This window comes from Pomacea canaliculata, linkage group LG13 (genome assembly GCF_003073045.1).
Source record: "Pomacea canaliculata isolate SZHN2017 linkage group LG13, ASM307304v1, whole genome shotgun sequence".
Lineage (NCBI taxonomy): Eukaryota > Metazoa > Mollusca > Gastropoda > Architaenioglossa > Ampullariidae > Pomacea > Pomacea canaliculata.
The window spans coordinates 9196495-9268583 of NC_037602.1; the positions used below are offsets into that span (position 1 = coordinate 9196495).

Below are 72089 nucleotides of genomic sequence, written 5' to 3' on the forward strand. Positions count from 1 at the left end.
GAAATCACAGGGACCAATAACAACCGTAGGTGAAACTGTGACTCATTAGACTGATAAAAGAACAACTTTAAACGATCGTCTTATAAAGTCATTACGCACATTGCCTGTCTATGGGATACAAGCAGTGTATCTTCTTTTCTTCTTCATCCACCAGAAAAAAAATGTACACTGCGGTATTTAATGTAATGAAAATACTTCATGATATTCTGTGCACTTTATCGCTGTCAGCGAGAAAGTCTACATTGTTGTCAAAGTGGTAACTGCAGCTCTGAGACATTTTCAAAACGCGTAAATTATGAAAATCTTGTATATCCAAATTTTTTAAAAATATTTTTTATCTTGTCCTAACCTTTAAAAGTTGTTCTCTCGGGTCACCATTTTATTCTATTTTTGTCTCGCTCAGAGGAGTTCACACTATACACGAATTTTTTTTTAAAGACAAAGAGCAGGCATTAGGAGGCAACAAGAAAAGTCTGGTTGTTCATGTTGGACTTGCTTCGCAACACCTGGACAAGACTATGGAGCCTCATTAAAGGTTGGGCTGACAATTAACCTGTTTGCTCGCGTGATTTGCTATGTGGGGGGCGAGAGAGGAATTCCTCCCATACAGGCCTAACAAGTTTTAACTAATCAGAGTTATTAATCACTAATTTAGACCCTTCACCTCCCCTTCATTGGTTGTATACATTATGCATGATGTGGCGGCAAAGAACTTTAAAAAAAAAAATTGCATCTTACGATCTCTATTCTCTATTTAATATTTAGGTTTAGCTGGATTTTTAAAAGACATTTTATTTATATTTATTTACGTTTGATTTGCTCGTTATTACTCTGACTGTAATGGGTTGAATTTCCCCCTACCCACCTTTCTTGGCACCTCCATACCGCTAAGTGACCTGTGACCTTTACACACTACTTGAAACACTCCCAGACACCATCAATCTCTCTTTTTTAATTTAAACAATGGTTGTATTTTTCCCTTTAATGACCTCAACCTTCTGTCTCCTTCTCCCTTTCTCCATCCTTCCCCTCTGATGCAAATGTTTTCGAAATGTTTGAGAAAATTTATTTAGACATTTCACATTAACTAATTAACTGTGTTATTTAGCGCTCAAATTACTAAAACCGTATTTAATCTATGACTAAGTATTTTAGTGCTTAATTAATTGTTCTCGAAATTTTACAATGCTTTATATGTGTTCATGATAATTTATTGTCTTGTATTGTTCTGATTTGTGACATTGGATGTCAGGACAAACTCTCCCAGCTTGTCATCTGTTTATAAACCACTCCTTGAAGTGTGTCGTTTGTATTATTAATAAAGTTCGTCGGCTCGCCCTTTCCTCCCATCCCTATCTGCACTAAGAATATTTCATCAATGTGAGCTGCAAAGCAGCATTATTCACATATTTTTTTAATCAACCCTTTTATCGTTATGGTGCTGTCATAAGTGCCTCAGACACCTCCAGGAAACAAACCACCTGCTTGAAGAAAGCACAGTCGGGCATGAAGGTGGCATCGGAGGAAATAGAATATGGTCAGAATGGACAGCACGGAGGATGTGACTGTCTGGTGCAGCAAACTTTTGTCAGGACGAGCGAGAAGCCACAATGACATTCCATCTGCAGCTTGTTTACCTCCATGGAAGTGTAAAAAATAACCTCTCCTGGAAACGAGGAGTTACCGAGCAAAGATGTCGAAAACAGAAAAAAGTGAAAATAAATCCCGGTCATTAGGAAGTGAGGTATTACAGATTCCACATGAAGGGGGCAGGTTTTTGTTGAGGCAGTGCTCATCTCCTCCCTCTCACTGCTTTACCTTCCCCAACCCTCAAGCACGAACTCAACAGATGAGTGGTCAGCACCGGACGGGTATCGAACCTTCGGGGTTCAGATCCCGTTCCTCTAACAACTTCGTTATCCGCGAAGGTGTGGACACTGATTGAAGTCACTCGACCTTAACAAAGCCTTGCACTATGTTCCCCTGACATGGTCAAAGCACAAAGTCAAGCACAACTGTTACTGAAGTGTAAATCCCCCGGTGGACACAAACTCCCTTCCCCTCCCGTCGTGTCTATCTAGCGGACTAAGAGAAGGTGAAAGGTCAAAACTACTAAACCGGCCTCTCGCTTCTTGGAATTTATTTTCGCTCCTCTCACTTTTGTTGTGCTTCCATTAGCAGACGACGAGGGTGATGTAGCGAGGGTGAGGGTGTGTGTGTGGGAGGGGGGCGCTGCTGCCAGACCAGACATGGCGCGGGACGAGTCGAAGCATCTAGACGACTGGGACCAATTATCGAGAAACAGTCGGGAGGTATGTGTTTTGACAGATTAGGGAGCCGTCCCGTGACAAGACAAAAGACTCCTTTGTGTGCTCCGCGCTGTCTTGCGAGACACACGAGAGAACAGCGAGAGCTCCCAGCTCCAAGGGAGGCAACTCTGAAAAGAATTCTTACCTTGAAGGAAGCGACGGCGGTGAGGTCGGGGTATCAACACCAGCGTCAGACCCAACAATGCAGGCTGTATAAGGGAAGTAGGGTGGTGGATCCTCCAGAGAAGGAATGAGATTTGTGAAAGTGCCAGAGCGTGAATGAGAAGGTTCGTGAGTGAAACAGCTTTGTTGTGATCGACATAACACCGACTGCAGTGCTCGCCATCAGTCTGCCGGCTGCTGGAAGAGGTGTGTGAGAGAGAGAGAACAGCAAGGGTGTTCAGAAGAGACGAGAGGGGGAGAAGAACTCGATTTGAACTCGGCAACAATACATGCTCAATGTTTGAAATACTAAAAAATGCATTACAGATGTAGGTAAGCAATTGTTCACTTTCTAAAGGTGTCGTCCTGCATGGCTGATTGCGAATGGCAAAAATCATTTTTATTAAACATGAAGTTTAATGCGCTGATGAAAATATTATCTCAGCCGATAGTTGTTGCTCATTTGTATATGAGCATTAATTATATATTTTTTTCAAATCCACAGATAGGGAGAAATAGCGACAGACGGACATGAGGAATTTGAATTAACTCCGGTAGAAAGAAAATGAAAGACTGGTCGCAGTACCGAGAAATTATGAGAGAAAAAGAACATAAATAAGAAGACGTCTAGGTACGAACAATATACACATTTTAATATAAACATTCACCGCATAGATATATATATCACACACTCACACTGCAACTGAAACGAATATCCGTGGCCATGTATATCTATTTTCTCACCTTAACCTGACCTGCACAATACATTACCATGCGCAGCTCGTGGCGACCATGTTTCAAGGATAAGATGCTGGGTCACAACACGTCTACCTGTACCCGTTACCTGTGACATACTTCTGTCTACCATTACTTATACGATGAGCTGTGTTCGCGGGCAGTTGAGGCATCCTCCTCTTTCATCTCGCTGTGTTGGAGATAATGACAACTGGACATGAAGTAAATTATGAGGGCTCATTGGCATCATATCAAACATCTCTTTGAAAATATCCTTTAAAACGATCTATGATTTTGTTCAGTGAAGAAAAGAAGGAGAAGGAAAGAGAGAAAGAGCCGAGGGGTGTGAGTGTGTTCGCTCTCTACTCTCGCAGTCTCCACAGAGTAATTTATTTATTTAACGGGACGATCAGCGCTCGTCTGATGGTATCACAAAGGACAATCACTGTGTCCATGAACTTAACGAGGCGGAGGTCACGGCGGAGGCTGCGTGCGTGCGTTCGAGCGAGCGTCGACTCTGCTGCGAAGAGTGCTTTGACACGCAGCGAGGATAAACAACCTCTTGTACCAGGGGTCAGCTGACGGCGACAGAGCGTATAGATGATGATACCGATGAGTCACAACAAGGGTAGCAACATGATGGAGCCGGGGGGCAGTACACCCTAGTTTACAGACCGGGGTCGGAGTGTGGCGCTTTTTTTTTTACAAGTCACGTGACTCATACACTCCTGGGTGGGTAAAAAGTTTTTTTTAGGGGGTGAGGGTGGGAGGTTAAGACGAGGTTAGCGGGGTGGGAACAAGCCTTGTCGACCTATTTATTTTGTTGTTTGCAACTTCGAGGACTGAATTTGCTGATAAGCTGTTTGGGTGAGCATTCTTGAAGAACCCTTTAATGAGAAACTAGTCTAATGTATGCGGCACTGAAAGGTCAAGAGGCTGCGGAAACAAACACTGTCATGGGGCACAATTAATGCGTACATACGGCCACTGACACATGCAAACACATGAAAAGCATATCAACAAAAGCAAGTTGACATATTAGGACATCTTTAAACATGATCTCTTACGAAATATATTTACAGTCAAGCGCACTATTTTGCTCACATCTCAGTTCCATCTCTTTACCCACACTTTGTTCATGTGTTGACTTTGTCGCGGTGTCATCCATTGTGTTTATTGCATGGTTGACTGTCGGTTCGTCTGTAGTCTTTTGTGTAAAGTTCATTGAACTCGCCTCACCTCAACACGGGGAAATGCACTTTACAAATTAAATTAATATTATATGATTCACTTTTCTTCCAGGACTGGTGCTCGCTGAGAAGATTTGTTCCTGTTTAATATGGATGAATCTACCTTTCAGGTAATGCTTGACAAATAAAGTGGAGTACCTGTATAGACTAGACTTGTATAGAACTCGCAATGTAGATTACACACACACACATACAAGTTCAAACATGTTCTCACAAGTATATACGCACACTCACACCCACAGAGACACATTCAAAATTATCTGTTCTCAAATGCACGCACATACGCGCATGCGCACACACAAGTAAGTGTGGAAACACGCGTGTGTACCTACAAACACAAAAGCAAGTAAACACGTACACAAACACACACGCACGAAGCCGCGTGAGGAATGCGAAAGAAGAAGAATGTGCGAATGGATGCGTGCATCTACCTGGCATCTACCCGAAGTAGAGCCGCAGGTAGAGCACCCCTCGCGGTTTACTGTTTACCTGCTCCACGTAGACAAAGGTACAGAAGGACGCTTTGCCCAGGTGTGGCTGCAGGTACTTACAGACCTTACTAAGCACAGCGACACACCAGTTCGCTGACACTTTAAAGTCTTACCACTGACACCTTCCTCCTCCTGCCTTCAACATGTCCGGACTCTGCTCACAGCCGTGACTATATACTCGCCTCTGACCTCGACATCTGACCTGGGTCACATGACACGCTGATAAGTCAGTTAATCTGTAACCACTCAACGACCCCACCTATTCCTGAAGACGAAAAAAAATTTTTAAAAAAATACACATACAGACAAAACGAACCTGATGTTGCACAACAAGAAAACCTATTGTGAAATAGTTGTGGGTTTACCGACAGTGAGACAATGGTGAGGGTTAATCAACCCAAGAAGAGAGTTTTAAGTTTAGGAAATAACCCTAGCCCTTTAATGACACCTGTACCTCTCAATTACAACTTAAATGGCTCGATATAATTAGTGACTGAGTAAATTGCGAAGGGTTAAAACTGATTCTTTTTATTTTAGAATTATCGACAATTCAGTTCACGCCATCGAACATCTTGTATTCTCAATCATTCAGTTCCTTCTTCCGCACAAGTGAAGACCAGCTCATGAGAGAGGATTCCACTTCTAATGAGAGTTAGTTACAATAACTGCTTGACAATAGTATTCCCGAGATTTTTTACATTGAATCGGACCAGCCAACGATCTTGCGACAGGTAAGAGAATTTAAATGCAAGTGGTTGTAGCAGGGAGCAGGTATTTAAAAACGAAAGGAGAAAGAATGGCCGTAACGACGAGGAACATATTCTGATCCGAACAAACTACTCTAGTTGAAAAGCAGGGTTGGGGGCTAAATGTCCTCAGACCTATCTTTAAAAAAATGTTGATCTCACCTCTCACCTGCAGGTTTGCGGTCTGATGTGAAAAACATCGGTGCGCGACTTCCCCTCGTTTGAAGGGGTTAATTCAATAAGAAAGAGAAAGAGCTGAAGAAAGAAAGAAGACTTTCTCTCATATGAAATGTAGCAAGTTACTCGACAAGAAAGGCGATATATATATATGGTGAGGTGGATGAGTGTTTGATGTGTTTGGCATTTTTTGTCGTGATACACAGAAAGAAGACGTTTAAACGGAGAAGAATTTTTAAAAAAAGAGGTTAAAGAATAAAGTTCATCCGTCGCAATTTGTTCTTGTTGTTCGTTTATTTATTCTTATGGTTCCTCATTCCGTGTGTCATAGTTACTCCAAGTTTAAAAAAAAAATGTTAACAACGAGATTGTAATCTCGCGGCCCCAATGAAGAGGAGGTCGCGAAAAGCGTTTGTCACGTGACTGTTGCCCCAACCCCTCGGTGTGACGTTGGTGTCGGTAGCGGGAAGGGTTTTCTATTTTTTGATAGGCTTCTTCGTGCTCTCATCTTTAACTTTGAAGTGACAAAAGTTTCGCGCGCGCGCGTGCTCACACACACACAAGTGCAGGACAGGTTCGGCGCGTGCCACCTGCCTGTTTACGCATGCGCAGACCATCGGTAGTCGCGTGCGGAGCAGGTCGCCCCGCGAACATCGGAGGTACTCCCACCCGTCGCTCTACAGGAGGGTAAACCCAGGGCGAACAACAGCGAAGGAAGAGGGCGACCTCCTCAACCCTCGAATAGGCGACACAAAAGGACTCACCGCCCTGGCACACCGCAGGAATGTCGTTGAACACCCGCACCTGCCCGTGTCGTCCCGTTTCCCCCAACATCAGCTTCTCCATCACCCTTTGTCCCTCGCGTCGAATGAGAGAGAGAGAAAAAAAGCTGTTTAGTAGAGAATGAGAGGAACATATTCAGGACAGAGGGGTAGAGGTCTGGAGGAAGAGGAGAAAAACCCCCGTGCACATGACCCAAAGCAAGGCAAAGTGTGTTCGGTTTTCTGTATTACATAGAAACCAAGTTTTTTGTTTTGATTGGCAAGCAAGAAATTGGTCAGAGACCTCTATTTATAGAAGGCACGTCTTTCTTTCAGTACAGACAAGACCTATGTTTCCGATTGGAAAATGAAAAATTGATGTCACCCACGCCACATCCCACACACACCCTGGAGAGACAGATGGCGAGTTATTTCTTCACCCCCAGGTTTCCCGCACGGTGTCAAACGGTGTGTGCTTAATGGGTTTTCAAGTGCGTGTGAACAAATACCCTAAGTGGACCGTTTCTGTTTGTTTTTGATGCATCTAAGGGAGAATGGGCCCATGCGAAATCGAAGCTTTGAGGTGAGTGGGGTGAGAACAAAACATTACCGACGTTACACAAAAGTTAATGATAGACTGAGTAAAGAACTGGTTCCTCCGTGTGTATGTGTGTGTGTACTTTCTCTTCATTTCACACAAATGCACGGAAACATCCACACACCCGTACACGCGCTCAGTCATGCACGCACGGACAGACAAAATTTACATGCAGATATTTCTCGGTCTCTGTTTAAATCCGTTCTTTCATTCCATGGCCTTGACCTGTTATTTCGCACCTGTATCTGTTAAGGGCGTCTCACCTGACAGGAAGAGCCTAACAAAAGGGCTTTTTTTCTTTCTTTCTTTTTTTTTGTAAAGTGGCGCCAAGCAACAGAACACAGAGGGAAGGTGTTGGTGCCGGAAGAAGACAAGCAACAGACCGAGAACAAAGTCTGTCAGTGTTCTGGCAGTCAAGCAAAACACCCGACCCCTCTTTGCAATAAGAAACAATCAGAAAATAAAAAGAAAAAAGATTAAATGCCAAAACAAGCTTCATAAAAGTGAAAGACACGTAGAAGTATTATTTTCTCAGGCAGGGGATCGAGAAGTGCTATTGGACAGACAGCAAACATCCTCACAATAAAACACGTGAAATGATGTTAAGTGTAAGTGGGAGGTAAACATTGGTAACAGGTCCTTGAGTAAACAATCAGAAACCTAATTCGTCTGCATGGAGGATGATTGTTGTTTTACGGCCTTCTTTCTAGTCCCAACCAGGCAGGCTTGACATTTCCTGTCCTAGTGTTCTGGGCAAACAAACAATCTAATCTTGCCGGAGTGTGCCTGATTTTTTTATATATTTTATTTTACAACACTTATTCTGTCATTGTAGTTCTCTTAGCAACCAGTTCATAGAGTTCACAGGTCATACAGGTCGGTGTGTTGCATACATGGTTCCAGATGTCTACCTTTGCTCACAAACATTTTTGTTTTTTCACTGAGTTTGTATTAAATGTTGTCCGCTTGTCCGAGTCAATTCCCTGTCTGCTCAAAGAAATTCTATTTAAGTAATTAAAAACGAAAGAAAATCATTTCTCTGTTTGAATTTCAACAAATAGTCCCCATGCCTTCCCGTGGCCCCCACGGCGAAACTTCGAATGCTATGAAAATTATATGAGAGCAACATTTCATCATTCCGATATTGGAGAGGACAGCACTTAAATAATTTAGACCGACAGCGAATACACTGTTGTGCAGTCGGCCCCGCACGGCCTTTGAGGTCCCAGCAATCGATGTTGGTCGGCGACACAAAGGAGAGCAGGCAGTGGGCCTCCCTCCCGACTCAGGTGCAGTGACTCACCTTTGATACGCTGTCCGTGTGTTGTGGAGGCAGGAGAAGGAAGAGTGAGTCGGTGAGAAAAGAGTCCGCGCAAAGGTTTGCTGATCGATTTCTGCTAAAACGTTATTTCCACTGTTTGTCCGTCTACCTACCTGTCCACACTTCTCGCATTTTGTTTGCACACCTGTACATTTTTTCTCTCTCTCCACTCACCGCTTTCTCCCTTCTCTCCTCCATCATTCCCCATTCCCCACCACTCACTTCTCTCTGTTTGCTTGCTTGCTCGCTCGCCCGTCCCATACCACTTGCAGGGGAAAACCGAGACCTTTTCAAGAGAGAAGATACATGGCGTAATCGAATTAATCCCGCGGCAGGTCGGCGAACTGTAATTATTTTTCCCGTGTTTAAGTTGCATCGACCCCAGTCCGCTTTCACTTACCGTCTCTCCAAGAACATAAATGCTGGAGGAAAAATGTGGAGGTCTTCACGGTCCTTTAGAGAAAAAGTTCTGTTGTGAAGGCTCGCTGGTCTGTAGGCTTTTTTTTTTTTAATCCATGAGAGGCGTTCTGAAGACAGACATTGTCTGTCTACTAATGCAAAAGTTGATTTCCTTTTGTTTGTGAATACAATGGTACAGGTATATATACTCGCGAACATGCATTTGAGTGTGTAGGTGCTTGTCCGTTTGTGTGCCGGCGTAGAATATGAGTGGGTGTATAAAATTGATCATCACAAGAAGAAGAAGAAAGTATATTTTATGGCATATTTCAATCCGTTGTACAAACATTACAACTAAGTAACAGAAAATTCAAGAAACATGCCCTCTGTAAGCGTTAGTAAACCAAAAGGCAAAACATAACAACAAATAAACAGACAGAGACAACAACAAAACATCAAACGGCATGTGCGAGAGCTCACAATCAAAACGAAAGGTTGCTTTGAGCATTGAACTGGAAATTTTGTGTGAAATTAATTTAGGATGGGAAGAGTCATCAGTTCCTGTTTCTGAAGACCCATCAGCGGGCACCAATGCAGTTTACAAACATGATGCAGGACGCAGGATGACACAAAAAAACATTCATCCTCCGTTCAGTCGTCTTTTTCACACACACATCTGAAATCACATCCGCAGACAATGTAACTAGGAAGTAAAAAGTCCGGGAAGTAGAAATAAAGATTGCATGATTTACAGAGAAAATAAATTTCAATGAAGTAGCGAACAATGAATCGCGAAGAACTGCTGACGAAGAATAGAGTGCAGAGACCATTAGTTGGCTAAGTGCTGTAAAAATGTAAATGGCATGGCGCAGGCAGAGAAAGAAGAATCCAGAAGATTGGTAACAAAGAGCACTGATTAACGGGACACACTAAAGATGATGAAGGTCCTTGGACGAGAGGACAGTCCCCTCGAGCCTGTGTCTGTGTGTCTGTGTGTGTGAGAGTGAGAGAGCACGCATGCGAGTATGCATAAAATGGAGGTGACTGTTTTTCATGTAAATGAAATATTTTCGTTGCTGATGAAGTTTCTGTCGATTTTTCGATCGGTTTAAGAGCTTGCATCATGTAGTTTGTTGAATATCGCAAAAGAAGAAGTAACATCTTATAACATTTCATGATAACTCTGTAAACAACTTATTTTAAATTAACATCTGTTAAAGAACTGGCATTCTCCTGCGTTAAAATCTTCCTGGTTATATCTTAGGGTAATAAGTGTTGCTTTTTTATGATCAAGAACAGTCGATCAGTATAAATATATGAAACAGAGTGAATGAAACACAAAAGCTTTGTGGATGGATTTTTCCCCATCCTGTCAATAATTTAGTTGATGTTTGATGGTGTTGGTGATTGTTGAGGATTCTTGCGAAAACAAGCCTTGACTCTTGCAAGATCCTGTTTGGTTTTACTTTAAAGAATCGATCCAAAAAAGTAATAAAAAAATAAAACAACAAAACCTCATGTTGATACCAGTTCACTGATGAAGGGGTATGTTTGTGTGAGAGGGGGAAGGAGAGTTGGTTTCTACGCCGCCAACAACTAAGGCTATATCATGGCAAGCCCTGTAAATAGATGTCACATTCAGTCCCCAAGGCGAGATCTGAACCCAGGACACCCAATCCTCACTTTATTGGTGACAGACACTACTCGTTGCGCTTCACCACCCAGCTCACCGGGGAAAGAGTGAGGACCATGTTGCCATGGACAGTGAGAGTGTGCCGAGTACAGAGGTCGAAGTGTCATCGCCGTATGTCAGGGGTCAAGTGAATGCACTATGCCAGGACAGGTCGCTGTATGACCTCATCATCCTTACCATCAAAGGTACAAGAGTTGCCGATGTTCCTAGTCAGGACTTGGGACATATTTGTGTCATGACAGCCAGGTCACAGGTCACACAGGAAAAGGAAATAGCAAAACTTTTAGCGATCATCATAGAAGTGAAAATGAGCGATATCGACACAAAGAAACTTATCGAATTACAACAAAAGGATCTGACTCTGCAGAAATGTCACACCCAGGACATCATGTTCACCGAGGGTGACGAGGAAAATCCGATTCTGAGAAAAAAAGGAGTGTTGTACAGGCAGTTCAGTGAATGAACATTTATTAAACGAGAACCTATCCGCCAAGTGATGGTTCCAATTTCCTTGCTGCGGTCGGTGATGGACATTGCACATTCTTCCATCGTGGATGGCCATCATGGCATCAAAAAGACTTGAGACAAAATCACGGCAGCATTTTATTGGCCTGGCATTTCCGGGGATGTAACTCGTTTCTCTCGGTCATGAGACGTCTGCCAGAAAACGGTGCAAAGGGGTAGAGTACCCAGTGTACCCTTGCAGAAGATGCCGGTGATCGACATGTCCTTCAAGCGGGTTGCTGTCGGCTGGGTAGGCCTGCCATGGGCATCGATACCCTTTGACGCTTGCGGACTGTACTACCAGATACCCTGAAGCGGTTCCTCTGAAGGAGATCGATACAGAGACTGTCATGGGAGCCCTGATTGGCATTTTCAGTCAATTTGGAGTCCCAGAAGAAATACTGAGTGATACTGGGTCACACTTTGTGTCAGGATGTATGGAGGAAGTCGCAAGATCATTCAGCATTCGCCAAATCACCATACCACCCAAAGTGCGATGGACGTTGAACATTTCTAATGACACTCAAGACGACGGAGAAGAAAGTGCGCAGTGATCAGACTAAATTGTGGGACCCTTACATCGAGGCCCGGTAAATGTGTATTAGGCAAGCATGTGGATAATATGGATGCCATCGGACATCGTCTTCAGGAAGGCGTGAAAGAAAAAAGTTAGAAAAGATCAGAGATGCGACAGGGCCGCAAAATAAGAAGCAGTTTCGTCCTTTCCTTGTCTTGGCATCGGTCCATCGCCAATACATGCCTCATTTCTCAACGGTGACTTCCTCCACAAACACCACCACCATCACCACCACCTCCTCTTTAGAAGGGACAGCCGAACATACTTGAGGTAGGGAGGAGGAGGAGGGTTAAGGGAGGGGAGGTCTCAGAAGCGAGGACTACGTCAACACTTCGCAGACCAGCGACTGACCCGTGCTGGGGTTCAAAAGTTTATGCTGCATCGTGGCGGACAGATCGATGAAACTTGTTTACATTTCGGGAAATTGTATGTGAGCAAGCATAAACACAGCCGCACAAGAACACACGTTGATGACGATGAGACGGCGACGATGATGACGACGATAAGGACAACGAAGACGAAAAAAAACCAAACATACCCCAAAATAAGGAAAGACACGTGGTCTTTCCATTTGTGTCGCAGGTAATATATCCGATTTACCCTAGGTGTACAGTCAATATGCAAGCGCAAGGAAGAGGTACAAGTGTGTGTGTGTGTGCAAGCCGAATGATCGCTCGGATAGCTATCATTGATCTTTCATCAGAATATAGCTACATAGCCACTATGTAGTTACTGTCCACTTGAAGCTATGTCCCCTTGCCACGTGATCCTTATTAAATTGTGGAGAATGTGCTTTTGACACACTTTCTCTCTCTCTCACACAGACACACACACATACACATATACACACAAACACACAGACACTGCTTTTAGCGAGCTGTGATAAATCTTGTCAGAGATTGGCAAGACTTTCTTTTTGGTGCACTTGTAATACCCGCTGAGCTCCACACATAGCTCATAAATCTGTCAAACCACGTGTCCAAACGCCATTTTTAGCCAATCAAAAGATTCGTTTAAAAAAACAGATAGCACGTCTCGGACAAACTTCAGTGAACAAACACTTTGACTGACAGTCTTTCTTCCTCTCCTTCCGTCAAGTAGTCAGTGTACACTACTTTCTTGCGAAAGATCATCCGGAAGTGTAATGGGGAAGAGGAGGATTTCGGTCTTTCAGTCACTGATTGGTTGGGTGGCTTAATTGGTAGAGGAATGATTCTATCTTGAGATGTGGCAGCATGTATTGGTTATAGGTAGGAGGAAAATGTGGGGAAAGCCCGTACGAGGGAACATCAAAAGAAAAGTGCGTACGCGCATGACAATAGTTACCTGGTGCACCTTGGCCAATCAGCGAAGAGCCTCATTATTTTATGTCTACAGAAACTGTACCTTTTCAACCACCAGCTCTTGTTAATCAGTGATTAATTTCATTCCACCCGTTCCCACATCAGATGTCGACGTCGTAAGGAATCTCGACTGTGACGACGACAGCACAAGCGCGCTCGCGCGAACAAACAAGAGCAAGCAACACGAGCAGAAGATTTCATTATGAACTAAAATAGTTTTGGATGAAGAGGGAGTGGAAGGCCTGAAGAAGGACGCAACTACCTTTCCAAGTAGCTCGTGCCACCAAAGATAATTACAATCACACCCTAAACTTAAAAGGACTCGGCAATCAACCCAGTAACACGTGACTCTTTTTTATAGCAATGACGACATCTGCGCAGTTTCCATGGTTTTCCCGTGGCTCAGAGTCAACGCATGCGACATCGGGGCTCACATTTAGATGAGGTTGATAACCCAGGGTATGCATCAGACTCTACTGCCAGCCTCTTGGAGCAGATAAGAAGCGCCGAGGACCCCGGGTCTAAGCCCCGGACTTTCAAAGCAGGTCTCGGGAAGGTCGTGGTTTAGATGACAGAAGTCATTTCGCTTCCCCGACCTGTAATAACATCCGGGCAAATACAGGCTTAATTTAATCTTTTATTCGTCTTGTGGTTGTGCGTCATACCACGTGATGCTGTGTGTTTTTGTGCCACACACCCGTGGACCGGTCTTGGAACCCTCGGAGTATCATTCCTGTCCTCGGGGTGTAGCAAAAGCTCTCACACCCGAAGAAAAAACTCCAAGGGTTACTGTGATATGATGAAGGAAAGTTTAGCAGATGAGTGCTTTGAACACTCTTTCCATGCATTAGTGCCATTTGTGGATTGAAGCCGATTAGGGTTCTGCACGTGACACTATTTTACAAATGCTTTAAGCCGTTGTTGTAGGGATCATGTTTGGTCCTTTACGATCTGTCTTGGTGTTTGCTTTGCAGTCAGCAAGTGTTTTAGAATATAGAGTTACCTGCAAACGTTTTAGTCGATTGCTACTCTGACATGCAAACACTTTTGCTATTTTTAAACTTAACAGCAGGGTTAGAATTAAAGCAATCTGTTTAATTAAACTGCACCATTGGACGCCATTGTTGTGATTGGCTGTTATAGAAAGTATCCTGGTACTCCGAGTATACTCTTCTACAATTGTATATTTCCTCCTACACGCAGTCAAACGGTTATGTTAAAGCACGGACTTGTATTTTTTTCTAGTTAACTGCTAAAACGAGCAATGAGACTACAAAGCTTCCGGTTTAGTCACATTCTTTGTTTAGGCTCGCCGAGACTAACAGCAAGAGGCTAAGCGTTGGTCTTGGCAGACAGACAGCAGTCCACCTATACACATCCATGGTTGAAGCGTATAGCGGCGGACACACGAGAAGCAAAAAGCGCGAAACTTTTCCGAAGCAACCCTGCTTTTCCTGCTTGCCGTGTGACCACCACTGCAAGCTATCCCCAAAGCGGCTTCGCAAGCCTGCTTGGCTTTAGCTTGCGGCCTGCTTCGCGCTTTAGAACCTGTTCTACTTTTCCACGCGTTTCCACATGGCTGTGAAAGCAACAGGGCCTCTGGCGAACCTCAGCAAGGACCAGACCGTTCATTTGATCGAATTAATTAATTCCCATAGCGAGCTATAGGACTCGAGACGGCCTAAATATAGGCACAAACAATTTAAGACCGAAACAGCCTTCGTGTGTGTGACCAGTGGTCCCCCTCAAGCCGGCTTATCAAGCAGCCCGCTAGCGGGCTCGGAAAAGCGCTGCTTCGAAAGCCAAGCTTGCGAAGCCGCTTTTTGCTTCTCGTGTGTCCGCACCTTATGTGTGCTTATGCGTGCGTGACCGTCTGCTTCTCTTTGTCTTCCCTGGTTTTATAATCAGTTCCTAGGGTTGCCAACCTCTGGACTTATACAACACAGAAAGATCGTGGGCTAGCTTTACAGTTCCATCCCCCTGCATCCTCCACTCCCCAACACACACACACCAACATCTTGCATCACTGGTCTGAAGGCTTACAGTCACTCCACGCGTTGCCTAGCAGCCGCAAGGTCTAGAAGGTTTGGTGGTCAAGCAAGTTCTACTTCCAACTCCACCAACGCCTCTTGGCACCGTTATGTCACGTGACAGTCGTAGCTCATGTCAGTGTTACGCGAGTTACAGCGATGACCGCTCAACGACAATGCCGATGTCGTTAGACCAGCCACGTAACTACAGACACACAACTACATATGTAACTGCATGCATAGCATTCACCTGTCAATGTTAAAAAAAAACAATTGGTGTATTTTCAAAAAGTAAAATCCTTCAATTACCTGTTTCTAAATATCATACTGAAAGAAACGACGTAGTTTATTTACTTAATTATGAATCACAAAACTCTGTGAATGATAGAACCTTTTTATACTTGCAGAATAGACAAATTTCTTGGAGACCTATTTGCCAAAAAAAACAAAAAACAAAACAAAACAAAACAACAATAACCCTAAAATAATATGAAAATAAACAAAACAAACGAAAGAGCGGAACAGCCGTTATAAATGAATTTCCGCAAATTTCGTTCCCTTCCGGTCTTGTCGATGCCCGACAGAAATGGTGCAGTTTTCTTTGATAAGTTTTTTTTTGTTTTAATCATGTTGAGAGACTAATTTGTGAAGGGTACCTAGCCTGTTAGTGGCTAGTGAACTTTGCTGTAAAGCAAGGATGGTGGGTTCGAGGATCTTAGTAGTCAGCTTGCTTGTATTTACAGGACAACTCAACTCTAAACAAGTTGTGGCGCGTCACTAAAACAGGTCAACCTCACCACCGCCTTGACCTCTGGCAGGACGTTGTGTCAGACACGCATCATCGAGCTCTGTCGTGGGAAAGCTGTTAGTAAGACTTGAGTGACCCAGATAGCTGCTGGAACCTCCCCGGCACCCACTGACCCCCTCATCTGGCCCACCCAGCACCCACTACCCAACACTCACCCGGTCTACAGTCAGATGCGATCGCTGGTTGGGGAAAGAAGCGGTCGCTATGACGTCACGAGACCCATCCAGTCAACGCACGTGACGTGTCGGGTCAATGCCTCTGACTATGTAGGTCAAGGTGAGTAACGAGGTCGGGGTGACCAATGGCAGTAAGGAGGATACAGGGTATAGCGAGGGGGATGTTACATGAAGTGAACACTGGTGAACAAAGGACCAGCTGGCGAGAGAAGAAGTCAGGAGAGAAAGAGAGGAAGATTTAGTCACGTGATCTCGGACTCACCCACATAACATTGCCTAAGCTTGTGTGTGTGACGAACTATTAATAAAGCATCCGTCCATTTCCAGGGCTGGTTTTAAGTGCATATAATTAATCCAACTATCATAAACATTTATAAACCACTCATACTAGATTCCAACAGCATTCTCAAAAACCTTTATAAATCACTCACGAAAATTATCATTCAAATAGCATTGATTCGTATTGGTATTTACATTTAAAGCTTTAGAAATAACATCTTAAATTCCAGTCCTGAAATTTGACAGGCTTCTTAGGAACTTTACTGACAGGAATTCTCTGGAAGATTAGCATAAGAAGAACAGATACAATTACAGTAAAGTTTCTCAGAATGGGCAGTGACGATCAGAAGACAGGATTATTAGTTTGCTGTGGGACAGGAGTTTTTGATGGGTGAAAACCCGAGTATAAATCTGGCAAATGCGGTTCGAATTTCAGGGGATCGCTACATTATACAAATGTGTGATGATTGCAAAAACAAACAACATAATCTGAACATTGTGTTCAGCTGAAAGCGGTGAGTGAGAGTAGTGCATGCATCAAATTGTCATTCTTGTTGATAACGATTTTGAAACCTCGTTTTTAAGTTTGTAATTCTTGCATTTCTTCCTTAATTCATACTTTCTTTCATTTCTACTTCCTTTCTTTCCTTTTCTTGAGTTATTCTTTCTTTTTGTCCATTGTGTCTTTCCTTCCGCCTATATTTTCTGCTTACCTTAATTCCTTTGTTCCTTCTTTCCTTTCCTGCTATTTCGCGGCCATGTAGGTAGTTACATGTTTGTGTGGAGACTAGGAAGGAGAGACCTACATGGACTGGCAGGACTGTTTATCATTTTGTACTTGGATGCGGCGCCGGAGATGAACTGACCAGCTTCAGGTCTTCATGAAGGCAGAGGACATGAGATGGTGTGAGGGTGGCTACCTCCTGATATCCTCAGTCTTGTCAGAGTATTCGCCTGTTGTTTCCCAGGAAATGATTTTTCTGGGATTGGTGTTAGCATGACCTTCGTGCGGCCCCTGTAGTAGGACAACAAACAAAGCTGCTGGGGTTAGTCCCTTTTATGGATTCAATGAATCCGAGGCGAGTTGCCCGAGGTGTTGTGTCTTATTGTATTGTTGTATGTCCGAGTGTTGACAAATCTGGCACTGTGTGATGGGGGCCTTACCATGAAAGAGGGATTGCCACGAGCAGTAAACAGCTGCTGGTGATGAGAATGATGTTGTTGGAAGTGCCCTTGTGGGTGTGGGAGCGATGATATGCGAGTTGTCTGGGTTTCTGCGCATCAGAGCAAAGGCTGGCATGAGCGTGGCCAACACGATGACAAGTCATCGGATTCAAACAAACAAACAGTTTTGTCAACCTGTTTTACAGGAGTGTTGTACATTGTAGCAGACAGTCATGATCCCCCGAGTGTATGTCAGTGCTGGAAGATGGCGCTGGCCTGACGAGAGGAGAGTAGGGGAAGAAAAAAAGAGGGCAGGAGTGGCCCTCGGCAGGTGCAAACTGTTCACCTGCACAGGCCCGCCAAATCCCAGGGGCCACCACGCCAATATATATATTGAATATAAAACAGAAAGATAAAATAACGATACAGCTGACGGCAATGTGACCGAAAAGCATTGTGCATCTTGTTAATTAGTCTGCTGATGAGAATATCACTGGCCGCCACTTGGTTTTATTAACATCGAAGGGGCGATCGAAGGGGCCACCGATTCCAGGGCCGCTCCTACTTGGAAAAGGTTGTAGGGTAGGGTGTACCCGGACCTGCTGCTGTGACGGGGGCCCGGCATTAGACAGTGGTTTTTTTTCCTTCTTTTTCTTTTAAAGAAAGGGTGATGAAACATTCCTCACTCTGGAGATTATTTTTCTTTTATGGAGCGGGGTACTACAAGCGTGATCATTTAATGTTTTTTTTTTTTCATTTCCTAACCACTCACGTGTAAACAATTATATGTTCAAGTAGTGATGTAGGTCCTAGTGCACTTGTCCTGGTGTTTGCAGTCTATATTACCTTACTGAATGAAATGTAGATATTGACAATCGAACTGTAGGCATATTAATATATACAGGGAAAATAATTTACGATTACAATTACCTGGAGAGGTCGTCTGCCCCAGAGCTCGTGCAGGCTCGCGGCGGCCCTAGGGTGACATCCTCAAGATAACAACATGATGACCAGACCGAGGCTTGAGAAGTCTTGACGTGTCCTTTTGAGATAAAGATGTCTAGCATCTCTAACTACACTCCCACTTGTGTGCTGCAACAGCCCCTTGAAGATATCCACACTGTTAAGAAGATGCTGGGATACACCTGCCACAACCCACTCACCTGCACCTAAACTACGCGGGTACTCGGAGGACGGAGGGTGGGTAGAGGCGGCGGGGTGGGAAGGCAGGGTTCTAGTGAACCTAGAAGCTAGCAATGATAAGAGAAGGAGAAAACCTTTGAAAAACGGGTTTGTTGATTAAGAAGGAGGCCTAACGGGGTGTGGGATTGTAGCAATGTTTACTAATAACATTAAGTCTCTGATGCATGTAAGTGGTACATCATTTCAAAAGTTTTGCGCAGCGATATCCCACCGACTTTTCTGGCAGGCTGCACCGCATACCGTACATAAATACCCTGTCGATGTTTATCTTTCATTAATTTTTTCTTAATCCTCCGATGTTCTTGCCTATTAGTGTAATTCTCCCCTTCCCCCCTTCCTCTCATTCATATAAACAAACATGCATACACACATGCACACACACGTGCGCCAGATGCTAATCAGATAATCTCGCATCCAGTCACACTGTCAGCCACCCAGCCACCCAAACAAATTCACCTCAGACGACAGAAAACATTTTTATTATACTTTTCATCCTGACATCACTTTGTCACTTTGGTGTCACAATAGTGATTCACCAACTGTAACTCTCATTTTCAGTTTCAGTGCTGTCAACTGTTTCTGTTAAAATGTGATTTTAAAATTTCCTGTGACGATAACAGTTGTCGAGTCCGTTAATTGCCTTGTCAATGGTGCATCACAACATGACACCGACTCATGACTATACTTTCGTGTTGCTACTACTGGTGTGCCACCTAGTCACAATTCAGGGAAGCTTATACATCGCACATCCTACAAACTGTCCTGTTGATGCTCTTCTATGTAAATATTAATGTCCGTGTAATAATAATAAACGTACGCGCGTGCACACGCACTACTATTTATAGAATATAATTCTGTACCTTTACTTAATGTCAGGTAGAGTATCATCAGGTACATGTGTAAACATACAGAGAACCTTTATAAATTTTCAATGGCATGGGCTTTGAAGTCAGTAGGGCATGGTGTAGTCTAAAAAAAAAAAATTAAAAATAATAATCAGGTGACATCAACGGGTCAAGCTTGTCAGTCGCAGGCCCAGGACGGCGAGAGAGAGAAACAGACAGCGCGTGCCCGTGTGCGTGGGAGTGTTTGTGTTTTCCTCTGTTAAATCGAGATTCGAGATGAAAAACATTAAGAACCAAAGAAATGTTTAGCTTGAGACAAGGTGACAGGCACCAGCAACATGCATCATTGGCAGCTGGCAGCAGACCGCCGGCCATGATCTCCGTGCGAGGAAGTGTCATGTCAATCTCCTCGACCAATCATCTTCAAGGATTTTCTCTTCGTCTTTGGCGTCTTCCAGGAAGCTAGGAAATGTGCAACTCGGAAAGTTCGTGCAAAAGGTGAAACCCGTTCGAAAGGTGCTAGTTGACCTGGACCTTGGAAATACCTGTACAGAGAAGGCACACGTTTTAAACTTACTTTTAAAATAAGACAGCCAGCTGCTTGGTAACTTTCCGCTCGCACAGCGCGTGTTAGTTTCTCTTTCCATGTGTGTCTCGTGACATCCGGTCAGTTGGCAGACGACACCGTGTCATCGTGCAGTCTGTTGTTGTCCACGTCTCCGGTGTGTAGCAGATTGTCTTTGTGCAAAAGATTGGTAAGGATACACTGGGACTCCAGCAAGGCATCACCATTACTGACTGTTTGTCGGCAAGAAATATCCAAACACCTTCCTTCAAATGCTCCCTGGCTGGTTGAGACTGCCAGCCTTCTCTGGTACGGTAATGCTCTTCTCCTCCTTACCTTTCTTCTTCTCACTCTTTCCAATCTTCATTCTGCCATTCTCTCCTTTCTTCCTTGCTGAGTGTGTGTATCTTAGTAAAAATTAAATTCTTCCCCCAAATAAAATCTTAAGTATTAAGCGATTCCAGTTCATTTCTAGTTCTGGCCTTCATGTCGTGCAAAGCCCGATGGGATGCTAGAAATGACTGGAGATGATTTAACAAGGCAACATTTGTGGGCGGATGTGTTTACAATTTATGTGTATTGGCATTTCTGCGAGCAGAAACATATGTTCTGAGATAGACTAACATATTCCTTTGGAACTAAGCCAAGGTTTATTTCGCACATCGTGTATCTCAGCCGCTCCCCCCCTACACTCCCTTCCCCCACACACCTCCAACACCTTCTGCCCGTGCGGGTTAAAGTTCACATTTCCTTGTGCTGTCAGGAAGATTCAACTTGCATTAACTACTGATTGGTGCATTATAAGGAAAATAATTTAATGTTTTTACTTATTACACTTGGGTCCCCTCGTGACGATAGGCGGAAGATCTTATGTTTCATCTGTCAGGAAAGTTCGAAGATGCATGCGATAGTTTCTAGTTTCATGAAAAGTTATATACATGGTAAGCATTGAGTTCGTACTAGTGTTTATAATTCAGCAACAACAACAACATGGAACAGCTAGAATTAGAACGGGGATTTCCCAGAGGGGAGGTATCTTACTGTCGTTGACATGGTGATATAAAAATTAGTTGCAATGTTCCATTTTGAGCTTCAGTTTTCTACGCCCCAAGGTAAGCAAGAGCTTCGAGAAGGGACAGGTGATTCGTGTTTTCAAGCGAGAGAGAAGATAGATTGTCAAACAGTTAAATGTTTCCTTTCTAGGGAAAGACAGTGGCGATTTCTCTTGACTGTCTCAGCTCTTGTGTGAGTGTGTGTGTGTGCGCGCGCGCGTGCAGGCTTACATGTAGTTGAAGTAGATAAACTTGAAGGTCCTGTTCTGGGTTTGAACCTGTCGACAACAGAACAAAATGAAAAGATCATGAATGTCGAAGATGAAGAAGATTCGCAAGATACAAAAGTCAAGCAACACAACAATAAATAAAAACGAGAATTGCGGGGTTAAGGGAAGATGGTTCTAGGATTGCACGTGCTCTCTGTTGGTATTTTAACGAGCTTTTTTGGTCCAGCGGGTAATCTCAGTGTGGGACTTCCTTACAGACCTCCAACTGGAATAATGCAAGTCTTTTTGCAGACGGCATTCATCTTGAGTCGTATACGAGATAAGAGCAGACTACAAAAAGATGTTACCGCTGTTGGTGCAGACACAAGTGAGCGAGATACTGTGATAATCTACAACATAAGAGTCGCAGGAAGAAGTCAGCATTCTAAAGGCATCAAAACCATATGTTGGTGAGCGTGTCCAGTCTATGTGAGGATAATGTAAGATGATAAGTAATACTACCTAAAGGAGGAATGAGACAGACAAGTCCATCAAGAGGTCAGACAAAACATGTTTTCCACCATTTTTGCTCATACTTAAATCGCACTAAGCCGCTGAAGCAGTCGGTATGTTTATTTTTTGGGAAAGTATTTTCACTTAAAGGTGATTTCGCAAATAAAGAAAAAGGAAACCGGAGGTCTTGGAAAAAAATCCTGAGACGAGATCTGAACCCATGGCTTATCTCCGCAGTGTTGAAGAACGAGTAGTTTTTCTACTACATTCCCTCAATTTTTTCACACTTAGACCATGCTAAGCCTTATGAGCCGTGAAATGAGCGAGGTGTCGGGTGAGGATGACGAGGGTTTCTAGTAACATCCTGGCGCTGCTTACCTCTCGAGTCTTTGTTCTGTAGAGGGCAAAGGTGAACTGGTGCCATTGTCTTCATCCCATTTCCCATATTCTCTTTGATCTGCCTTGACTCGAGGTGGAAACAGAAAACAAAACTGAAACAAAAACCAGACCTGCTTAAAATAGATGTACAGCAACAGACGACGGAACTTCCTTCAGATGAATTTTTCGCTGATCCCTCTTCTACATTCTACAGAGAGGACTGCAGCAATAATCAGACAGAACCATCACAAAGCCACCGAATGGAATCTTTTCGCACGGTTAGCCATACTCTAGGGCAGAAACAAGCCACGGACCACTCACCGCTGAAATACGCCGCAGACGCCAGTTCCTGAAAATGTAAGTTGATAGAAGATGAAGGAAAGTGCTGGCAGCTTCCAGTCAACCTTGCTCAACATGCCCGCAGCACCGGAGGAGATGCCAGACGAAAAAACAAGAACCAGCCGTTAAAGAACTGAAGGAGACGGAATAAGCAAGGCCGCGAACTTTCGCATTACGACCCCATGGGGCTTTAGGACCAGCCAAAAATCCGGAAACATATATGTTTTGGTAGACTAAAATAAGGCCTCGTTGTGAGAAGACGAGCAGTGTTGCCGGGGTGACACTTTCGCCCCAAGGCAGCCGTGAATGAGAGCAAGAACCGGTTACATAAGGACGAGCGACAACGGCGACAACATTGTGATGCACGACAGAGGGGAAGACAACATACTCAATGTGATGACAGATCCTAGCAACGACAGTGACCCGATGACCTGAAGCACGTGATCTGTCTGGTTGCTGCTGAAACGGATCGAACTGTTGAACCTTTTTAAAATGAAACATGTTTAAGAAAATTATTTAATAATCTTTTACAAAGTCTAGTTTGAAGTGAGAATATGTCTCGAAAAATTAACACTCAATAATTTAATTAATGTGGTGACAAATATGATATTGTAAATGCGTGAAATTATCTTTTTAATTACTTCATTACCGGGAACTTCATTTCTTCATTACCAAGAAAGATGAATGTCGTTTTCTATCTTTCTCGCGTTGTCTTTGCTTCTGCATCAGTTGTGAACTAAGGGAAGTGAAAGAAGAAATATCAAAGCAAAACTTGACAGACTGCTGATGCCAGATGTGTGTTTTGTGTGCAACTGTAGGAATGGCTGGCATTATTGCCGTCAGCCTTGAAAGCCTGGGCCGCACTCCACAGCGTTTTGAAGGCCGCCAGGGAACGGCGAGGCAAGGCGCGTGCCACGTGACCTTTGAAGTCATCGAATCCACGAAGTAACTTGATAACCACACGCGCCTCAAGGGGGTCCAGGTCGTGACCCCTGTTGCGGACTGGTTGCTGTGAGCTGTGTACGAACCATCAGCGGATATCTCGACGTTTTAATAGTAGCAACATCTAGGGATGGAGTATCAGACAGTCTGTTAATCTGGACAACCAGCCGTGTTGGCTTGTCTTAAACATGTCGAGGGCTTGTACATATTAGCAGTCGAAATGCAGGAATCGTGCATTGAAATGCCATATCTAAAGTCTCAACTCTGGTTTCCCCACACCCAGCCACCTAACCCTCCCAGTTCTCAACCCAAGTGCACATTGCAAAATACTGCGTAGCTGTCTGCGTTGTTTTACCTACCATCGACTCAATCTTACTTCTAATGAAAACTCCAGGCTCTCGGTGCGGCCCTCCACCTCAGCTTTCACGTTTTTACGGTGGTTGCCTGGGGTCAGACCAGCTGAGAGTCAATATTCCTGTCTACAGTTTTCACTGCTCTTCTTCCACTCCTAATACCCCCGACATTCAATTTTATCTACCCGCTGGCAACCCTTATTTCTCCATCGCGCGGTGTGAAGGGAAGGCCGGCGCCCAGGTGTGTTTCTCCACTCAACCAAATCGTTGGCTGCGGCTTGACGAGGGCAGTAACACGTGCTCGTCCAGCTGGCCCATGTGGCTGGACATACATAACAACACGGTCACAGCCTCTTTTGGTCATCCCTACTTGTTGTCCCTTCGTCATAATGTTACATGAGTCAGGTCAAGAGGTCAGGCTGTAGACGGAGCCCACTTGCCGAAAATAGCTTTTAGAGCGAACATTTATGTTTCTTATCCGTGTCCGTCAGGTGTCATTGCATTAGCGATGCTTTGATGGCGAGTGTTCAACTTGTCCAACTAATCTCTCATTCTTGTAATCCCAGTGTGTTACAGGCAGTGACTGTCCACAGTTCATCTGATTGTATGTGTGCTGTCTTACAATAAGGTTTTCGGTAACTTTTAGTGGGACAAAAATGAAATCTTTAACGAGCACACAGAATAACACTGAATATATTCCTGATACTAAATGTCATTTTATGAGACAGGCTCAGCGTGCGGCTCAGAACTGTGATGTACTGAGTGGATATCTGACAATAACTAGATGTATGCGTTTGCAAGCAGAATTATCTATTCTCTCCTCAGAACACTGTAAGTGAAACCTGCTCGCAGAGCTGGCCCTCGGGGTTTTTCTGGGTACTCCGATTTCCTCCCCCACCCTTTTCCGAAATCGCCCCAAGGTGGAAGCAGTCAAACCAACCAATTATATATGCATGGTCACACTTGGGAGGGGGGTGAAGGAAGAAACATGAAAGAAAAAAATGAAGTAGTTCTACTAGGCAGTCTCTCTATGATATCTATGTTTATATATATATACGGGAGCTATAGTTGGTCAGTGGTTTTAGTCGTTAACTAATATCAGCTCATGATAACTGCCTTAGTCAGAGCCTTAGACCCTCAGTGACGTAACACAAAGATGGCACCCACCCATTGAGGACTTGCTAGGGGTCGCTGGACACGTCCTGAGGCAGTATGACCTAATCATGGACAAGCGATTACGATAGGGCGGACGTGGCCAAGCCTCGACTATTGTTTGTCCCAAGAGAGTCCATTCGTGGTCAACGTGCTAGTTACCAGATGTCACGTGACTTCCATCCAGCTCTGCTTATAAAACCAACCAATCAACCAACCAACAGTTCCCGCCATCGCACGAAAGTACTTCTTGGTGGATACACTTTCTTCACCTGACGATGGATATGATGTGAAACATTGTGAGCTGACGAACAAGCTTTGCTTTAATGAATTTACACCTTTTGCTATGCTTCAGTCAACATCGTTGGACAGGACCTTTATGGTCGCGAGTATAAAGACAACAATTTAAGTTGTGTTAACTGCGTCCTTCTCGACTGCCGGAGTGTTTTGCTTTTTGTAACAGCATTTCCGCCTTGCAGCGAGGAAATTATGTAATATCTGAACGACTTGAGGAAAAAAGTGTTCTCGAAAAGGAAAATATTTTCGCTTCAGCAACCATGTCAGAGGAGGAAGATTTGGACAAAACCATCGGCTCCGACCCGGAAGGTGCCGAGTCTTTCGATAACGAGCAGAAGCCGTCTTTACCTCTTCCTTCGTCAAACAGCTGGTTGCATACTCCTAGCATCTGGTCCACAATACCTAAGACCATAAAGGATAAAAAAGCAAAGAAGCCGAAGCCACGCAGGTCGAGAACTTCGAAAGAAGACCAACAAAAAGCATTGTGTAAGGAGAAAAGTGCTCCACCCCAAAAATTTGACAGAGATACCCAAAGTAGTCTGGCATCCGGTGACCGCAGCAGAGACAGAAGCTGGTTTCCCTTCGATGGCTTGCAGGATCAGAGATCACTGCTTCAGACAATGACAAACCCTTTCACTTCGTCGTCAGCAGCATGTGCCAGACCTTGGTACCAGGATCAGAACCTGTACGAGAGCATGCCAGGTATGAGTGACTATGGACTCAGCTTCCACTACACAGACAGGACGACAGAAGGTGCGACAGCCCCACAGTTTGACCATCCACCCGCTGACTCGCCTCAGTTCCTCGACCCCCAGCGATATCAACAAAGTTCCTTTATGAGCAGTGTGTCCAGTTGTTCTCAAGGACCCCGAAGACAGATTTTCAGGAGGGGAGGTAAAATTTGTGCTCTTTTTGTTTTTAAGTCATTCGTAAGTATCGCATACCCAGTACATCAGGTGAACAGATAGTCCGCTTGTCGCTAACGAGCTTTCCAAAAAGAAAATTCCGATTGGTCTTTAAAGATTTGCTTGTAAGCTGTTCACATTACTGGAGAAACACTGTAAATGGTACAAAACTACGCAGGTTTCTTTCTTCTGTAATAATGTACTCAGTGACCTGACCTAAACAGTTGTGGACACCAATGAAAGTGTTTCTCCTACATACGTGGGTCAAACTAGGAAAACAGCGCAGGTCATAACTAAACCCCAAATTGCTAACAACACGGAAGAAGTCTGTAGGTGTGTATCTGAGGAGAAATGTTTTTACAATTATGGAGAGACACGATCATATTTAATGAATTTGGTTTGAATGATGACTAGGATAAATGACCTCTAACCCCTGTAACAGGAACTTGCTTCGTGAGTGCGCACTGAATATCGAGAGCAAAATTTCGTACGTCCCTGTTATAAAAAAAAAAGCTGGTAATTTCCTGTAAAAATTTTCATGCATTGTTTTACTTTCAGCACGAGGAAGATTGAAATCGTGCTGGTTAAATATTACATTTACCTCCCTTGACGCGTGGTATGCTCTTCTTTGCGCATGTTGATGTTGCATGTGACGACAAGAGCGAGCGAGTGAGCGAAAGAGGAGGAGAGAGAGACACGGTGTTGGCGGCCTACGAGTCTTTACTCATGCACATCGACACGTGCCCAGCGCACGCTCGCGCGTTTCGGCCCAGCGATCGCGCTGCCGTCTATATTTAGCGCCACGCGCCGCGAGCGGTCTAGGAAGCAGACGACGCGTTGCAGCAGTCAGCGCTGATCGGCCTGCCACGCGCTTTCCTCACGTATCGAAAGTCAGAAAGTCATTTCTGTGTTTTGTTGTGTTTTTATTTCTTTGTTTTTATTTTTTTCTTTGTTTTTTTTAACTGTTCAAACTTGAAACCGCGCAGTTGGTTCTCTATCGGAGGATAATGTTTTGACAATGCCCAACCCTCAGGGTGGGGGAAAGGGAAGCGGAGGCAGGCAGTCAAAGGTTAGCTCCGCCTCGTCTCGGCGGCCCAGCCAATGGCAAGGCGCGTAGCTTGATAATGTGGCTGCCCTTCACGCGGCATGTCGGGTAATGACGTCACCCTGGCCATATTGCTTTTGTGCATTGTGCGGTGTGGGGAGAAAGGCGAGCGCACACTCCGGCTGCTTTGCCGCGCCGGTCCCCCCCACCCCAGCCTGCCAGCGGCCCAGCCAGTTTTGTAACAAAGAAAACGCGGACACACGCCAAACCTTCTTCCCCCACGACTTTGTGTAGGTCCTTTTTAGCTCGCCTCACGAGCCCGAGTCAGTCAGTCCTCCCTTCCCCCCACGGACCGTAAACCCCCCCGTCAGAGCAAGCGAGGCCAGACGAGCCAGCCTTCTCTCGTGTAAGCTGTCGGATGCGGGCGATACCTCCGGTGCCAGTCTCCCGAGCGTCGTCTGACCACCACCAGCAGCCTCGGCCATGCGGGCACTGCCGGCCTCCCCTTTCGCAGAGATGAGCGTCAGCATAGTGGGCAACAATCACCTCGCCACCACCACCATCAACACCAGCGGTGGCGGCGGCGGCGGTGGTGGTAGTAGTAGTAGCAGCAGTGGCTGCAGCAGTAGTTTAGAAGACGATCACTTCGGCCAAGTCGCGTACAAGTTGTCGCTCTTGTGCTCTGCAGGCTCCTCCACCTCCACCACCACCAGCGCCAGGAACGGAGTGGCCAGCGACGGAAGCGACAATGTGGAGAACCATCTTTCCTTCCTCTCCTACAGCCCTCAGCACCACCAGCAGCACCACCACCACCAGCAGCAACAAGCGCAGCCTTCCAGCATGAATGGAGGAGCAGGTGTATCGCCGTCATCCGTGCCTACCACAGGAGCTTTCGATGATAATAGCAATCGGACTAAGGAGGGTAAAAAGAGTGCTAACATGACGGAGTGCGTGAGAGTACCCAGCTCTGAACACGTTGCTGAGATCGTTGGCAGACAAGGTAAGGCACTTTCCTCTACACCTCCCCCCCCCTCTCATTTTATTTAAGACTTGTAACATTACAACTCGTGATTAAACTGTAATCCTGCTTTAAACCTGGCGACAGTTGGCGCATATACTTTTTCATTGTCGAGGGTTTTCCTGATAGGCCAAGAGCACAACGCAGTTATGCCGACACGGAAAAGCTGTGTAGGGTCAGGTTCGAGTGGGTTTTTTTTTTCCCTATTCTTTTTTTATTCATCCCAATCTCTTTCCTGTCTTGATGCTACAGACCTGCTGCAAGCCTGTGGAACGTCGTCTCGTGAAGGCTGAGCGGGGAAGCCCCGTCTTCACGTGCTGTTGGCGTTTCCGTCAACACCAACAGTGACTGTCCCACTCGGTTACCTTGTCCCCCAAACCCCATTCCGATCCCTTTTATTGTCCTCTCACCTTCGTCTTAGTCCACTTTGAACTTTTAACATTTCTGCTACTCCAGTTCTTGGTAGATAAATTCTTTGTTAATTAAGAAGTAAGAACACCTCCATAATAATCATTATTTCGTTGTAAAAGTTGTCTCCAGACCTGAGGACTGACTTTTTTGTTTTCCTTTTTATTCTTCTGCAAACAAGCTTTGTGCACTCGTCAGTCAGTAACGGATGTTGACTAGTTACAGGAGGATTTGCAGGCGTCCAAACTACCTTCCAGTCTGTCCTCCCAGAGTATAGGTCATCTCTGTATCCGGCCCACACTTCTCTGGGAACATAAGTCGCTTTCTCACGAGCCCCGCTGGCCTTGACATATAATAATGTCGTCCTCCCCTCGGCCATCATGTCGAGAGAACAGTTTACGTTGTGCTGTTACAGGAAAGGTCTGCTCGTGCGATGCTTGTTTCGGGGCGAGGAAAGAGAACAAGGGGCTTAGTCACACAGCAACCCCCCCACAGCTTGCTCTCAAGTACTCCGGCACCAAGCCGCGTGTGGCGCTGTACACAGGTTTGTGTGACGCAGAAAACAGCCAAAGCCGCTGGTCCACCTTGCTGGCTGCAGCCACCACCTGCTTCTGCGTCGTGTCGCGCGCTTGTTTACGAGCTGCATCGACTGAGCGCACGAGACCGCGCTATTACCCTCGTCACGGGCACACCAGATACCTTCTTTACAAATATAAAAACCTCGGTGGATTTAACAAGCATAAGACTTATAAGTACCGTAGTCCGACTGTTGTGGTTAATGTGGGTCGATGCTTGGCGAGACAGAACAGTGTAGAAACGTCGTAGTACCAACATCGAGAAAGTATAGCACGTGTGTGTAAGAAAGGTTACGAAGGTGAACTAATTTGTAAGACGCATTTTGATGTAGCACAAGCTCTAACTGTTAAATGTAAGGCCAGCTTTGGTTGGTGGGGATACACAGACATATATAATGTATATAAAACACTATAATAACTAGAGAGACAGCAGCTGCTCAATATGAATATATAGAAGATGAGTGTTTTGTGTCAGAATATTATTTACATTATTGCCGCTAGTTGTAGACAGATGTCAGATAGGCTGTTGCCATTCAGTGGTAGATCTTTGCTAACATTCACTACACGGAGACATGTTGGAATAAGCGCAGTCTGTACTCTACGGTCTGGCTCTCGTTTCTCAGAACGTTTCTACGCAACGAGGGCTTTACGTTGATGACCGAGGGTAAAGTGAAGGGTGACTAGTTCCCTGAACCATTCGTCATCTCTAACAAGAGAAGAGGACGGGTTGGGGTGGACTGTCATCAGGATGAAGGAACTGGTACACGTCATGGCAGGAGAAACCGAGCAAAAGGCATGGGTAGTGGTGCTGGTGGTGGGAGGCATCTTTTGTCTCAAAACCCCGGTCAGCCGCCGCTATTCCTGGCGCTGTGTCGCCCACAGTGTGCTGGTGACGCAGACTTGTTTGGAAACGCAAATTAGCGCTGACGTAAGGCCGCGGAATGAGAGACACCGAGGTTTGAACGATCAAACGTGGGGGCGGAAAGAGCAAGGGGGAGAAGATGTGATGGTTCTGATGGTGTTTTGCATCTGAAGGGTTTCAGATCAGCCTCCTCACTGTCTTTGAGTGCCTGGAAAAAAATGGTTGATGGGGATCAAGTCAGGCATTTTGTAATCGGCAATAATAGGTCTTTTGATGCCGCTGACGACTCGTCAATGCTCGAGAGCCTCAAGACATCACTGAACGAGGTTAGTGGCAGCGGGGGCAGGTCTTGGGGCTTGTATCTTTATCGCCAATAGGTGGTGAGATACAGCACCGTCTTTTGGGCCTGCGGCAGGTAACAAGGGTCAGGTGACCAAACCTGACCTGACTACCCCCTCCCCCTCAACTATCACCACCGCTGGTATCAGTTATAAAACTCCACGAGTACGAGGCTCAGTTCAGCACCAGTCAAGGCAGAGCAGTGTTGGCATACCTTCTGCATGACAGGATTCCTCTTGCTACCTGTACATACCTTGTCGCACCTGTATTAGCCGGCTTAAGGGATAAGAACGTGCGTCAGTAACGGGAATCTCGCGAGGCACGCTTGGTCTATGTACAATAATGGCCAAGTACTAAAGAAAGGTTTCACGAGGCAAGATTTTAGCTATATTATTCAACTTTGATTTCATGGCACCCGAAACAGTTACATGCTTCATCGTCATGAGCATCTTGTTTTACTGAACCATCGGCGGGTAGGTATTTGTCATTGTCTCAGTTCTTTTATTTGATAAAATAATAGCATTGATGGTACAACAGTTTTTTTTTTTTTTTTTTATTTCCACGCACGCATACCCTTCATTTATACGAGCAGTCGCTGGCAAGGGGTTCATTCATTCCAAACAGTACATTCCAGTCGCACGTGCAGGCAATTACCGACCCTTGTCGGTCTCCCAGTAGTGGCAGAAGTTATCTCTCTTCTCCGCACTCGCACTCCAAGACGCCCGGAGGCCGAGTTGGGCGCAGACTAGTTTCACCATCCCTATCGGTGCTGTAGATGCTTGTCTGCCACACCGGATGTCGGGTACTGATGAGAGGCGCGGCCTAGACTGTGAGCGGTACCAGCATCCGACACACACACAGAACTCAGTTACACACACACACGGAACTCAGCTACACACACATAGAAGTCAGTCACACACCCACACACCTCAAGAATCTGACTGATGCGGTCTGTGTTTCGCTCTCGCCCAGCATCGAGGCCCAACCCTGATGACTGGCGGGAAAGCCGTGCCGATGACCACGATAAAGCTCGTCATCAGGCTTCTCGATTATCCTACCTCACTTCCGGGTGTACTCATGCCGCTCACCGTGAACAGGGATTTACTCTTCTCTGTTCCCAGCTTCCTGCCACTGTAGGCTAGACTATTTTCATCGCCAGGCTCATCGTCAGCAGTTGATAAGCCGGATGGCTTGAGAGCGGCAACACCCTGTTTGAGCTGAAGCCTCTTTTTGGAAGCAGTTGTAGTAATATCAAAACAGCATTCATTTTGTTTATCACGGTTAAAAAGATTGTTTCCCATCTATGAATTAGTAAGTTTATGTATAGTTGTAATTTTTCAGTGCCAGCAGTGGTTAGTTATTCTTCAAGTCATCTGCACTTCTTTTCGTTGGTCGTCATCGGTTTTTTGTCCTACAGGTATTCGCTTTTTATTCTGTAAGGTATTTCCAATCAGCAAATTGTAATGGTGACAGGATTCGGTGGATCCTCATCAGATGATGTAAATATTTCTAGAATCGCACCTTTGCTTACTGGAGGGTGTTGGAGGCACGAGGGAGGAGTCGCACAACAACGGAAGATTAAGGGACTCGTCGTGTATCTTTTGATACTCATGAAACTGAACAATTCGCACGAGCTCTGTTTTGTCAGTTAACTTAGATTCCCTCTTCCCCGTCTCCTCCTCCCGCGTGCCAAGTGGAGGGTGCACCAGTATGAGTGCCCCTTTATGTCATCTTGTGCTGAGTGCTGCCGTGGGTTATCGTTGTGCTGAAAATAACTAATGTTTCCGTGCTACCCGCCTTTGTGTTTGTCCTGAATACACCTGAACCTGCATTGTTCACTTGGTTCACTGCTTTATTGATTATTAATAGGCGGCTATGATGCGCCGTTGGTTAATCTAAACAGCGCGGGGCCTCCAGCAGGTGGAAACTTGCAGTAAACGAGTTTTTAAATGTTTATGGACCAGAAAAGAAACGGCGTCGCCATGACTTCCGTTAGTTTTCGAAAAATTGGCATTATAGTTGTTAGAACGGGGTCATAGGTCTCTCCCCCCGAGGTGCAGTGGCACAAGCAGGAAATGTCAGGCTGGGTGGGGAGCGAAGGATGTTGTATACAAGTCGCATTGTCATGGGATGCCAGGGAGGGTGTGTGTGTGTTTTGGGGGGAGGGATGGAAGGTGATTCCACTGGCTAGTTCACCAGGAAGAGCTGGTCATTGTTAGCAGCTGCAGCCTCGCTGTCGAAGCTACGCAGGCAGCCTGTCGCACAGCGCCTGGCCTCGCATTCATCTGCTTCTGCATTGAGGGTGACAGATGTTGGAGAAAGGGGAGGAGTGATGGTGTGGGGGAGAGGTGACATTTTGTCAGAAATCTTTTACAAAACATGTGCAGACTCTGTTCTTTGTATTTTGTTGAACAGATATGTATGAGGTATCGGCACCAAATGCGTGATGCGTGTGTGTTCGTACGCGTGTCTATAGGAGGGACATTGTAGTGACCAGGACAGAGGGTCAAGAGGGTATCACGAGGTATCAAACGATTGGATGAATTTACTTTCACTTTAGTTGTTTGCTGACTTGTAGCTAGATGGAAAAGCCGTGTACATCAGCCTTTGTTGCAGTTAAAATCGGGTGCGTATTCGGGGTACCTTGTGTGGCTGTGTGACCAACCACTCCCTCCGGACCCTATCTTTTGCTCACCCGTCCGCTTTGTGGGAGGGTCGAGCGGGGCGAGCGAGACAAAAGGCTTTGTTCCCACCACCGCCCGGGACATCATGGCGGGGGACAGTTCAAGGTAGCGGGAGGGGAAAAGTGGAGACTTCCTGTGCGGGGCAAATTCCCTTTTGTGGTAGCGGATGCCCAGACTGTGTAGGGGGGTGTCATGTTTTTTACTTGTGTGTGTGGTGTATGTAATACCGCAGGGGGTCTCATCTGCCCTTTTCGCACTGCAGGCTGAATTATACATGTTTGGGCTAGACACCACTGTAGTTAGGGGCTTGTAGGTTCAGATCCCATCTTGGGCCACTCGCTGTGTGTGACAGTAGTTCGCAGGGCCCACCATCCGTGGTTTTCTTCCCTCTCCCGTATTAATGCGAAACTATGTTGTGGTGGAAGACTTTCCCGCCAAAAACCTCCCCCCCCCCATCTGTTCTTTCACTCACTCAGGACCCTCCCTAAAGCACTCGCGGGATTGTGTACATTCGCCGGCCATTTCCCTCGCTCGTACATCACGACACCAGCTGACCTTACTCCCCTTTCACCCCTGCCAACACTCACACAGAGGAAATGAGCTCTGCCGGACAGCTGAGTATAACAAGTGCCCTCATCAAATCTCGTGGACAGTTGATGCATAGCCTCCCTTTCGTCCAGCTTTGTCACGTGATCATACCAGACCAGCTGTTCTCTAATTAAACGTGTATCTGAACATACTAAACCTTTATAGCTGTAAGTTAGACGAAGTGTAACCAAAGTGTAACCACTGAGTGGCTACAAACCCCTGCTCATCTGAGGAAAGCCGGAGGGGAGCCCTGTAACCTGACCGTCTGGAATTTCCAGCATAGAGGCGAGGCCGCTGTACAAAACCTGACCAGCAGGTGAGGGAGGAGAGGATGGGACAGGGACAGCCGCCTCTTGCTGAGTTCAATAGGAGATAATTAATAGTCACGGCGGTGTGTCACTTCCAGATACTTCGTCGCTTCTTCCCCTCCCACGTGACTGCCGACACTGTATCATTGTGTGCGCGTGCACATGCGCGTGTCTTGCACTTTGCGTGTGAGATGATTATTATCAATCGACTTTCTCTCAGCTGTACGACTAACTCTGTAATAATCCACAGCTGTGGCGTGAACTCAGCGTGTGTGACGGGAGAAAAGCGGTTTAAGGGCAGCGGGATGAAAAAAGTGATTATGCGCACACAGGTCTGTGAGTCATGACCTGCTGCAGGGGTCAAGGTAGCGACCGGAATCGCTCGTTGGAAACCCGGCGACCTGTCTAGCGAGGGCGCTTTCGACATCAGTGCTCAAGTCATTTGGGTGCCAGCGCGCGCTTTTTTTTTAATTCTTCTTTTGGAAGACGCTGGATACGGAAGGTTAGAGGCAGGTGCAGCCTCGTCACAGCGAGGTATGAGCGAGGAGGGTAAAGTGGGTGAGATGCAACCCCTTACTGTGACGGTCGGTTTACCCGCACCTTTAGAATGGGAGGTTCCCCACCTTTTTACAAAGAACTGACGTTGCCGACAGCCCTCGGAGGCTAAATGTTAAATTGTGAAAACAACTGACATTCTTGAAGGAAACAGCGGCGTTTGCATTGTTTGTCAACAACAGGTAGGAGGAGCCAGGCTAGCATCGTTCCTAGAGGGCACGAGGAGTGTCGTTTGCAAAGATACAATGCAACGACTGAGGGGTGTCACGTGACCTGCCCGACCACTCAGCTGCGCCGTCTGGCGGTGGAAGGGTTTTGGCGACAAAAGTGACAACAGCTTTCCGCCAGCAGGTGCGTGTGGTCTGCGAGATGATGACAAGAGAGGCATAGAGAGCACACGGGCAGCTCGAGCTCACCTGTAACTGCGTGTAGAAACATTCAGACATTTATTGCTCGAACCTTTATTATTTGTTTCCTTTGCGCTCGTTCATTGCGCGAGTGTCACTACTAGAATATAGTGTAATGGCTTTTTTTTTCGATTGCAAGGTAGAAAAAAATTAATTAGAGGTGAGCACATAAAATGTATAGTTCGGTTTTTTCCGCAAATATTTTCCTCATCATTTCGGGGGAGCCATTGAGTCAGTACCTGTACACGGGGTTGGGGGAAAAAGGATAGGTTGAGGTGGATTCCCATAAATTAGCTGACCTGTCCGAAGGAGTGGCTGTTCACCTACCGCACTGATACTGGTGTCCATGCTCGACCTTTTGCCCTCCCACTGGAGGATAGTCGCCTTTTGTTTTGCAGATTCCCCGGTAGCGGCGAGGGAAAGGTCGGTGTGGGCAGGGAAGGAAGGATGCAGATGGTGTTATGTAGTGCTTTGTTGATACCGTCACATAAACTGTCTTGTCGACTGTAGTCCATTAATTTATTTGCCGTGTCGTCGATAGAGGTTGACAATTGAGTTGCTGCGAGGAACAAATAGTCCAGCGGAAGCTGATAGCACATCCGCATGTATCACAGTCTGCTTTCATCGACAGATCCTTACATATACATAAACTAGTTATGACTGCAATATGTCTGATAATGTTTTGCCAGTCACATTAAATACTTTATTTAACACACAATAATAATATTACCAACGCTTTGTGAAGAAGATCTGATTGGTCACTGGTTCGATATTCACTTGCCGCAATTAACTTTCTCACAGTCTAACAATTATGTGAGAATGTGTGCCTGTACCCGACTCTCATAGAGGGTTTGGGAAAGTAAGGTAGCGAGGAAAAGAGTACCCAACCATCCAATTACAAAGCTGCTGATGAATTGTAGTTTTTACTCCCCAAACGACCAAAGGGGAACGGGGAGAGGTACATATACTCTTGCTGTCCACGTGGCCAGCGCCTGTGCTACCTGTAAGCCAAATCGGCCATTCTGCCGGAGGGTCAGTGAACGGATCGCCTGCCTCGAGCAGTGAGCAGGTAGGAACAGGTAAGCTGCAGAGCTCGTGGAGGAGTATTGTCCATTCCACGGTTGCGGTTTTGCGGGAGCTGCTGAGCTTGACGGGGGTAAGCGGATCAGAGAGGAGGGTGGTGACAGCGGAGGTCAGAGTGCCCTGACCTCGTGCAGTGATCGATACGCGACAGGGCAGCGACAGTAGGCAACGCTGGTGTGAGCGCGCGTCTGGAGGGTGGAGAGACTGAGTGAGGACACGCTCGTGATTGGTGGTCCGTGGGTGTACTCATGCGGAAAGCTTAACCTAGGCGAACCGACTGTACGTAAATAATATTTTTACAACCTCATAAGTATTGGATATTTCCAGTCTTTGGTTTCTTGCTTTTTTGATCAGTGTCCTCGCATGTAGGTGGATTTGACAGGTGAAGCTTGTGGGTGGCAGGCTTCTCGTGCGATAATCTTTCATCCTACAACTGTCAAATCGCGAGCAAGGTGTATTCTCGGTGCAATTTTATTTATGCTTTACAGTGTGAAGACTGTAGGGTTGTTATGACTACGAGAATGCGAGGGCGCAAAGCACGTGCGTACAAGACACAGCATGTGTTGTGCGCATGGGCAAGTTTGGAAGTTTGGCAACCTGTCTTCCTTGGTGCGCGTGCTGACCAACATGTTTTCAAGCTCCCGCCACACCCTCGACCTTTGGTAACTGGCTTCTTGTGATGAGTTATAATTATAATTCACCTTTCATTGCGACCTCACTCCCTGGATACAAAGGATTACTGTGCACTGCTCCATAATGCCGCCTGAGAAAAAAAAAATTACATTGGTTCGTGGCATGAAGTCAGGCTTGGCGGAGAGAGGCTTCTCTCTCATTAGTGGAAAGCAACTGCTGTTTGTAGTATCGGTGTGTGGTTGTCAGCGTGAGAAAGGGTGCCAGGCAGATGTACACCCACCGGCAAGCAGCAGTCACGCTTGATTAAACAAGTCTCAAAGCTGTACCAGGCTACTGAGGTGCTTTTCTTCACGAATCGACACCCAGGTTGCTTAAAATACTGTTGTTGGATGGAATCCACGTGCCTGTCACCTTTCCCTGCCAGTCTTTCATTGTCTGCTCTCTTCTCTCTATCACACATTTTTAACCGCTGAGGCTGGGAGTCGGCACGAGCACGTAACCGTGCGATGTCTACGAGAGCTTGTGGCTGAGGTTATTAATCAAATTTCCTGCCCTACCCGGGGGGCGAGTGGCACCCATCAGCCCGAGTTTACGCCGTCATCTGGAGCGATAAGGCAGACGGCAGCCGTTGCTGTGTGCCGCTGATGTAGGAATGAGCAGCCAGCGGTCGGTAGTAGTCCCCATACCACACATTTTCTACATCGCTTGGCGCTTTGAGCAAGCCCTTCATCCACATGTTCCTCGTTACACCAAAACGACCGTTCTTCCCTCGCGAAAATAATCGACAGTTGGTGCCTGCTTCCTACTGCCAAGCAAAGAATCCTGTGGTACTGCGATACAGCAATACTCCATCGCTAGCAGTAGTACCTGTCGGCCGTTACAAATGTCGACCTTTTACCATGTATATCATTATAGCCTTCCATAGTTCAAACCTTCATTGTGTGTTGAGCCAATGCTATGTAACACGACCAGAAACATGCAATCACATTTCACAAGAACCAACACCAGAAATAACCAAGGTGTGGTGGAGCGGAATTCCCACCACACCCTGTACTGACCGGGGCATTGTCCGACCTTTGACCTGTCGGGTCTGTGGCGCGCGGAGCCTGTGGCTGGTGGTGTCCTTGACCCCATCTGAGGCGAGTACGCCTTGAGCCTGGGCTCCAGTGTTGGGGCTGTGTGCCATCCATGTCTGGCACCAGGCCTCTTTTCGTGCAGTAAGTAGGCAGGCTGTTCCTCTGACATTGTCCTGGTTCTGTATTTGGATCTCCCTATTGTCCGTTTGTCTTTTCTTTCTTCAGTTCACAACTATCTGCTCTGACATCCGGGTGATTTTTCATGTCGGTTTATCCCGAGCATAGCTACCATCGACTGGGGTCGACCACTTCTTACTTCTGGTTGTAATTGTTGGCCTCATTCAGGTCCTCATTCTATTTCCATTCCAAGCCACCCGGATAAACGATTGACCAAGCTGGTTCGAGAACGGCCTTGCAGGTAGCCATCAGGTGTGTCGATGTCGTTTCGGGGAGCAATGACCTGTGACGTCAATAGCGGAAGTTGCGCAGTGCCATTGTTTCTGCATTTAGTCGTTTTTCACGCTTGTTTACGAGCGACTGGTGCAGCGACTTCAGGCGCCAAACGTGTGGCGGTCAAGGGCGAGCAAGCTGCTGCTGTGCTGTCGTCTGACTGTGACCCCCCGAATCAATACCAGACAACCGATGACAGTGTGAGTTGTGTTCATACGCCTAGGCGCCAGGTTATCGTCAGAGGAGCTTACAGATGAGAAGTTGAGGGTCTTCCACACTTTTTGCAGGGTTTGGTGGGACGAGAGGTTTCCGTTCTTTGTTGAGAAGATTTTAGCCGTAAACGACCGGATGGATGAGATTGATGACAAGAACGAAAAACAATGGAGTGGATCAATATTTCTACGTCAACGTTGAGTGCTGCCAATAATGATGTACATTGGTTTCTTACCACAAAAAGCAGTCGAGCACACACATTCAGACACAGGGTAAGAAAATTCAAGTTATCACGAGAGAATATCCGACGGTCAGCTAAGTAAAAAAAGGTGTCGCATCAAAAGCGATTTGTTGGAACCGGGATCCGAACCCGCGACAAACAAATCCGGTGGTGACATTGCGCATTTAACAATCGACCACCCTTGGGTGTAAGACCAGGGAAGATGGGAGGAAAACAAGGATGAACTGAATAACAGCTCTGATAATATCGAAGCCCAGTCACGTGCTCCTGTAAAAGGGAAGCACTGTAGTATACCTGAGAATCTTCTACTATCGACAGCCGCGTGACGACCAGGGGCTCGTGACACAACGTGTTTTTGAAACTTAACAGTTCTTGAGATGGATATTTAGAAGCTAGTTTTTGTTGTCGCAGAATTCGCTACTCTGCCCATTCCACAAGCTCACGGGGAAAATTATGTTGACGGCAACGAAAGTATATAATTTAAAACAATTCTCAAAAGTTATACAGTTATGTCATGTCTTGTTTCCATAATAAAACTAATTATTTAACTTAGAGATTTAGGCCTAAAGGTAAAATTAGGACTGCGTTGTGCTGCTGGGCCCAGAATGCTGTAGAGAAGTGACGTGGCACCCAGTCTCCCTGTGGTACTGCCACAGGCTGATCCCCCCTCCCCATATGTTGCTGATGTTGTGTAGCTGACCTTGTTCAGCTGCCGCTGGCATCGATCATGACAAAGCTGTTTTTGACACCCAGACCTTTAACACACTAGACACAGCAATATATTTTGCTTGTCGTGACCGATTTTAGCGAGTTCTCTTTTTATATTTGCCTTTGTATAGCTTTGGTTTTTACTAGAATGGTTTGGGAATCCAGTGATGTTTATACTTCTTTCTGACTGAGATATTTCTTACATTTTCTCACCGTCATCTGGTCCCCACTAATGATGTATAATCAGTGCATAGTGACGACAGCGTCCAGTTTCAGGAGCGAGGGCGCTCACACGGTCCGAGCGTGTCTGAGCTAGCCGAGGGAGCTAAGGGGAGTGGTCCATGAGGACAAACGTGGCAGCAGCGCCCTCTTGCCATCGGTGGTCGTCACGGGAGGGTAGCCGTGACCGACTGGCACACTTTACGTCACTAGGGCCACCCCGCTGAGAGCATCATTGACAGACGGAAACAAGCACTGCACGCACGCCAAGCGAGAACACTAAACATGTCTCACACACACACACTGGGGCTGCCTGGCACTCGTTGCCATAACTTGCAGAAGCAGCACTACCCTCCACCGCCCAGCTCTGTGAGTGTGTGATGGTGCTGGCAGTAGAACGACGCCTGGCATGCAGTGGGGTATGTTGGTGATGGTGATGGTGGCAAAGGGAGGTTGATGGGAAGGGAGCGGTTGGTGTGGTAGTAGGGGGAGGGGAGCAGACAGTCATGCCAGCCTTATTGTATTTGCATGTATTTTCTGCTAGTCGTGACAAGCAGTCGTGCCCCACAGTTGTTGCTAAGGGCAACGCTAGCACTGGCCGACAGGAAGCTGAAAAGCATGCTTGACCCCGCCCCTGTGTCATGCGCGTGTTGCGAGTAACATGCTGCAAAGACACAGGCTGCAGTCACGCTGCGCTCGATCGACGCACCCCATCCTGATTCTCCCCAACCCCCGTGTACAAAGTACTTAACAATTACTAGAGTGCCCCCCTTGTATACACCCCAACGTCTCTGTACAATTGCAGCATCACGGGAAGAATGTCGAATCTTTTGGTTTCATTACCTTGTGATGTCGGAAGGATATGCTGCTTTGATGTGAATGAGTTGTTGATATTATAAATGTCAGGAAGAGGAAAATTAACGTGAAGCTGAATGATGGGAAGTGGTGGTGGAGGATAAGGATTCTCGGTTTTCTGTAGGCTGGTCACGCACGCAGGTCGTTGTTTGGTCGGTTGCTGTTGGAAGTGGGTTACGTCCGTTGAGCGCAAGCACTTCATTACGCGAGTGTGGTGTGACTAGCGCGTGCCTGTGACCCTCGCCCGCCTCGGTACGCGTAGTTCGCCTGCAACACAGCACACAGTCTTTGGCACATTGTGGCATGCATCCACAGACATCTTTTTTTTCCCTAGCAGATGGTAAATTATTGTTTAGGTGCCAACCACGAAACCTGCCCATTGCTGTCGGCATGGCAGTCTCTCTCTCTCTTTTTTTTTTTTACTAATAACATTTGTGTCATGTACACAGGAGTTTCGTCTGTCCTCTGACCCTGATAGTGACTAACAGCAAAAGCATCTCAGTCGCTATAATTTTTTTTTTTTTTTTACCATTGCTGCTTCTCCCTTCAACATCCTACCCCTTACCCTGCACATAGTGCGCCTCGCGCAGCCAGAGATAAACAACAATACATTCATCGTAATTGTGTTTCACGTGACTACACGACTTGTGCATTGTTTGCTGCAATGTTTCGTTTTCGATTCCACACAGGACGCAGCAGCACAAAAGGTCAGTTGGCTAATTAATTAGCGACACAGGGGGATGGTGGGTTAGGGTGGGTGGAGAGCTGCGGCGGTGGTACTTCCTTGTTGACTTCAGACTCAGCCATCTTGCTACTCGCAGGTAAATGTTAACATCGTTTTAAAAATGTCTTATAAGAGCAGGCAGTGTGGCATTAACGGTCGATGAGGGTGTCGATGTGCCTCTGATGAGTCGAGAGCTGACAGGGACTGACGACGCGGGAGACGACAGTGCCTTGTGGCGCCCTTTATCAGGAAGCTGGGTTGTTCTCTTCAGAAAAAGCTAGTTTCTTTGATGTAGAGGGCTTTTGCCTTCTCCAGAGTCCAAACCCTTTCTCGCTCAAGCTGGAAATTGTTGTTGACATTTGAAACTCAATCAACCAATCAGCCTGTCTTTTTTCTCTCCCACCAGAACTTGTTGATGTGAGCATGAAGTTTTGTCTGTCTCTCACCGCGAGTTGGCGACATTAGCGTCAAGTATGGTCTCTCGTTGACTGAGGGAAAAAGTCTCCCATGATCCTTCACTGACCAGAAACACTTGATGGCGCGAGCTTGAAGTGTCTTGTCGATTAAGGAGGGGGAGGAGATGAGAGCCAGTTCTTAATGAACCTTCGGCCACTCTGGCCTGCAGCTAGAGGCTGATTGTATTACTAGAACTACTGACCCGTTGATGAGGCTGACCGCACGGCCGCGTTTAAGGAGGCAGGTCAGCGGGACAAGTTGCACTCGCCAGCGCTCGGAGAGAATAAAAAAAGAAAGTCTGACTGCTAAAGGGAAAATAAGGACTTGGCTATGTAACTAAGTAGGTGATCACATGGCACACAGAAAGACAGGGTTAGAATATATTAGTATTTTGTAACAATACATTGATTTCAGAAACCGGTTTTCTATCGCGACTGCGAATCGATGTCGACCGGGAAACGCATGAGCTGCTGTCGGCCATCAACCTACAAAATGTCCTGCGGGGAGGAAACGACGAGCCTTGAAAAAGGCTAACAGCTTTTAGTTTTGCACGGTTAGGTGTAGGCCACTGTAGGGTGTGTGAGACTTTAGCAATGGCACACACTTATAACGAGCTTTCCACTTATTATTCCGCGTGACATCACAACTGTTTGGTCGAGTGAACGTGGAGCTGCCTGGGTGATGTCACAACTTTGTAGCCCTCCCACGTGTTAGCATCGTACAACTACCGCCTGGATGCGCATGTCTGTGCGTGCCTTGATGCCAGAGCACGTGCGTATGCTTGTAGGTGTGCGTGCTGGCGCGACATTCAATCAGCTTTGGAAACTTCGGTCTGGAAAGAATGTCTGGTTTCTGCAACGACTAGATTGTGTTCTGTACATTGTTGTGGTTGTCGCTCTTTGAATGCTGGCTTTGTCCACCGGTCGCCCTCTGGCCCTCGGTCGTGGAAAGAACGAGTCTCGCGGCCCTCCCATACACACGAGAACGAAAGGTCTGTGACCCCGGCGCGTGACATTTTTCTGAAGGTGTGACCGTGGGAGCGAGAGTTTAATGGTGGAGGTAGTTGGGAGGGACGCTACACGCGTGTGATGGCTTGCAGGAGGAAACTGTGTGAGGGTCGTGAATGAAAGAGGCGGTCCTTCATCACCCGCACCCCTCGTCTCACTTTCCCCCCACACCTGGCCCTGCACCTACAGAACAGGCGGGCGAGTTTCAGGTGTCTGTCGTTGTTGACGAAAACCAGCTCCACTCCGAACCGCCGGGAATTTGTGTAGATGAGATGGGAAACCATGGAACAGGTGTTGCCGACAGACTTGCTCACTAAGCGGAAATGCTGTGAGTGAGAGAAGACAATAACTTGCTGACCCAAGAAGTCGCTTTGATATAATGTAGGAACATTTAGGAACATGGACAGTAAGAGTTTTGCTAAGTCAAAACGAGTGTTCTCAGACTTGACAATCAGCTGTGCAAAACATTTCTAACCTTACCCTACCCGTTGTCCACTTTTACCACTTTCCTCAAACCACATTTGTTTGCATTCCTGCTTTGTGCGCGCTTGGCGTTTCACGAAAACAGGTTTTTCTTCCCCTCCTCCACACTTCGCCCTCGTCAAGTCTGTCCTCTCTAGCACACATCTTTATATGAAGAGAGCGACAAACGACAGTTTTCATAATCGATCGTCAATCATCGGAACCTCCATGGTGTTTTAGCCTGGATGGCATTCCGCGCGTGCACGCGCGCACACACACACACAAACCTGACCTGCCGGCGGTAGAGAGGTTATCATCTGCACATGACGAGCCCCGCGAACACTTCCCGCCCCTACAGAGGATGCTAGAGATGGCGGGGGGATGGAATGGGGGAAAGAATGCCATCAGCTGTGTACCTGCATTCCATTCCGCAGTCAGTGGAGTATCGCCAGGGAGGTGGAGATGGGGAGGGGTACACTTCCGGTGGGTAGTGGTGGCGGTAAGAATGTGTGTAGATAGGACGGGTATGGGCGGCAAAACAGTCGGCGGGGGGGGCGACATAGGACAAAGTAGGCTACGTACATTGAGCTACGTACCCTTAGCGGGTGGTACATGCACCACACTGTAAAGACTGCTTTATATTATTTATTAATGATTTAGACATTAAATTGCAAGGACACGAGAAACTTGAGATGAAACCAGGACGATTCACCTCACCTCTTCAAATCTCTGAATACTAAAAAACCGTGTGACGCACGTGCTTTTCCAGTCGTCTGCTCCTAGAAAACTAGCAATCTGTACTGATAAAAAGTAAAAAAAAAAATTAAAAAAAAAATATAATTGCAAAACAATGCATCCGCGTGATAATATATATTGTTGTATTGAAGGCGCAGAAAGGTACAGAATGTATTTATATCGTCTTCGTACAAAGTGTATAACTCGGATTAAATCCCGTGGATGTTAAATCCTTGTTTTCTGCATTCTTCACATCCTTTTCCATTATGTGGTCCTTGTGTCTTCCCACCCCGTTTTCATTAAAGGTTATTTTTTAAGTGAATGTTTTTTGTCGCATTCCACTGGCGGAAGGAAGTAAGCCCACGATTGTGGTGCACCTGCCAGGTTCAGTTGGGTCAACACTGTTACACTGACCTCACCTGTATGTAGCGACTTCCACCCGTCTGTACTCGGTTTATGTGAATGGCACCACCGTGGTGCGAGTTTTCTACTTAGTGCTTGTAAAGATGTCCTGAGCATGCCTAATACGTGTACCTCATGCTCCAGCACGACTCAGGACGAAGTGGGTAGGGTGGACAGAGTTTTGTGGAGTGGGTGAGTGGGTAGCACTTGGGTGATGTAGAATTTCTTGATTAGGATTCAGAAAAAGGGCAGAATAGGGGTGTATTCTGTTTGGAGGAATATGAGGTATATGTTAACGGTTTGATGGTAGGGTCTCTCATGCAAATGCAGTCAATGATCTCGAGAGTCCAGGGCTTTGGAAGCAGCGGTTACTCTTTATGTCAAGGCAAAGGTTAACAACTGTGATTTAGGTTGTTTCCTGTACATCTACATTCCTGTAGCATCTCGCCATTGCTGTGTGGCACTGGTTGCAACTGTTTGTCTCTGTGCCGCGGCTTTGAGGGTGACAGACTACTCTTAAAGTCGCCAACTAACAAACAGCTTGACACACAGACACAGTATGCAAGCAGGTGTGTCAACATAAGATCATAGTTTCACCACACGCGTGTCGGTGCCTCGCCGAGCGTGCATGGAGGTTTATATGAGTCAGGGTTAGTCAACAGGTGGTTGGATGGCAAATACTTCACACACTATATGGAGTTATCCCCCCACCCAACACACAGCCTGTATCTGCTTTTACCACCATGGAGATGACCTGTTTCCTCATTTTGCTAAGTCGCCTGGAGGTACAAGGAGTTTCTATAACCTACGTGGCAGTAACAAAAAGAGGATAAATGCTAGAAGGTGTTGTTATTGTTCATCAATCATTTCCTTTGACGGCAGTTACAACTTTTACCTGCTGTTGGGAAGTAGGTCTAACTGGAAACACGGGCAGAAATGCTGTTAACCTGGCAGACTCGCATGCACCTGCACACGTGGGCTACGGCACTTTGCACGTGCACGCGCGTGACTAGGAGGCGGCCATGCGCGTTGTAGGTGTAGTGTTGAGGCATGGGAGTGGTGTGGTGGTAGGTGAAAAATAACCAAACCACCACGTGTGACTGGTGTTGTGTGCCAGGCGCTCATTGGACTTTGCAACTACAGCATCCGCACCAAGTACATCATCTGACCGTGTGTTGACACGCACCAATGCACCGGCGTGGTGGCGACAAGCTTCACGCGCACGCGCTAAGGAAGCTAAACAGTTAAGGAAGGAAGAGGTGTATTGTGGGGGCAGATACGAGAAATCTAATCTGCACAGGATGGGTAGGTGAAAACCACTTCCACTATAGGGTAGAAGGAGTTGAAAACGACGCGTGGAGGGTTCAGAGGTGGAATCAAGATCATTCGACGAGGGCAAAGCGTGTGACCCTAACTTCTGTCGCTTACTTATAGCTTGACCTCCATATCCACCCCCTCTCTCCAACAACACACCCACCCACAGCACACCTGCATCTCCCATTCATAAGTTGTGTCTCTTCAGCATGGACGAGTAAAAAGGTTCTTTCATTGACAGCAGGAGGAGGTGATCTCACTCCTTTTCCACTTTGTGGTTCTCAGAGAAAGGCTAGTCACTACATTAAGGGACAGACAACAGTGCGGGATCATCAGACACACCACAAAGTAAATGCAGTCTACACCATCTTGTGTGTTCTCCGCACGGTGTAAATCTTACCTGTCTAGCCTGGGAGGTGTAGGGGCTGTCTGATACATGAGTGATCGCGCTGGTTACTACAATACAAGGAGTTTCCGCAGGTGTATTCCCAGGATCATCTTTCTCTCGGCAGTGGCTTTCTATGTCGCCACAGCGAGTCTGCTGTTCCCCACCCCAGCCCCCTCCCTATTGTCGACATGTCTGTGGCTGGGTGTGAGCAGTGTGCACTTACCTGAGCCGGTTGTTCTCCGCTAAGAGAAGTCTCACCTGTGGAGCACCTGCGCTCGTCGACTTGATTAGAAAGATTCCATCGCCTGCTGCCTTCCGGTTCGCTCCCCTCCCCCCTCCATTCACCTTCCCTCCCATGCTTTGCCCTGTGCAGCATAAGACAACCTTTGGCCTAATTGCCGCGTGCACCCGTGAGCTCTGTGTTGGATGGTACACGGCCTTCCAGCAGCTTCTGATGTCACGTGACTGCCGTGTGAGGAGACTTGCGTTTGTCGAGGGAATTTTATTAGTTTGGTGGCGGCGGTGGGTGGCGGATTAAGCTGCTGGCCTTAAGCCTGCCGAAGAGTACGATGCTAGGAGGTAGTTTAGTGTCTCAGCCAGCGTGTGGTTCTAGTTGTAAACCATTGGCTGTAGGTTACAGTTGTGTGTGTGTGAGAGAGAGAGAAGGTGTAGAAGGGAGGGGGTAGGTCCAGCACCTGCCGGTGGTTGCTTACAGGTGGCAGCAGCAAGGTCTTTTGCCGACGGTTACACCTACTCTGAAAAAAACCCCAAAAGCACCGACCCGATTTGGGGCGCGCAAGCGTTTTTCGAGGGTGTCGGTTGCCATGACAACAAGCCGTCGTCGTCATCTCATTATCGATCTGTGCATGACAAGAGGTTATAGCCAAAACAAAGCGCTTGCCCTTCGCTCAGCACCATGGAGCTGTGCTGTCTGGGTGGTTGGGTGGATGGATGGGAGATCAGGTACCTTGGAGAGAGGGAGGAGGGAAAAGCGTGATACTAACAAAGTTTTTAATGTACGCGATGGTCTTCCTCCTGCAAGATCCACTCAAGCCATTCTGTCAGCAAACCAGGTTAGCGGGGAGGGTTCACTGTGGGGGATGTGAGCCAGGGAAGATGTCGCATGGCCAGCGAAAGTCAGGGTGGTTCATAGTATGGCCAGCGACGATAGGTTGTGGATGCCGTCAGCTATCATCGAATTGTCGTTGACAGACATGAGGTGTAGCTGAGATTGAAAGGAGGAACAGACAGAGGAGGATGACAGTACAACAGATGTTTTGAGAAGTAAACTCCAACTCATGCATCATTGAGTTATTTCATGGAGTGAGGGTTGAGGAAGAGGAGTAGGACCCGATGCTCATGTCCGTTACTAGAGTGGTCGGCCCTTTGTTGCAGGCGGTGTCATCAGCAGTGAAACTGATTGCTAGGAAACCGAAAGAGTGGACAACGGATCTGAGTTTGGTATTTCCTGTAGTATTTTTTCGCACTTGAGATTGTTGATTATCCTGGCATTCAGCGAAAACAAAATGACCCACTCAGTTACTAACAAAGCACTTTGTTCGCAGACACACGGAAGGGAGAGCAGGGGTTAGGGGGGTGAATAAGTGATTGTGTGTGTGTAGATGGGGGATGTAGGACATGCAACACGAGGAAGTTTTATTTGAATAGCTACAAGTATCCTATTTTCCAAGCTGTCTGTGGAAAGAGAAAAAAAAATTCTGACTTACAACAGTGTGACATGAGTTTACCCCAGCAAAAGGATGTTTACCCCATGAACAGGGAGACTGGAAAGCTAGTTTCTCGCCTACCTTGTCCAGCCGCCACCTCATGGCCTCATCCATCTCCCAGGCTTCTCTGTGCATACAAACATTTAGAAGTGAGATTTGGCGATCGAGACTTGACAGATGCCGAGAATTTTTTACCAGCTTCTTGTTACCAGGGACACAGAACGGGGTGGGTAGGTGGTGAAAGATAATGACTACCCAAGCTGATACTCGCCTCTAACTTCCCCTGTCGGATCTTACCGTTGTTGACGAGTGTTTAAGTGTTTAATTAACACCGCCCCAGCGACAATATTTTTAAGAGCTTCATGCAAAACCTTGCCAAACATTAGACAGAGTGTGTTCTGTTTAGAAAGTTTTTTTACTGATGATCTCTTGTCTCCACATTCCTCAATATCATCGTCATCACCGCCGCCACACTCTTATCTACCAACTTCCTCCGTCGTGGAACTTTCCTGACAAAGCCTCGTTCTGCTGCCAGTGACAGTGGGTGGTGGTTGTGGGGAGAAGTTTGATGTTGAAGGTGTAGCTTTGTGGCACGGCATCACTTTGTCGGTTCGCCACCATTAGCCTGGTGGTCCTGGTGAATATTTCATGACCTTCTGGAAACTTCTGCTCGCGTGCACCGTCTAGCATTCTGAACATACCACACGGTGGGGCAATGCCAGACCCATTGTTACAGTCGTGTACTTACTGACCAACACCACAGACACCAGACATACGAATCGGCTGACGAGTGGGGTTCTTGGCAAAACCTCATCCTGACAGGTGAAGTGGTTTGAGTGAAACAGGTGGGTATGATGGTCTGACTCCTGATGTCTACTTCGTGGCCTAGAAAACGTTAGGGGAAGCAGCCGAGAGGCAGGGAGGTGCGGCTGAGGGCCTGAGGGGGGAAAGGATTGCAGACTGGTTTACAGACTGCTGAGCCGCGACTCCTCCTGAAAATACCTTGAGATGTCTGTGGTTAACTGGCCGTACAGTCCGACCCAGGGAATGAGGGAGAGTCGTGTGACCCGCATAGTGTACTTTAGCACACTTTAGTAAGAGGTCACGTGATCTATGACAGGCCATACAGTTTATGTGGTAGACCAGTAGGTTCGACAGGGAACATTATGATCAAGAGCACGCTTACCCTGACATATAAAACTTAAAAAGGCAACAGTATAATAGGGTAGAGCAGATATATTAAAGACACACACTGGATGAGCAGGAGGATGGGTAGCAAGGGTTCACATACCGTAGATCAAAGATGCTGTAGCAATATAATAGCAAATAATGGATAATAATGAGGCTGCTAACCATAAATGACAGTAATAGTCATCAGGGTCTTAACCTTTCGTGAGAACCGGTCGCTTCAGACGGGTGGGTGGGCGTTCAATCAAGAGGAAAAAAAAAACAGCGTGCCCGAGGCGAGATGTGAACCCTAGACAGCCGATTCTCATTGTATTGGTTTCAGATACTAACTGTTGCATAACAGGACCACGTAGTAAGGGATGTTTTATTAAAGTGACTTAATACATTGGAGGATAAATATAAAGTGACCCTTTGCCCTTTTGCGTCATGAATCCTGCAGGGGTCGGGTGTACAGTCGCGCCTAGCACTCGGCTAAAATCGTATACTACCCTGGTAATAACTGAGCACACAGCCAGGGCCACTTTGCATCCTGCGGAGGAACCGTTTTGTCTTTAAAGAGTGCGTCCGTTAATTTGTGACTAGTAACCAAGGGACTTCATGGTCTCGTACACCGCGCGACACGTGTTCTCTACCGCACGCGGATGAAGTATCAGTAATTAACATTTTGTCGGAACCGAGCGTAAGAAGACGACTCGTGACCTTTGTCACCGTGCATCCTCTCAGGAGTTGTCAGGCAGAGAATGAAAAATCAATCGGAGGCTGAACTGGGGCAGGTAATCGGCGCAGTTGAACGTTCGCCCTCGGGCGAAAGCGAAGTGAGCTCCGCTCACATTACATTTGGCGCTGCTGCCGGCTTCCCTCACCAGCTGGCGCCACTAAGCGCCGAGGGCTGGGATTAAGTGTGGGGTGAATCAGGTGGCCCATTTCTGAATTTCAAAAAAGAGAAAAAGTCTCACGTGTTGAAGCAAGACCGGAAATGAAGCTAGCGATAGGAACACTCTGTGTACTCGTGAAAGATTAAAAAGATGATCGACAGAATTATGAGCGACTGATGCGATTTTTCTTTAGATATATACACTATAAACGACCTTTAGGATGGATATGTTAGAAGCATCGTTATTCCTATTCCTTAAACATGAAATTTGCATATCGGTCATTCAAGAGAGCAGTAATACAGATGACACTCTAGAGAGGTATTGCCGCCCACTTTGACCTTTAACCTCGTGTTTTACATCTCCGATGCTTTCCTTCATCATATTTCTCGCTTCCATGGAGCCCAGCTTCTCGTGCCGAGAGTGAGTGGGTGTGGTGCAGACGCAACCTCTCTGGCTGGGTGACTAAGCTGTGTAGCTCTTTCTTTGATGCTAGTCTGTTTTTCTTTCTTCATTCAGTCTTTTCCACGAACCCTGGTGACCCTCTATATCCGATATATTTTCGTAACCACAAGTGTGTTCTTAAAAGTTTTGGCAAGTTTCATTCATTCCTCAATCACATAAATTGTAGCATTTAATGTCTTCCAGCAAATTAGTTTTTGTTCTTTATTAGTAATTTTGTTTTTAACTAATAATAAATAATAAAGATATTTGTGTCTTGAAGTCGTAAGCTCGGTTACCTAGAGCGATAATTTTTGTTCTTGTTCATATTGAAAAGTATTTGTAGTGTGCACGAGACTATAGTGTAAGCTTCCCTTGTGTGTATTACAGGCTGCAAAATCAAGGCCCTGCGAGCCAAAACAAACACATACATCAAGACCCCCGTCAGAGGGGAGGAACCAGTCTTCGTGGTCACGGGTCGGCGCGAGGACGTTGGCGCCGCCAAGCAAGAAATCGACAACGCCGCGGCGCACTTCACGCAGATCCGGGCCTCGCGCCGCGGCTCCAGCACCTCCAGCTTCGGCAGTAATGGCAGTGTGGGCCCCTCCAGCCCGGCCCTGGGCCCTGGCCAGATCACCATCAGGGTGGCTGTGCCATACCGCGTGGTGGGGCTGGTGGTGGGACCCAAGGGGGCGACCATCAAGCGCATCCAGCAACAGACACACACCTACATCGTCACGCCCTCGCGCGACAAGGAACCCATTTTCGAGGTGACGGGCACGCCCGAGAACGTGCAGGCGGCAAAGCGCGAGATCGAGGCGCACATCGCCAACCGAACGGGTGGGCTGGTGGACACCACCAACATACCTGACTATCAGCCGCCCACACCCTTGCAGCAGCACCACCATCACCACAGCAGCAGCAGCAGCACTCTTCCTCCAGGGCGTCACCGACTGCCTCGGCCTCCCAGCACCACTTGGGTCATGCTCCTGCCGCCGGGGGCGTGATCCGCGGTAACGGCATCCTACAAAATGGCGGGCTGCTACATTCTCAGACGAGCAGCAACCCCTTCCGAAACCAGAGTGAGCACCTCTTCCAGCACCACAACGACCGTTACGGAGCTGCGGCTTTCGGCTTGGACGGTCGCCGCCTACCAGGCAGTTCCATGTCTGACGACTTCGACAGCAACGGTCATGACGCCATCTTCAATGATGTCAGCGGCTCCCTCAACGGCGTGGGAGGCGGCGACGCGCTTGGCTTCGGCAACAGCAGCAGCGACTACATGTACGGCGGCGGTCGACACGATGGTGGAGGAGCTACAGCAGCTAGCGGCAGCGGGCAATATGGCCACTACGCTGGAGGCGGCGTCGTCAACGGAGGAGAGCTGATAGGGCGCTTGTCGGGTACCGCCCCGCAGGACGCCACCCCGGCCTTTGTATTCCCGCCGCACGAGCCCTACCCCATGGTGAACGGGTACCTGCAGCAGAACGGCCATGGCCACGTGACCAACGGGTTCGAGGCGGGCGGCGGGGAAGACGCCAGCTCCAGCTGCCTGGCCGGCATCGAACCTCTTCTGGGCTCGCCCCAAATTCTTGGTTCAACGGCCGTCCCTCATCATTTTCTCCTCGCGGTCGGGCCCCGTCTGCAGCACATCCCTGAGCTCCCTCTTCTGCAGCAAAAGCAACTTCTCCTCCTCTTGCGATGACGTCATCGCCAGTAGCAGCAGTTTTCTGCATCGCCGCTCCAGCAGTTTTGCAGGCGGCATTGGCCTCGAAAGCGACTTGACCTCGGCACCTGCCACCGCCCGTTACTCGCCCCCCACCGCCCCTTTGCTGAGCGACTTCATCAACGGCGGTGCCATCAACGGCATTCACCACGGCGCTGGCACCCCGCCCCTGAACGGGTCCACTTCCCCACCATCGGTGTCCTCCAGCGGCTTTTCTTCGTCAGGAGACGATCCGACCTCCTTACTGGAACATGCCGCGCATGCGTCAAGGAGAATGCGAAGCCTCCCTCTGGCCACCGCGAGTCTAACGGCGGCCCTGAGCAGCCTGTCGGTTTCTCCTACTCCTCTAATCCCGGCTCGGCCCTTACCCCGATGAGCCACTCCAGCCAGGAGCTCAGCGCCTCTCCGCCGCCAGTCGACCTGGTTGGCCTCAGCCTTAGCGAGAACCTCGACCTGCTTCCCGCCTGCGAGAGGAACAGCAGCAGCAACAGCAGCAGCCACAGCAGTTCCAGTTCAAGCTCAAGCTCCAGTTCTGTCGCAACCCCAACTGCCCCTTGCTGCATGAGTGCTGCGGATGACGGCAAGGTGGAGCTGCGGCGCTGTGTGGTTTGTCGCGAGAGGCCCACAGTGGCGGCGCTGGTGCCGTGCGGCCACAACCTCTTCTGCATGGAGTGCGCCAGCAAGCTGCTGGAGATGCCGCCGGAGAAGCGCGTGTGCCCCGCGTGCGACGAGCCATTCAGCCAGGCCATCCGCATCCGGCTCAGTAAGGAGTCGCGAGGCCATCAGAGAACAAGCTAGTCAATCTCGCTAGGTAAGGGAGCTTCTTCTGCTTGTGGAAATTTTCAGGCAGAGAGAGACTCTCCTATTCGCTAGTCATTCAAAAAAAAAGTAGGGCCAGCTGGAACCTGTTGCAACAAGCTGTTAAGAGTGACCTCTTGACCTCCTACCTTCGTCTGATGCTGCCAATTTCTGAGCCTGTATCTTCGGTTGGGGGGTAATCGTCCTGACAGTGCCAATCAAGCAAACAAAAAAAAAAAATTCGAAAATTCTATTCGTATTGGGTGGCGACGAGGCAGCGACAGACACACAAAAAAGTTCTCTACTTTTGTCATAACGGCCAGTGAATTTACCCAATATAGACATCATTCAGACCCACCATACTTCAAAATGATTTCGAGAGAGTTAAGAAAAAGGAAAACAAAAGAGAAAACAATCATTTATCGAATGTTGATTTTTTTCCATTAATTATTTTCTCGGGGAAGGGATGTTGATGGTGTTTTGCTAGCAACAGCGTACATTTGTTCACACAGATCTCGATGTAGGTTTTTTTTTTTTTTTTTTTTTCACACATAAACTCGTGGTGGGAAGGAGTCTGGGGTCCTTGTGCACCCTGATGCCTGTACGACTGGCTTCTGTCCTGCGTGTGACATTCGCCTTTGGCCACCCGTGTGTGTTTCTGGAATGCAGGATGCAACAGAAAGGACGTATTGCTGAAGCTTGTGGACTTTTTATTTATTTTTACATGTCGATATTGTACTTTCTACTCTCTGCTATTATGTTTTGTGTTAACCTCACTTTTGTTCCTCTAGTCCCCTTGCCTGCATCTGTGGATAAGGATTGATGAAATCCAGATATTTTTGAGGAAGACGAAGGAAGGCTAGGAGATCGCAAGATTGGCCACACCTTCGCAGGAAGAGAATTTTCCAACAAGTGTTCACTACCCACAGGTTTTTTAAAATCTTTTTTTAATATATAAGGAATTTTTATGTACTCGATGGCGACAGTATCTCCGACGTTACCCCTCTTTTTTTGTTAAAAATTGGTTATGTATATTCCCTGTTCCTTCTATAAAAAATGTTTTCGTTCCACATATACTCCCCTCAACCCCGAAAAAAAAATAATGGCCGCGCTTTGATGTCACGTGCAGTTGCTTGCACACGAACGACAGTTCTATGTTTTCAGGAACGAAATCCGTTGCATGTATAGCTTCCACCCATCCTCCCACCCCTCCCCCCCTTTTTGCCATCAAAGAACTGATTTCGCTGAACATGCCGGCAGATGAAATTTGTAGATAGCCGCCCTTTTACAAAGACACGGGTTCTGATTTTCTCCCCTTTGCTCCATTTCGAAGAGTATATTTAGTTGTTCGTCGCTGTTTCAGAAATTAGATGTTTTGCAATCGTTCAATTCCGTGTTGACGGTAAATTTGTTTATTTTGTGTCTTGTCACGTGCGCCGTGACTATTTATCTCGCATGTTAACGTCACGCTAACGAGACTGTGACGTAGGAGGATCCGTGCTTGGTTACGGCGTTCAGCACTGGTACAGCTGTAGGGGACCTTAACCAGTTCTCAGAAGAGACAAAGCAATACATATATATCTATATATAATATATCTATACGTCTACCTGTGTATGTCATGTGACCTCTTTTCCTCACCCTTCCAACAGGTCAGATGCTCAAAGTTTTTTTTTTAAATGTGAATGTATTTTATGCTTTGACTCGCAAGAGAGATTAGAGGAAGACCCATGATATTTAATTTGTTACAAACGCATTCTTTCCCTTGTCCCCACCCCGTGTTTGCTCCCATTTTCTTAGGGGCGCCACCTGTCTCCTAAGTTAAGGAATAAGAAACATCAGTTACATGCAAGACGCACAATGCTGTTCTGTCTTCATCATTGACCATCTTGTTCTGTTCTTTTCTCAAATATTTCTTCCATGAGATTCTGGCTTGTGGTCGGTGAGTTGTAGTTGTGGCGCCCAGTGGTTTGCAGGTGGTGATGGTGGTGGTGGTGTGGTTGATGACTGTGTGTGAATACACACTCTTGTGTGAATACGTGGAAGTAACGTGTGTCACGTGCAGTCGACTACACTGACCTGCCGCACAGTCCGCCGCGCGACACTATCCAGCGGCAAGACGGCGGTAAGGTTGACTTAGTGGAAAGGCGGCCCACTTTCTCGCGGGAGGGAAGGGGTTTCAACCCCTTTTGTTCTTCCACATCTTCATTCCGCTTTCATTTTTTTTTCTTTCAAAGCCCGATGCACGCTTTCCTCCTCGACCTCTGACCCTCGTGAAGACAACGCGACAAGTCTAATCATGACTGCGATTGCGAGTCTCTCCAACCTCCATCTTCCTCTGTTCTTAAATCTTAGAATTTAGCATAATGTGGAGCATCATGGTTAGAGCTACTGATCCACTGACCTACTTCACTCGCTTGCGTATTTATTCTGTTCGATCGTGGGCTGCCAGTGTGTGTGCGCGCGCGCGCGTGCTCGCTCTTGCGTACTCGTCGAGGCCATGGCGAGGACACCTACAAGTGGCCGTTGTAATGACATTGCACGTGTTCCTCCAAGTCTGGGAGTGGAAATAATTAGAGCACATGCTCTTTTGGAGCTCTGCTACAGAGTACTCCCAGCGCACGTGACACCAAAGGTGCTTAGAGTGCAGTCAGAAGTAGGTGAATGTCGAGGGCTGCAATACTTCTCTCAGAAACACGTATTTCTTAACCAGTCTTTGTGGACCGGTTGGGTTAGGTCTCCTTTAGTTCCCTCCCAACCCCCCGCGGAAACAGTGTTCAAAGGTCTGCGTACATGAACGGAGTAGGTAATCACACGACAAAAAAAAAATATATTGTTGTTTCGCGAGGCAGCCTTTATTTTGTTGATGAAATCATCCATATCATTTGAAGAAAAACGGCAAATACCTCGTTTATGGTTGGAGCCTACAGCTGCAGATATTGAACACATTTTCCATACAGTCGTACAGTTCCACCCCGACTTGACCATCACCGGAAAATTGTCAAAGAACAACCATCCCTGATCGGCGATATCCTCAGACCCGATATCTACCACCAAAACATTGTAGTGTAGACGACGATGTATAGTGTAGACCAGTGCCACCAATACTCCGATGTAAACCGAATGCGATGCGAGCTTGAACTTTTGTGTCAATGAAAATGGCTTTTTTCCTGATGGGACTCGCGCTGCCGTACGCATGGTCTGTACCCCTTTCCCCCATTTCTACCCGACAACCCATCTTCCCGAACCCTCTGCTTCCATCTGCCGCCTCGGTGCTTATGTGAGACTGACCGGTGAAGAGCCGCCTTCGTGCGCTTGTGAGCGAGAGTTGATGATGGCTCTCCGCTATTTTTCTGGATTGTAGTTAGTGACACCTGATGATGGACACGCTGAATACCCGGGGTATGTTGACCTTGTAAATAACAGAAGACAGACCCCATATTCCTTTTACCCACTTTCGCCGGCTTGGCCTGTAAGAATCACTTGGCAAATGTCTTACAAATGATACTACAAACAACCACGATGCACTTTGACCTTTTGCCGAGAACCTACTTTGTCGTACCCTCGTATTAGTGCCAGATGTTGCTGGTAGCATTACAGGTAACCGCCAATTGCACCAAGTGGCCCAACTGCTTTAGCCCTTAACTCACAAAGTTGATTCCCCACTCTCCTCCTCCTCCCCCCAACCTGACATGGACCCTAACCTCTTCTTTCCAATGTTTGCGATGTGCTGCTGTTAGCCATGTTTCTGTTCTCGATGCTGGTTGCATGCGTTTAATATCTCGTTCATCTTTGTGTTTCCTCTTCAGTCTTTACGACATAAAGCTGTTGTCTTGTCCTTGTTGTTGAACCTCTCGCTACCCGTCGTTGGAGGGGGATGTAACTCCCCCTTCCCACCCTGCTTAGACAAATCTGACTTCCTCTTCACCTGCACCTGTGGGTGCGCGCGTAGTCACAACAAACCGCCAGGTGTGCGAGCTAACGGCGCCGCCAACCTCGCGTGCTCACGTTGTCATAGCAACAGCGGATACGACAGCCTCCAGACTTGTCCCCCCTTCTCTTTATATTCTTGTCAGTAACTGTTCACAAGCATCAATAAGTATATATATATACACAGTAATAATACACAATATATTATTATTATTAATGACTATTTTGTGTAAAGTGCAAAAGTGAGGATATGTACATGTGTTTATCCGAAAGTATTATATTACTATTACTTAAGAGAGTTATTTTATTATTTTACATAACTGTACCAGTGTATATTCTATGTGCACGTGTTGGTCTTGTTGAGCCAATCAAGTAATTTATATGGTTTTGTAAAAACAGTGTATGTCCTCATTGCAGCTGGGAGCTTTGGACCTACTGTTTCTTTCCATAATAATTGACTGATTAATTAATTATATATTTGCTGTTGCTGCTGTGTGTTGACATTGAATAACTATATGTCATAAGTATGCAAATTCGTTGGAACCGAAACGTTGTCAATTATTTGAAATATCTGATAACTTTGGGAATATTATTACCGTGTGATTCTCTAAGTTTATCCGTGTTTTCACACCTTTCATGAAATTTAACTTAAAGCAAAGGAAGAAAATTTTAATTATTATTAATACTTTTGTGACAAAGACGTTATATTATCATTTTGTATATTGAAGCTGTAATATGTGTGTGTTTAATAATATAACGATGAGATGGAGATCAAAATATGAAATATGATGGTGGGAGCGATTTTTATTTTATGTATGAAAAAAATAATCATCTAGACCCAAATGGAAGCTCAGAGATGATTTTACTGGATATATGTGTCATCTTAGTTCCACATTTTCCTCTTCTTGCCAACCTTGTTTAGTTATGGTTCATTTTTCGTTTTGGTTACAATAGTTGTTTTTTCCCCCTAACAGTCCAGATTTCGGGCGGTTTTTTTGAGTTCTGACACCTTCGTTGCCCGGGCAACAATTGCCAGAAACCAGACTAGAGATGGAGACCTGGCTTGTTGTATGTTCTTCACGTGCAGTGAACACAACTCTGTTCCTGTTCTACTCGTGGTGTGGTGACACCTGTAATACCCGAGAGACTTGCGGTCGGTTTAGTTTTGGAGAGAATAGTCATCAAGGTTTGTTTGACAGTTCGTCTCCCCATTCATTCCTTTCTTTGAATGAGCCTTACAAACCTTATTTCTCCCCGCAGCTCACCCACCGCCGCCTGTTTAGTTTCACCGACAAGACCAAATATTTTAACCAAACCACGGAAATGGTATGAAACTCACGAATCACTTGATGTAGCTTTATAGAGAGGGCAAGGGTTTTGGTGGATCTGGACTGACACATCGCGAGAATATTTCATCAGCTGGCCGTTGAATGCGGACGGACGGATGGACGGACGGACGATGTTGTCCTAAGTCGCGACAAGGGCCCCGTTCTTAGTTTTTCAACCCCCGCGCTAAGCTGTCTGCACTTCGTTAAACCACCTTTAGACACATTATTATCCTCCCCACCCCAACCTACCCCCGCCGCGGTAGGTAGACGCCCTCCACCCGTATTGCAGCCCAAAATACCTGTACCCGGAGTACCAGCGAGTGGATGTGTTTCGGAACAGCGTGCCAGCAAAAAAGAAGAAAAAAAAGAAAGCAGCCCACCATATAAGTTATCAAGGTGTCACCATAGCCTTGTACACATAATAAATGCCATATAACGATGTGCTATATATACATAATACATAACATAGATCTGTTCAAAGAGTTGATTCTTCATTGTGTGTTTGCACAGCCATAGTGTAGTGTTTTCTATTTTAATATGATTTACCATTTCGTGTACTTTGCGTCAGTCGGAAGTCTATTAATACATTACGTAGAGAAGAAAGAGAATTACAGAGAAATACGATATTTTTTATTTTAAGGCCCAACCATGCAAAGAAATGGGTCATAATACCAAGAAATTTATATATGCTGAGATAAATATGACTTAATGTGTAAGAGTTTTATTTTTCTGCCAATAAAGGAGAGTCAGGTATGAAAATTTATGCCAGTCGACTTTATTGAAGATGTGAAAGAGAATGTGAGTGTGTGAAGGATGTGTGTGGCGGCTGCACTGCTCTTGTACTATTCTCTCCACAGACAGCTGGACACGGGAAGGGGTGTGTAGGATGGGGGCTGAAGTTGTGGAAGTCACGAGACTTACACGAGATGTTTCGTGATTCTATTCTGCCCTCGCTTATTCCACTTCTGAAGTGAACGTAGGTGGGTGCCAAGAAAACTTTAAACGGAAATAACCCTTGAATGATTGGGCAATTTTAGGTGGTACTTGACCTGGGGTGACACTCCGCACGGATGTGGATGCAATGGTAAACATGTTGGCGAAGAAGATGGGCACTTGGAGTAAACCGGTGAAGAGGCGAGTGGCTCAACAGGTGACGAAACACGTCGGTGGGAGCGGAAACTGTCGAAGTGTTTAACACACCGATCGTAGATGTTGTCTTCGACAATACCTCCTGAACAGCAGGTCAAAGGTCATAGGCAGGTCTCAGACTTCCCTCGTTGTAATACTCACGATAGGCAGAGAACCAAGAGGAGAAAGTAGGGACTGGTGTCCATAGCCACTCGTATTATTTAGCGAGGGTGGGAGTCACTACCCTGTCTCCATACATACATTACAAACCAAACCTTCTGGTCGTCGTGGGCGTCCACATCATCAACAAGATGTTTCCGCACGATCCAGCTGTGTATATCAGTTAATTACTGATAGAGTTTCCTGTAAGATGCACAGTTGTGTCCTCTGTGAATATTCAGAAGGCACCACAGGAAAACAGCAGACTAGGACGAATGAAAACAGGACAACAACAGCGAGTAAATCCTTAAAGCAAATCTCATTCCATGTCTTTTTACCGTGTTCTAACTCCTTCAACGCCTGAAGCTCACAGGCTTTCTTCACAAATCCTCCAAACCCGGGAGGAGGCGGGTTCTCTCGCAAACACCCAAAAACCTGGAATCCACCCCACCACACTCTTGAGTCGTGGTTCTGTCGTAAATACCTCTTGTCTTCCACGGCTTCCTTCCTCAGTCGCTCTTCTTACAGCCTGGCTGGTATCACCCCATGAAGTGGTCCACCGGAGCTAACTACGTACTCCCACTATTCTACATCCGGACCATCACGTGTTATCACCATAAGAACTTGACTTTGTAGCCGGTTTGGGGTTTTATTTTATTTCACCTAATTATTTTATCTTTATTTTTCTTTTTGGTTGGGTGGTGCTTTTGTTGTCTTGGTGGTCTGTGATGCAGGAGCAGAGCAGTTTGTTGGTTTGTTTGTCTGTTTTTCCGCCAGAACACTACATTTTCTAATGGTCCGCAACTGTTTAATGAAACAGCGATGCACGCATTAAAAAAATGGGAAAAACTAAAATAAGGATATCTCAAGACTTGAGGGTGGTCGTTGTTTCTGGGGGTGGGTTTTTTGTTTAGAGGCCGGGACCCTTGAGTTTAGAGCAGATTGATTCGAGACCCTAACACACTTGTAACTCCCTCGCCCAAAGGAGGATGAATGGTCCATGTTCGCTTTGTAACCTAATTAATTCTACCAGGTGCTCACTGCCGAGTGTTCTCTGTCAGGTTTGTAATGATGTAACCCAATGCAAGATGTACCCCAGTCCTGTCCCAGTCTTCATCCACGGACAACCAGAAAGAATTTTGCGATTTGTTCTCCCTGTAGCCAGGTAACGAGCTTTCTGTGTGCTTTCCAAGACTGTACAGCAGCCGGTCTCAAGAACCGAAGCTCGGAAAGCGCTCCGAGGCTCAGAGACTGGGGGCCAAACACAAATGGCCAAGGGAGGAATGTGAAGCCGCTGTAAAGAATCTTATCAGCTTGGCGGCGGCTGCGTCATCCTGCAGCTGCCAGGATGCAGCAGCACCTGAGTGCGCATGTCTTCGCTTGGCTGATGTGCCGAGCAGGACTGTCTTCCAAGATAAGGGTAGAGAGAGAGAGTGGTGAAGCCAAAGTGCAGACTGCAGAAATTGGAGTGTTTATTTGGGAAGCAAAGGAAGTGTTATGGCGGTGAATATAAATATGTATGTGCAGTGAAGTTGTGTTAAACGACGACGATGATAATAATGATGATGATGAATCATAGTGTGCTAAGTTCTATCTAGACTCTACTCACCGTGCACGACAACAACACGCATGCGCATCCACTCAAGTTAGGCATTTCCGGATAACATTCACTTTAAGGTAGGTTTAGGAAAGTTACATATGTCTGGGTCTGACTTAAATGCTTACAAGATAAATCCTAATTCTGGATTCAAATAATTCCAAAGACCGCTGGGTGAAGGTGGAAAAGAAAGAAGTTTTATTCGTTCATTCAACAATCTGAGCAGAAAGACATCCTAAGGTCTGAACTCACCCTGATGGTTTCTGAGTAGATAGTAGGAAACCCTGCACAGTGCAGACACTAAAAACGAAGGAATAATATCTTGTCTGACAGCCGGTGGAGGATGTATAAAAACAAACATGGTTCAGGAGGTTGTAGCTGTCAGGACCAAAATATTCTTTCTGCTAAAAATTCATCCTGTCATGTCACAAGCTACGTGTCTGTAATCCAACATCAGAGGCTACACATTAGGTTTGGATCATCGTGTCACAAGTTAAATATTCAGTAGATGTTGTCACAAGTCCTGTCAGGGGCAAAGGTTGTCGGGTCAGACACAAAACTGTTCGATCTGTCTTGTCAGAAGTATTCAGTCCGTCAGAAGTCAAGGGTCAACAGTCATGTCAAGCTGTTCTTGGCAGCAAATGCCATTTATCGTCCTAAGATATCACAATCCGGGTACAGTCCTCCATTATCGTCTTGTCTACAGAATCAGTCTCTCGGTAACCACAAAAACTTAATCGCTTCTTCGCAAAACTGTTGATCGTGGGTAATAGCCAAAAACAGATACGGAACTTTTAATATTTAATGTGCTGATGTTTTTGTATTAGAAAGGGAAGGGGATGTAGGGGAAAACAGGGGACTGGGAAGGCTGGTGTAACTGTGTCAACTAAATACGATGTCTAGACGTTGCGCTTTCCTAGTTTTCTTTTTTTTTTTCTCTCTCTCTCTCCTTTCCACAATCTTTCGAATTTTTGAAAGAACCTATTAGAACCTTCCACGACCCTTCGAAACTTATTAACACAGCCTGTGAAAACCCACCACACCTTGTCGAAACCTGCTACAATTAAAACAATAAAGAAGCAATAGATATAATAATACTCCTAAAGGGCACAATAACATTAATATTAATATTTAACAAGCTATAAACACAACATAATTTACTCACAGAGAGAGAGAGACAAAGAGAGAGGAAGGTTGTAGTTAACACTCAGGGTAGACCGCTCACGGACATAAAGGAGGGAGACAGAGAAAGGGAATTGGGAGATGAAGGGGGAAATAAAAGAAGGCTGTGATTCATTTATTGTCATTATTTATTTTTTATTTTTTTATAAAAAGACTGGTAGTAGATGGCCCGCAAAGCATCATGCAATTACAGGATGAGGACCAGCGCCAAGTTGCAGTTGGACCACCATTGATTTCCTGGTCCAACGGTAACGGAGATTGTGAAGAGAACGGTTCCTGCCGAAGGAGGTAATGTTACAGAAACGAAAACATTCTGTGAAAATATGGACAGTGAGGTGAAGGGAGGAGTGTGTGTGAGAGAAGAGAGGGGAGGATGAGCAGGGTTGAGGCTGGGGTCTGACGAGCAGTTAATATGTTTTATGATGTTGACATCGTCAACAAATCAAAAATATGTTTATTTTATTTGTATAAAACCTTTTTTCTGAAGCCGGGACTCTTGCACTTTAACATTCATAGATGGACGAACGTGCAAACACTATAAACATGCATGAAATTACATTGTAAATTCTTGCAATCATTGACACTGATACTCTATTTCGTCTTCTCACAACCCACCCCTCCCACACTTTTACAAAGAGGCGGAAGGAAGAAATCGGAGTTCCCGAAGAAAACCACTGACACAGAGTAATGAAACCGAAATCTGAACCCCTGACATTCGATTCTCACAGTTGTAACGACAGCCACTCCATCCAGCTGTGCCACCAAACTTTAATTTTTTTTTAAAAAAAAAGTAAGAGATGCCTCCAATATCGTCACTAACCTTAAAAAATAATTAAACAGAATAAAGGTGGGGGGGGGGGGGTGTCATCATCACAAGGAGCGAATTACTGGTCGCTCCCATATGAAAGGGGAGGCAATAAGTGAGAGAATGATGGTGGGTAGAAAGAAAGAGAAGAAGCAGAAAAGTGTCTCGTGCAGCGAAAGCAAATGTTTGCACCGCGTTTCACTTTTCACCGTTCCTTCGTGCTCGTCCCTGCACGTGTTTCAACATGGCCGGCATGCAAAACAAGAACCGTTGGTTTATCCACAGAGATAAAACTCGAGACACAAGGCCTATTCGGCTCTTCTCGGATCGACGGTTGAAGTGGGGAAGGGAGGGTGGATGACGGAGAAACGGGTGGGGGAATTAAAGTCTGAGCCTGGGAATCACGTGATCAAACACAGTATTAACTGATATTGTGTATGGAGAGAGAGAAAGAAAGAGGCGGAGAAAAGGAAGGAAGGCGGGCATGCGGACAGATAAACTCGCAATGAACGTGGGGTGGGACATGAGCGGGGTAGGCGGGGTGGAGAAAGGGGAAGAAGGGAACATGAGAATGCAGATCAAATTTTTGAATTTCCACCCACAAACACTCATACATCGTTAATGACCAGGAGTTTAATTTTTAAATAGTTTAAATCTGACTGTATAGCGGATACCGGAATTGCTAATCAGCTTTATGTTTCTGTCTTTCCTTTTTCTTTTCGGGTCAGTGAGTCTCCTTCCCCCTTTTCCTTTCTGGCTTTCATTTTCTTCCCCATCCCCTCCTCCTCTCCTTTGGCACACTTCTTCCATTCTTGTGTTCCCTCACTCCACATGTTTCCTCCATGTTTGTGCCAATTAATAAGCGTGTGTTAATTTGTGTTAATCATCCTTACAAATGGCGGATTTCACACAGTTTCAGTACAAAGAAAACCCAGGAACATTCGACACTGAGCCCTCAGAACCCGAGCGCCGACAGTGAAAGCTCGTGTTTATCAATATTTTTTTAATTCGTGTTTTATGTGCAAAGTTTAAAGACAAGTTTTCTTTTCGCAATGTTTATCTGACAAGTCTGTTGCGGTAACAAAGTTCACATTCATAACTTACCATCGCCTTGAACTTCACGAGCTGGCAAAGATCACACAAAGATTCACCCACCAGAAAAGAAGGAGGTCTTGTTCAAGTCGACTCAGTTTTGTCAGTCCGTGGAATGTTACACACACCCGGGTCAGAGTCTGGTTTGGGCAACTTTTCTTACCTATGATGTAGGTTGATCCGATCTGTGAACAATCACGCATGCACGCACTCACACACGCACACCCACACACGAGATGTACAAAGACCCGATGTGTCTTCTCGTTGAAAGATTATGGTTGTTTTTATTAGTGAAGAGAGGAAAGTCTTCTAACAGACATTTAAAGGATGTAAGAAGGATGGTGTGTTCTCGAGTTGTGGTTTTTTCTCATCAGCTTTGGCCTCACCCTGAAGACACCGGAGGTAATGACTGGGGGGCCAGAGTGGAAACGAAAGAGAATCAGGGACAAACTCACCGAGCTGTTGATGTGCGCCCACCGTGGAAGGTTCGTCAGCTTCAGTAACACAGTTACACTCCATCCGTGGGGTCGGTCAGTTCCACCGGGTGGCAACATGCAAATTTCCCGACATTTCTCTGGGTGGTCGTGATCAAACTATGTTACCGAGGATTCGTCGTGCTCACGCGTGGGCCACGAAAGAGAAATCGGAAGGCGAGTGTATAGAGCTCACCAGGTTTGGGAAGAGGTGGACAAAGAGACATCCAATCCAAACACATCAAATGTTTATTATGTGATCTTGTGTCTGTAGTAGAGTTGATAGCTGAGCCCGCAATAAGAGCAGGACTGCTTGCTACTAGAGCAATAAATATGGACATTAATTCCCCGGCCATTGTAGGGGATAGATTTCTAGGTTATGGTGATATTGACGACGATAATTGTGAAGACGACGACGACAACGACAATGTTGTTGTTGCTGCTGCTGCTGCTGCTGCTGCTGATGATGATGATGATGATGATCATCCGCCTCAGAGGGTGTTTTTCATGGAGTCTTACCACCCTCCCAACTGACCAGATTCCCAATGTCAGACTGGAATCTTTCCAGCACGTCCCTGGTGTCACACACTGGAACGTTTCCAACAGCATTAACCACATCTACGATGTCAGAGACAGGAAAGGCTGCAGCAGCAGCAGTATCAAGCAAGCAGGGGCCTGCGCCTGTTCCCCAGGGTACTTCACGCCCACGGACAGGTGAAGCTGCAGGGTCAAAGGTCGCGTGCGTGGCAGTAGAGGACAGACAGAGTGAAGAATCCCTCTGGACAGCGGTAACGGTCGTCATGGAAGCCAGGAGTTCCTCCGCGGGCTAGAGGTCAGCTCGGAGCAGTAAAACGTCAAAGCAGTTGAAGGGTCGGGGGAGATTGGGGGGGTGGTTGCAAGGAAAGGGAGCGGTGTCAATAATTTAGCGGCCTGACGCATGCGCAGACCAGCGCTCATTACAGGGGACTACAAAGAGCGCGTAAACATGTTGGAGTGACGTCACCCTGAATTATGCATTGTAATTAAGCAGGGCTTTTCTTCGGCTTCGTTAACCAGCCAGCGCGGGCTCACGTTCGATTTGCAAGTATCTTCACGTAAGAGGATCTGTTTACTTTATCGATCGGCCCTTCCCCCGGCCCCTGCTGTCACTCTTTTCCTCCCTTTCTATCTCTCTCTCTGTGTTGCGCGTGTGAATATTTGTATGACTGTCTATACCTGGCGGCCACGGATAAAGGAATGTGGCTGTGAACATACGGGCAACAACGACTGAATAATTGGATGTAACTGTAAACATAACGATAAATGTGTGAATCATTGAATATTACTGTAAACACAGGTAAAGGTCTTCCCTATCCTTTTTTACAGGTCGCTGGAGAGTGTGATGATGCCCGAGACTAAGCTCTTTTCAGGACTAGCTGCTTTTTATTTTTTATTTTTTTTTTGAGAGAGAGAGAGAGCGGGGTTAATCTCCCCTTCCTCTCCCTGCGTTACCTCCCCCAAACCTCTATGGAGTCGTTTGGTTGGTGAGTTTATTTAATAGGAAAGCGCTTTCACCTGGAGGTGATTTTGCACTGTGGGGGAGGCGAGAGAAGGAGGAGTACCCTGACCCTCTCCCCAACTCCCAGCCATGAGGACAGATGTCACACACAGAGAGTACCCTAGACGAGATGTGAACCCTGAGCCTCTCACTGCAGAGATTGTTAACCATTACACTATCAGGCGAATCCCTCCCATCATGGTGTCAAGTGAACATCAAAAGTAACAGTGTGTGGAGGATTGAATGTGACAATATAGCTGGACATCATGACACGTGACACGCTGAGTCAGCCCAGCATCAAAACTCAGAAAATCATCAGAGGTTACAGAGTACGGACACACATAGCTAAACTTCCAAATACTGGATATATCTTTCCCGTCCATCCCACCTTACAGGTAATGGCTGGCTTTGACCTCTGAACCAACTCTGACAAAAGACTTACAAATAAATATGATTTTTAAAAATATTTTGGTCAAGTAACTAATAGTCTGGATATGTGACTGCGATCTTCAATACAAAATATCATGTACCAAAATCAATGTTCTTTCATTTAAGAAGCAAAAGAAACACCGGGATATTCATCTCTTCAACAACTGCTGCAGCAGCAGGACCACCAAAGGAAACACCACAGTCGTAGCCACCATGACCTAATTGACAAAATTACAGGGAAAAGCCACCAGACATCGAGCGGTAATGTGGTAAATAAGACTTCTCGTTCCTGAGTAGTGTCATTAACAACAGGAATGGGAGAGGACACAGACTCGACATTGCATCGGTGGGAAGTCGATATGCACAAGGCATGAGCCGTAATGACGGGTGGAAATGCCACCCGAGTCTACATCTTCTCTCAATTAGGATTTTCTTGGCCAATTCAGTTCAGTACAAGCTTACACCAGTACCCGACATCGTTAGTCGATACCGAAACAGGAATCTGTGAATATAAGGCTACACCATCGTTACTGTCTCATGAACGGAAGTACAAAGGTCGCACCAGTGCCCTGTGTTGATCTCTGGTCGCGGGATGTGAAACCGAAAGATGAAATCAATGGCGGGAGTCGATGAAGCACGAGAGTATAATTACCGAATGCGCGGAGGTGTGTGAGTGTGTTTGTTTGTTTATGAGTTTGAGAGAGTGTGTGAGCGAGAGAGAAAGCGAGAAACAGAGAGAAGGAAGAAGAGGGATGATATGACATTTTAACTGACATTATCAGTGAAATTCGAGAATTTATGTGACACTTATAGAAATGAGATTTTATGTGAGACTTGTTGACATAAAAATTTATGTCAGACATATAGATATGATATTTTGTCTTGAAAAGATCCTCACAACTGAGAAAATGTCAGGGTCTCAATCAGCGCCATCAGGATTTCAGAACCAACAGGATTTCAGCAAGTCTCCATCTCATTAAAAAAAAAAAAAAAAAAAAAAAAAAAAAAAAGAAAAAAAAAAGAAAAAAAAAATCACGATCTCAGTTACAAGTGCCAGAATCTCAGTCAGGGTTATTATGATCTCAGAAGTATCGCGATCTCACCCATCTCACCCACCTCACCCATCTCACCCATCTCACCCATCTCACCCATCTCCCTATCAGGACATCGTCATCATTGGGATGTCCTCCCTTCCGCCTCATTCAACAGACATTAAAAACTCGCACATTTGACACAAAACAGTTTTAATGTCCATATTTCTCTCCTTGACACCTCCTCCACATAGATCGTCGATCCGTCTGCCGCGAACCCTTCCCACGATGCCTGTCGCGTTATGACGTCTGCACGCGCATGTCTTCTGGTGCTGCCAGCTCTCCTGACGCGAGAGGCAGAGCAGCCGGAACCTTTTGATGACAAAGTGGCCAGGATCGATAACTCTGATGGAATTATGATCCCTGAAGTTCCCTCCTAAAATGTCCTTGGCCTCTTAACTTGATCCGCAGAGCTTTTGTTTTCCTGTCTTTCTTTCCTCCTCCGTGTCCAGGGAGGGACTGGTGCAGAGTCTACCCAGAACGAGGCTCAAGCGAAAAGCAAAGAGCTATTTTTAGAAATGATGGTGAGAAAGAACGATGGTTGGGACAAATATTTTTTTTAAAAAAACTGAGGGAAGTAGAAGGTAGGGGGGGGGGGTCAGAAAATTATAGGAATCGACTGAGCTGGGAGGAGAGACTGTTGTGCACACTGTACTTAGCCCGCTTTGCACACGGTCCTTAGCCTGCCTAGCACGCGTCTCGTACTCCCCGGTGGCATGGCGATCATAATGGCGGTCATGAAACTGATTACCTTAAGTGGCTCAGTTGATATTTTGTCAATCACTCTAATCACCGGAACAATCTACAAGATGGCGCGCGTGCAGCGCAATATGCCGCCGCTTGCGGAACCAGACGACCGAGGAGTTAAAGGGGTTGGTGGGGGTGGGAGGAAGGGGGAAAGAATGGGGAGGGGAGGGGCAAAACAAGATCTGCAAACTCAGCAGTCTTGAACGAATACCTCCCCTTCTCCCTCCTCCCTCTCTCTCTCTCTCACACACATTTCCCAGACTTGCCCAGGATGAATGGGATCCATTGATGTCCAACATGGCTACCGTGTCTAAGGTAAACATAGGCTGGAGTGTCTTGACGTAGTGTGACGCACGAGCGCCTATGATATAGTGTGACATACAAGCGCCATGACGTAGCTTGACACTACAAACGCTAGGTGGTGTATGACACGCATCCAGCTCCATGACGTAACATGACCTACGAGTAGACCCATGACGCAAAGTTTCGTCACACAACCAACCTCGTACGGTGACGTGTGGCGACTAGACATAGCGACGACATAGCGTGACGTGTTAGCAGCATGACGTGGCATTGGAGTGTAACTTCCCTTGATCCTTCTCACACCATCACCACCACCAGAAACAACATCCGCATGCAAACCCCACCCCGCTCCCCCTACCCGTGACTTGTCATCCATCTCTCTTTCTACCCTCCCTCTCTCTCTCTCTCGGTGCTTTAGTTACCTTTTGTAGACATTTCGGTTCGACAGGCATTTCCGCCGCGCTGATCAAATGAGCCGATACCACGTCACAAAAAACACTACACGTATTTTCCTTTGTAATGCGGTTACAACAGCCTGGCACAGCCAACGGAAGCCAAAGCTGCTGACATGTCAACAGTTGCCACAAATGCCGTATCGCGACAAATTATCAGCACATACCAGCCGTGACAACTGCACACGAGGCTGCTGGAGGAGGAGGAGGAGGGACATGGACATTGTAGATGAAAACAGGGGAGAGCACCACCATGCGTCCCTCTTCCCCCTTTCCCTACTCTAGTTACCTATAGCGACGACAAGCGTTCAGCCTCACGAAAAGCACAGTAAGTATTTAGTTGACCAGGGTCCCAGTGAATACAGCTTACACGAGTTAATTTAATAAAAAAAAAATTAACCGATAAGAAGATAAGCATGCCATTGTGTGTGTGCGCATGCGCATGCGCATGGGCATTTGCAGTTAAAATTAAAGAAAAAAATTGAAAAATTAAAGAAGCGGGTGTGAGGACAAGAGGACAAGAGGACCGATGGTGGACGCAAACATCTCCTACCTTCAAGCTGTCGGTCTCTGAAGGTGAATCGCTATTATCTGCGCACAGGTGGCGGGACACATCAGCTTCCCTAACAAACAGTTAATAACTGTTCACAAAACATTGCGACAACTGTCGCCACCTCTCTACGACAGACAAACAACATTGCATTTTGTTATGTGGACGCTTGGGACCAACAACATCATAGACAGGTAGACTATTGCATGCAAGCGAGTCAGATACCTGGGATACCTTCATATATTTCTCAGTTTTGGAAATAATATTTTACAACTCCTCTATCCAAGTTCCACAGAAGGATGAAGAAAAAAATAAAATGGCGATAAAGAGCTCGTTTAGACAGGGTCAAAGGTCAAAAGGTTCACGTCAAGAGTGATCGCTGATCAATTTTCGAAATCTGGCCCGTTATCATCAAAGGAACTTCAAACACATAAACATATCCATAAGGGAAGAAGCCTCTGATGTTATGATTCATTTAAAAAAGAAAAGAAAAAGTTCGTTAGATACGCCCATGCTTTCCATCGCCCCCGAGAAAATGGAAATAATCAGTTTCCAAGCACGCACCAAGGACGCTTAATTTAATTGATTTGGGTTGTTAAGGCTGCGGAAATCGTTGCAGAATTTAAAGGAAGAAAAAAGTTGTTTGGATTTAGAAACCACGCGTAGGAAAGGTCATCGGGGAAATGTATTACATAATTATGTCTGTACGGGCGATTTTTGTTGAATTTTTTTCTTATATTTGATTGCTTGAGGGAAAATCTACAGTTCAATCAACAGCAATTCTTTTCCCTGGACTTCTGAAGGCATGCCGGCCGTTTGCTTGAGATGTCTTTAAAAAAAATGTAGTTTTAATTTACATTTAAGTCAATGGAAAATACACGGACGAGATGTCCCCTGGCGACTGAGTACATGTCAACAACACACAGTTGGAGAAATATTTTTGTTGGTAAATCTGAAATTTCCTATTTTTCCAAGCGAGACACAGAGAAAAAGAAAGAGAGGAAGCTTGAGAGAAAGAGCAGGAGAGAGGGGATAGCTAGAGACATACAGACGATGGAAGGAAAAGGAGTTCTGAAAAGTGTCAAAACCAGCTTTTTTGAGAATTAAACCGGAAGCGGTGTCAGTCACGTGACATGAAAATGGTGGTCGATTCCAATACCTGCAGTTTGACTCCAAACAAGAGAGGCGACTGTTTGTAAAGTTGGAAATGTCATCGTTGTAAACCTGTCCTCCCTCAGTTGTCAATCAACTTTGATCACTGCCTATCGATACACAAGAGGTCAAAGGTATGTGAACGCCCCGGGTACAGTGTGTCGGAGGCCTTCAGACAGAAAATAATTTATGCCAGTGCAAAGCTTTCAAACTCTCCATTTTGCTTTGCACAATGTGTCGACTCAGTTTTTCCACGACCCTGGCTTCCTGCGCCGGGACCTTTGGTCGGGGTACGGGTGTATGTTGAGTGACCGACGTTTCCACTGAGGTCAGACAAATGTTGATCAGCAATTCCCTTCCCATCAACCCCTCCTCCTCCCCAGGTGTTGAGACTGCAGGACCGTCTGTGTTTTACTCTCCACTTTTTGCAGGCGCAATCACATTCAAGCTGATTTGACATGGCGGAAGTCAGAATAAAATCGAAATAAATATCTTCCCGTCCCACAGGTTCATCCAGTTTCTTCCCGAACTACAATAGGGTATTGTGACCACGAGAGACACAACAACCGATTAGACTAACAGAAATGTTTGACATTCAAAGTCCCTAACAATAGGTGAGACGGTGAGGTGAATTTTGCTCTGTGAGAGAGAGAGAGGAAGAAGAAAGGAGAGGACGACACATAGAAGAGAGAAGTAGGGAATGGGAAGAAGACGGAAAAGAGAAAAAAAGCCAGAGAAAGATCGTCCAGACAAAGACAAAGAAACAGAAGAAGAGAGATAAAGAAAAAGAAGAAAAAGAGAGATAGGAAGCTCTCTTGCCATGACTAATCTCTACTAATGCCGGTCTATCAGATGTCGTGGACGAGGGAGCGTGGCTGAGTGGTTGAACGCTTCACTGACCAGACCATGGATGACTCAAGGCTGTGGGGGAGAATCCCCATTCCCCAACCCCACTGGTGCAGGAAAGGGAATCATGGGACAGAAAGAACGTGGAAAGCGATGGGTGGATTCAGCCTTCCCCATGTCGCTGCTCTAGACACGATGAACCACTCACACGCACTGCTCCTACAGCATGTAGACTACGTGTTACCTACATATATGTCAGTGTTTTTGTTTGTTTGTTTTTTTTGGTTATGTTTATCACAACACCGTGGCTTAAAGTATTGGAGCAGTTTTTATTTTAATACATCTGCATTTGAGAGCGTGTGACCCTTTATGCATGTGTGTGTGTGAGTGTCTGTATGTAAGTATGTGTGTAAGTGTCTGTGTATGTGTATGTATGTTGAAAGGAGTGGCTCGTTCTGTTAACAGCTTCATTGTCTCAATTGCTATTTCCTTAATATATTATTTTGC

At 46.4% G+C, this 72089-nt stretch overlaps 2 protein-coding genes across 2 annotated transcripts; one reads left to right on the plus strand and one right to left on the minus strand.

Annotated features, from left to right (window-relative positions):
* Positions 1–19269: 19269 nt before the first annotated feature.
* Positions 19270–22781, minus strand: LOC112553576. Its single transcript, XM_025220899.1, has 4 exons — positions 22610–22781; positions 22289–22401; positions 21420–21466; positions 19270–20116 (listed from the first exon to the last, which is right to left on the minus strand). Exons 1-4 carry the CDS (start codon positions 22702–22704, stop codon positions 19967–19969), a joined length of 405 nt encoding a protein of 134 aa, XP_025076684.1. The 5' UTR covers positions 22705–22781; the 3' UTR covers positions 19270–19966.
* A 4163-nt stretch (positions 22782–26944) lies between these two features.
* Positions 26945–58802, plus strand: LOC112554396 (RNA-binding protein MEX3B-like). Its single transcript, XM_025222156.1, has 4 exons — positions 26945–28321; positions 50650–51263; positions 51314–51889; positions 51980–58802. Exons 1-4 carry the CDS (start codon positions 27805–27807, stop codon positions 52781–52783), a joined length of 2511 nt encoding a protein of 836 aa, XP_025077941.1. The 5' UTR covers positions 26945–27804; the 3' UTR covers positions 52784–58802.
* The last annotated feature ends 13287 nt before the right edge of the window (positions 58803–72089 follow it).

Coding starts and splice junctions, on each gene's coding strand:
- LOC112553576 (XM_025220899.1), bottom strand. CDS start 22,704: ATGTTGAGCAAGGTTGACTGGAAGCTGCCAGCACTTTCCTTCATCTTC. Junction 22,402..22,609: donor GTCTGCGGCGTATTTCAGCG/GTGAGTGGTCCG, acceptor TTTTTGTTTCAG/TTTTGTTTTCTGTTTCCACC. Junction 21,467..22,288: donor ACAGAACAAAGACTCGAGAG/GTAAGCAGCGCC, acceptor TGTTGTCGACAG/GTTCAAACCCAGAACAGGAC.
- LOC112554396 (XM_025222156.1), top strand. CDS start 27,805: ATGCGGGCACTGCCGGCCTCCCCTTTCGCAGAGATGAGCGTCAGCATA. Junction 51,264..51,313: donor TGCTCCTGCCGCCGGGGGCG/TGATCCGCGGTA, acceptor CTACATTCTCAG/ACGAGCAGCAACCCCTTCCG. Junction 51,890..51,979: donor CTCATCATTTTCTCCTCGCG/GTCGGGCCCCGT, acceptor CATCGCCAGTAG/CAGCAGTTTTCTGCATCGCC.